Raw genomic sequence first — 52,377 nt, 5'->3', positions numbered from 1 at the left:
TCACAAAGGGGAGGAGAAAGGCCATGCTTTGTGCCCCCCCACACACACACCTGGAAGAGGGACTGGCAGGACAGGGAAAGGGGAGCACCGAGGAGGTGCAGGCAGCGTGGGTGGGGGCGAGCACCCAGGAGGAAGGAAAGGAGAGACCCTGAGGGCTCAGCCAGGGTGCGCGGGGCTGGGAACCGGGAGCTGGAGGCTGAGACATTCCCGAGGAGATGGAAAGACCTGGAGGGAAGAGAAACGAGAGCCCAAGGACCAGAGCAGGCGTTACCAGAAAGGAAGGTGGAAAGTGAAACAGTGAGAAAGAGAAGCGGGGGCGCCTGGGTGGCTCAGCTGGTGAAGTGTCCTGGGATCGAGTCCTGCGCCGGGCTCCCTGCTCAGTGGGGAGCCTGTTCCTCTCCTGCTCCCCCTGCTTGTGCTCTCCCTCTCTCTGCCAAACAAATAAATAAAATATTTTTTTAAAGAGAGAGAAGCAATGTCAATTATCCCTCTTTTTTTTTCTTTTAAGATTTATTTATTTACTTGACAGAGAGCTTACAAATGGGCAGAGAGGCAGGCAGAGAGGGGGAAGCAGGCTCCCCGCTGAGCAGAGAGCCCGATGCGGGGCTCGATCCCAGGACCCTGGGACCATGACCTGAGCTGAAGGCCAAGGCTTTAACCCACTGAGCCACCCGGGTGCCCCTATCCCTCTGTTTTTATGCATCAGTGAAGAGAGCTGATCTGAGAGGAGGAGGAGGAGGGAGGTAGGAGGCGAGCAGGTGGTCCACAGGAAGGGGACGAACGGAAAGGTGCTCGAGCTCACTCAGCACAAGCTGGGAGAAAGGCAGGGGGCAGCTGAAGACTGCAGTGACATCTCCTCCTCACCAGCTGTCCTGGTACAAACACTGTTGGCACCCACTGTTGGGACAGGCAGGGAAAAGGGACCGGTCCTGGCAGGCCCCCTGAGGAGGGGAATCCAGCAAGAACTAGAAGTACAAACGCCTTTCCTCCTTGTCCCTAAAGACACATCCCGATGTTCTCAAGAAACTCCCAAATGAGCACGAAAAGACAGAAAACAGAACCAGAAGACACGGACACTTATAGCAGAGAAAACAGTCAAGACCGAGAAGCGTAAGATGGATTCAGTCTCATTAATGATCAGGGACATGCAAAGCAAGACTAGCAGATACCATTTCAGACCCATTCAACTGGCAGAAAGACATTGGACAAAGCCAGTGCTGGAGGACATCAGGATCAGGAATCTCCCATCTGCTACAGCAGGAAACGTGAGTTGATAAAATCGTTTTTGGGAAACCATTCAGCATCATGTAAAATTGTGGACCATTGGACAAAGTTCGATGCAACCAAGGAGATGATGTACCCTGGAGGCCCGAACATCTGTTCAGTAGGGCTGGTTCTTTAGGAAACAGGAAATAGAAAGTCAGAATCGTGATGTTACCTTTGACCTTGGGAGGGCAGGAGGATGCAGTTTAGGTAGCTAGACCTACAGCCACTTTTTCAGCCTTCAGAGATGTTAAGCATGGTGAGAGACACTCATCTTAATAAATGTCAGTTGAAAGGGACATGTGAAAAGACAGCCCGCAGAGTGGAAGGAAGTATTTGCAAACCACAGATCTGAAAAGGGCCTAGTCCCCAGCATATATAAAGAAGTTCTGAAACACTACAGCAGCAAGAAACAAAAGGTGAGCAATGGACTTGAATTGATTTTTTTTTTTTAAGATGTTATGTATTTTTTGACGGAGAGACAGCGAGAGAGGAAACACAAGCAGGGCAAGTGGGAGAGGGAGAGGCAGGCTTCCCGCTGGGCAGGGAGCCTGATGTGGGGCTCAATCCCAGGATCCTGGGATCGTGACCTGAGCTGAAGGCAGATGCTTAACCCACTGAGCCCCCCAGGGACCCTGAACTGACATTTCTTCAAAAAAGATACACGAATAACCAAAAAGCTCATGAGAAGAGGTTCAGCGTCGTAAGTCCTAGAGAAATGTAAATGAAAACCACAAGATAGTACTTCACATCCATAAGGATGGATAAAGGAAAAAAAAAAAAAACTATAAAAACAATGTTAGTAAATATGTGGAGAAAGGAACAACCCACATACTTTGCTGGTAGGAATGTAAAATGGCCAGTCACTGTAGGATGCTGTTTGGCAATTCCTCAAAAAGTTAAACAGAATTAGCACATGACCCAGCAATTCCGCTCCGGGTATATACCCCCAGAGAACTGAAAACAGATAAACAACGCTTGTACATGAATGTTCAAAGCAGCATCATTCACGAGCCAAAAGACAGAAACAACCTAACTGTCCATTAGCGAGCACATGGGTAAACAGACAGTTTCCATACCAAGAAATACTGTTTGCCGGAAAAAGGAAATACTGATTCATACTATAACATGGATGAACCCTGAAAACATGAAACACACAAAAGAAGCCAGACACAAAAGCCAGACACATTTTATGGTTCCTTTTATATGAAGTACCCGGATTAGCTAAAGCTATACAAAATAGAATGTAAATTTATGGTGGTCAGCGGCTGGGCGGGAAGGGGGGAATAGGGAATAATTGTTTAGTGGGTAGGGATTCTTTTTTTCTCCGAGTGAGCCTTGCTAAAGAACTCTTGGCGGGGGGTGGTGCCAGATGGCTCCGTCGTACAGCATGGGACTCCTGATCTTGGGGTAGTGGGTTTGAGCCCCATAATGGGCACGGAGAGGACTTAAAATTGAAAGAAAGGAGGGGGGGGAGGGAAAGGAAAAAAGGAAACAAAAGGGAAAGGAGAGAAGAAAGGAACAGAGAAAGGAAATGAAAGGAAAGAAAAGGAGTCCCAAATATCACGGAGTAGAAGAGCCACCCGAAAGAAAGAGGTCAAGGGGCGCCTGGGTGGCTCAGTGGGTTAAAGCCGCTGCCTTCAGCTCAGGTCACGATTTCAGGGTCCTGGGATCGAGCCCCACATCGGGCTCTCTGCTCAGCGGGGAGCCTGCTTCCTCCTCTCTCTCTGCCTGCCTCTCTGCCTACTTGTGATCTCTGTCTGTCAAATAAATAAATAAAATCTTAAAAAAAAAAGAAAAGAGGTCAACAGGATATAAACAAGCATGTCACAGAAGTGGAATTTTTTAAACATGAGGAATACAATGGCGGGGCACCTGGGTGGCTCAGTGGGTTAAACCTCCACCTTCGGCTCAGGTTGTGATCTCAGGGTCCTGGGATCAAGCCCCACAAAGGGCTCTTTGCTCAGCGGGGATCCCCCTCTCTACCTGCCTGCCTCTCTGTCTACTTGTAATCTCTGTCAAATAAATAAATAAATAAAATCTTCCCCAAGAAAAGAAAAGAAAGAAAGAAAGAAAAGAGTTAAAAAATATTTTAAGTAAAATTTTTTAAAAAATGCAATGGAATATAATCTTAAAAAGGAAAGAAATTCTGATACATGCAATGACATAGACAAACTGTGAGAACACTATCCTAACTGAAATAAGTCAGACACAGAAAGACAAACATTGTATGAGTCCACTTATGAAGTGTCTAAAGTAGTCATATTCATAGAATCAGAAAGTAGAATGGTGGTTGCCAGGGGCAGGAAGAGGGAAAAATGAAGAATTATTTAAGGGGTAGAGAGTTTCTGTTTTGCAGGATGGAAAGAATTCTGGAGATTGGCTACAATGTGAATACACTTAAACCTACTGAAGTACACACTTAAAGTAGCTACAATAGTAACTTTTCTGTTACATGTATCTTACCATACAGCTTGCTTGCTTTGTCAGAGAGAGCACAAGCAGGGGGAGTAGGAGAGGAAGAAGGAGGCTCTCCGCGGAGCAAGGGAACCTGATTTAGAATTCGATCCCAGGATGCTGGGATCATGACCTGAACCAAAGGCAGACGCTTAACTGAGTGAGCCACCCAGGCATCCCGTGTATCTTACCATAATTTCAAAGGGTGGGGGGGGGGGGCGTCTGGGTGGTTCAGTCCCTAAGCGTCTGCCTTCGCCTTGGGCTCAGGTCATGATCCCAGGATCCTGGGATCGAGCCCTTGCTCCGTGGAAAACCTGCTTCTCCCTCCCACTCACCCTGCTTGTATTCCCTCTCTCACTGTCTGACTCTGTCAAATAAAATCTTTAAAAATAAGTAAATAAGTAAAAGATGGGGAAAAAACATGGGAATGCCAGTAAACTAGGAATAGAGGGGAATTTCCTCATCTTGATAAAGAATATCTACAGGGTTCCTGGGTGGCTCAGTGGGTTAAGCCACTGACTTTGGCTCAGGTCATGTCCCAGAGTCCTGGGATGGAGTCCCACATCAGGCTCTCTGCTCAGCGGGGAGCCTGCTCCCCCCACCCCCCGCCTGCCTCACTGCCTACTTGTGTTCTGTCTCTGTCAAATAAATAAATAAATTCTTTAAAAAAAAAAAAATATCTACAAAACCCCGCAGCTAGCATCCTACTTAATGGGGAGAAGCTCGAAGCTTTCTAAGAACAGGACTACGGCAAATCAGGCTCCCAGTTCTGTGGGAAGCCTACTTCTCCATCTCCTACTCCCCCTGCTTCTGTTCCCTCTCTCTCTCTCTCTCTCTCTCTCTCTGTCAAATAAATAAATAAAATCTTAAAAAGAAAAAAAATCCAAAATAATTGACAAAAAAGTCCTCCTGGAACTAATAAGCCCTTGGAGTAATGTGGCAAGATACAAGGTCAGTGTATAAAAGTCTATCACTTGGGGCGCCTGGGTGGCTCAGTGGGTTAAGGCCTCTGCCTTCGGCTCAGGTCATGGTCCCGGGGTGCTGGGATCGAGCCCCGCATCGGGCTCTCTGCTCCGCGGAGGGCCTGCTTCTTCCTCTCTCTCTGCCTGCCTGCCTGCCTATGTGTGATCTCTCTCTCTGTCGGATGAATAAATAAAATCTTAAATTAAAAAAAAAAAAGTCTATCACTTTCCTATGTACTAGCCGTCAGAAAGCGGAATTTGAAATTAAAAGCACAATATCATTTATACTATCACCCCCCAAATTAAATCCACTGGTATCAATCTAACAAAATACATACAAGTCCTTCATGAGGAAAACTGCACAACTCTGATGAAAGCTCCGTGTTCATGGACAGGAGGCTCACAGAGTCAAGCCTTTAGTTTTCGCCAACTTGATGTACAGAAGAAATGCACTTCTGGGGGCGCCTGGGTGGCTCAGTGGGTTAAGCCTCTGTCTTCAGCTCAGGTCATGATCTCAGGGTTCTGGGATTGAGCCCCACATCAGACTCTCTGCTCAGCGGGGAGCTTGCTTCTCTCTCTCCCTCTGCCTCCCCCCCAACCCACTTGTGTGCTCTTTCTCAAAAGTGAAATCTTAAAAAAATAATAACAAATAAATAAAATGAAAAATTCCTGCTCGGAGAGAGACGGCATCAACAGAGTGAGAAGACAGGTACAGACTGGGAGGAAAAATTGCAAAACCATGTGATAAAGAACTCTTCTCTAAAAAAAATAAGGAATATTTGGGGCGCCTGGGTGGCTCAATGGGTTAAGCCTCTGCCTTTGGCTCAGGTCATGGTCTCGGGGTCCTGGGATCGAGCCCCGCATCAGGCTCTCTGCTCAGCAGAGAGCCTGCTTCCTCCTCTCTCTCTGCCTGCCTCTCTGCCTACTTGTGATCTGTCACATAAATAAATAAAACCTTTGAAAAAAATAAAATAAAATCCTTAAAAACAAAACAAAACAAAAAATAAGAATACCCAAACTCCGGAGCGCTGACAACACAGTCGCTGGTGAGCAGGCCAAGCAACAGGCCTGCCGGTCTCCAGAGCATGATGGCAGCAGGTTCCCTGACTGGACCAAAGGTACCCATCCGGTGGGGGTGGCGGCTGTGGGGTAGGCTGTGCCTGTATGTGGCAGTGAGTATATGGGAGCTCTGGTTTCTGTTCAGTGTTGCTGTGAAGCTAAAACTTCTCTGGAAAAGAAAGTCTATTAATAAAATATAAAAAAGCACTCAGCCTCCCTTGGTCAGGAAAATGCCTATGGAAAGCCCCGTGAGACTTCCTTTCCAATCAGGAGGGAGGAAAAAAGGTAAATTCGATAATATCAAATGTTAATGAGATGGCGGGTGGGGGGTGATGTTTTCCTGGGAGGCAAATCGACGCAGGTCATTTATGAAGACAAGTAGGCACTAACTAAAACAGCTGAAAATATGCTGACCCCACAAGCCCCCACCTCTGTTTCCCAGCATTTCAGACACACGGGGAAAGGCTGCGGCCGTAGGGGCTTCGCAGCTAGCAGGAAAAAGGAAAGGTGTCCAACAGGCCAGTACCAGGGAAAGGTACTAGCAAAATGCACAAGATCAGTGCAAATGACAGTCATATCTTCAACCTGGAGAGGCACCAAAAACATGCTATTAGAGTAAAGGAAAAAAAAAAAAAACTTGCTAAAATATGTATAGAATCACATCCACATAAAAATACAAAATTATGGTTTTATATATATATATAAATATTCTAATGTGAACTAAAGACTGTGTAGCAGGGGGCGCCTGAGTGGCTCACTTAGTTAAGTGTCTGCCTTCAGCTCAGGTCATGATCCCAGAGTCCCGGGATCAAGCCCTGAGTTGGGCTCCCTGCTTATCAGGGAGTCTGCTTCTCCCGCACTCTGCCCCCTCCCTCCCCATTCATGTCTCTCTCTCTCTCTTTCTCTCTCAAATAAATAAATAAAATCTTTTTTAAAAATTAAAAAATAATTGGGGTGCCTGGGTGGCTCAATGGGTTAAGCCTCTATGTTCGATCTCAGGGTCCTGGGATCAAGCCCTGCATCAGGCTCTCTGCTCAGCAGGGAGCCTCCTTCCCCCCTCTCTCTGCCTGCCTCTCTGCCTACTTGTGATCTCTGTCAAATAAATAAATAAAATCTTAAAAAAAAATTTTTTTAATTAAAAAATAAAAGACTACGTAGTAGAAGGTTGGAGACCAGAAGGCAGTTTCATTATAACTTCCTCCTTTTTAAGGATGCATTTATTTATAAATTATTGGTATATTTTTTAAGACTTTAAGTCATCTCTACATCCAGTGTGGGCCTCAGCCTTACAACCCAGAGGTCTAGAATTGCATGCTCTACCAACAGAGCCAGCCAGGCAAGTGAAAATTATTTGCATATTTTTAAACAAATATACACAGAAAATAGTAGAAGCAAATATGTCAAAACATCAATGGTAATGAATTTGGGGCGGTTGAGGTAGCGAGGATTATCACTTTGTTTCTCCTGTTAGTATTTCCCTGTTTTTCATTTTTGCCAAAATTCCAATAAAACAAAATGGGAGGGGAGAAAGTGCGAGAATGAGCTTTTTAACTGAAAAGTGGGTGTAAGCAGGTGTTCACTTATAAGTATCCATAATGTTTGCTTGGTGTACCTTTTTATAGATGCCGACTCACAATAAAACAATAAAAAGATTTCGAAAACTGAGTAGGGGTGGGACAAGGTGCCCAGCTGGCTCAGTGGAAGGAGCATGTGACTTCAGCTCTGGGTTGTGAGTTTGAGCCCCAACGTGGGACACAGAGATTACTTAAACACACACACACACACACACACACACACACACACAATCCTGTGCAGAGGAAGCCGGCAGACTGCAGAGGGGCTGGCTAGAGCAAACTGGAGTCTCCTTCATACTCCACATCTACAGAAATGATGGAAAACTTCTCCTTAATATATGTTATTCTATGGAGGTCAAATTCACATAAAATTAATCATTTTAAAGTGAACGATTCGGGGTCACCTGGGTGGCTCAGTCGGTTAAGCGTCTGCCTTCGGCTGGCGTCATGATCCCGGGGTCCTGAGATCGAGCCCCACATCGGGCTCCCCGTTTCTCCCTCTGCCTGGTGCTCCCCTGCTCCCCTGTGTCAAATACATAAATAAAATATTTTTAAAAAGTAAATCAATCGTTAAAGTGAATGATTCAGTGGCAAGCCACCACCGCCTCTACTGGGTTCCAAGACACTTCCATCCCCACCAAAGGGCTCACCCCCCACTGGTACTCACCCCCGCCCCTCCTTCCTCGAGCCCCTGTCAACCACCCACCTGCCTTCTGTCTCTCTGGGTTTGCCTGTTCCAAGCCACAGAACCATAGCGATGGCATCACAGGAGCCATGACCTATCGTGTCCACGCCTCTCACTCAGCCCCATGTTTTGAACGCTCATTATGTTGTTCATTACCCTTCATTCCTCTTGATGCGTGAATGCTAGTCCATGGTCCAGCTAGGTTACATCTGGTTTATCCATTCGCTCACCAACAGACATCCAGGTTGTTTCTTTCGACCATTGTGAACTACGCTGCTATGATCGTTCGTGTGCAAATCTTTGAAGATCTGTTTCTGGGTCAGGTGTGTTCTTTTTTATTTTTTTTTAAGATTTTATTTATTTATTTGGCAGACAGAGATCACAAGTAGGCAGAGAGGCAGGCAGAGAGAGGAAGGGAAGCAGGTTTCCTGCTGAGCAGAGAGCCCGATGTGGGGCTCGATCCCAGGACCCTGGGACCATGACCTGAGCCGAAGGCAGAGGCTTAACCCGCTGAGCCACTCAGGCGCCCTGTGGGTCAGGTGTGTTCTGATGCTCACTGAGGTCACGCTGCTTGCAGCCCATACGTGCTCAGGTGTGCTCCCCGTCGTATCTTCATGTGTTTCTCCTTGCAACCTAGGCATGCTGTCCTGTGTATCTGTGCGCTTTCTCTACAGTTGTTTTGTTCTTATTCTAGGAATAAGGTTTTTTCCCATTCTTTAGAGGGGCCCACAAGCCCTCTCCAAGATGCTAAAGGCTCACCATTCAAGGCCCACTTCTACTCACCTCTCAGCCCAGACAAGGCTACTCCTCCAGGAAGCCCTCCAGAATTGCTCTCATCTCTTCTTTGACTGGCTTCACCCCCTTAATGGATGCAACATCCCATTACCTTACCTGTACCTGAGTCCCCAACCCTGCCCTACCGCTCAGTCCTGAGAAGCCTGGCCTCACCCACGCAGACCCTAGATTCACAATCCAGGGCCGGGAGCCCATCAGCCTGGCTGGGATCTCTGAACAGGATTGCAGCCACCCAGCCAGGCACTCCCATGGCAGGAGGCTGAGTGCAGCCAGAAAGAGGACCTGGCGGCAGGCCAGCAAGTGCACAATAGAGAAAACCCCACACAAGAAAACAAGGAAATAACACAGATTAAAGCGGGAATCAACCATACAGAAGGCAAAGGAACAAAAACGCCAAGAATAAAAACCAAACCCTGGCTCTTTGGGAAGACTCAGGAGATAAACACTTGGGGAAAATGAGCGGGGGCAAGTGAGAAGAGTTTTAAAAATATACGTGAGGTTAAGAGCAACTGTAAGTCAGAACGGTGAGAAGTAACAACCGCCTCGGGCCAGGGACAGAGGAGATGCCCCGTGCACCTGCCGGTGGGAGAGCGAACAGGTGCAACTTACCATGCTGGAAAAGAGTCCAGAGGGTCCTCAAAAAACAAAAGCGAGAACCGCCACTGATCCAGTAATTCCACTTTTGGGAATTTACCCAAAGGAAGTAAAATCTGCCGTGAAAAGATATCCACAGCCCCAGGTTCTCTGCCATGTGACTCGCGAGAGCCGAGACAGGGGAAGAACCTAAGTGTCCATCCATGGATAAAGAAAAGGGATACATACAACATGATACAACTCACTTCAAGAAGGAGGGAAATCCTGCCATTTCCGACAACATGGACGGACCTTGAGGGTGTTCTGCTCAGTGAGATAAGTCAGAGACAAACACTGCATGACCTCACTTGTGGAATCCAAAAACAAAAACAAAACAAAACAAAACAAAATAAAATAAAACCCCAAATCAAATTCAGATACAAAGAACAGATTGGTGGCTACAGGGATGGCAGGTGAGGAGTGGTAAAAACAAAACAAAACAAAACAGAAGACTGAAACGAAACCAAAGAACTCTAGGGTTGCCTGGGTGGCTCAGATGGTCACCTGCTGCCTTCAGTTCAGGTCATGATCCTAGGGTCCTGGGACTGGGCCCCGCGTCCCTCTGTCTGCCACTCCCCCTGCTTATGCTTATGCTCTGTCTCTCTCTGTCTCCTCTCAAATGATTAAGCAAAATATTTAAAAGCAAAAAACCAGAGAACTATAAGCCCATAAATCTGAAGATCCAGCTGAAATAAATACATTTATGGGGAAACATAAAAAGCAAAAACTCACACCAAGAAGAATCAGAAGACCTAAGTAGATCCATAAATGTGACTGATGGAAACAATGGGGGGACAAGGCCCTCCTCCGGAAAGGACAGAACCAAGGTTGTTAAACCACAATCAAGTTTTATCAGCCCTTTAGGTAGCAGATAATTCCCATCTGATGCTGGTTGATATCAGGAATAGGAAAAGGGAGCAAGAGGAGGGGAACAGCTGGTTTCCTTTCCGAGGACGGAGTAACATACTACAAGATGCTAAGGGAAAGAAGCCAGACACACACAGTGACATATCGTGTGATTCTGTTCATATGACATCTCCACAATGGGCAAATCCATGGCGACACGAGGCAGATCGGTGGTTACCTATGAAAAAGGGAAGGGTGGGGGGTGGGTATTGCAACTGCTTAATGAGTATGGGGTTTCCTTCTGTGGGGATGGGAACGTTCTGGAACCAGACAAAGGCGGTGGCTGTGAAACACTGTGAACGTACTATGTGTCATTGAATTGTTTGTTCAAAGGGTTAATTTTATTTTTCTTTTCTTTATTTATTAGAGAGAGAAAAAGAGAGTGAGCACAAGCGGGGAGGGGCGGAGGGAGAGAGAGAATCTCAAGCAGACTCGGTACTGAGCCTGGAGCCCGACCACGCACAGGGCTCAATCTCATAAGCCTGAGGTCATGAACTGGGCCAAAATCAAGAGTCTAGTGCTTGGGGCGCTGGGGTGGTTTAGTGGGTTAAAGCCTCTGCCTTCAGCTCCGGTCATGATCCAAGGATCCTGGGATGGAGCCTGGCACTGGGCTCTTTGCTCAGCAGGGAGTCTGCTTCCCCCATCCCCCTGCCTGCCTCTCTGCCTACTTGTGATCTGTCAAATAAATAAATAAAATCTTTAAAAAAAGAGTCCAGTGCTTAACTGAGTCACCCAGACACCCCTCAAGGGTTCATTTTCTTATGTAAATTTCACTTCAATAAAAATGAAAACAGGTAAGGCCCTGGACCAAGACAAGAAAATTGACACCAATTTTCAGTACTGTCCCTCCAAGCAGAAATCCTAACATACTGCCAACCAAATCTCACCAGTGGAGCAGGCGGCAGGGGTTGGGGGTGGGGGACTTCAGAATTATATCATGACCAAAGGACAATTCAGCCAGAAAAGCTCAGATGAGTAAACCTCAGAAAATCAGGGTAATTTAGCTCTGGCAGCTGACCCACTTGTCTCTGACATTGATACTTGCTTTTGCCACGGCATCATGGACAGGTTCTCCGAACTCGGACCTGCAGCATGATAGGGCTAGGGCAGACCCAGGGCTGGGGCAGCGCACGCAATGTCCTTGCAAGTCTGTTAGCAAAGCATTGAGGAAAGGAGAAGCCAGCTTAAAATGCACACTAGCTCAGTTTAAAAGACTTGTCACATTTCTAGTCCATGGAAGGAAATAAGGGAGCCTTTCAGAAATAAAAATAAAAATAAAAAATACAGAAATCCTGACACCTGCTGCCACATGGACAGCAAACACGTTTGAGGTCAAAGGAGCCAGGCACAAAGAGCCAAAGGAGGCATGATTCCACTGCTGTGAGGTCCCTGGAGGAGTCAAAGTCATAGAGACAGAAAGTAGACAGTGGGAGCCAGGGGCAGGGGAGGTGGAGTGTAACAGGGTCAGAGCTTCAGTTTTGCAAGATGGAGAGCTCTGGAAGCGGATGATGGTGACGGCTGCACACCATGCCACTGAAATGTGTACCTAGAAATGGTTAAAACGATAAACTTCGTGTTATGTATGCATTTTTTAAATGATTTTATTTATTAGAGCAGGCGGGTGCATGGGGGGAAGGGGCAGAGGGAGAGGAACAAACCCCACGTGGGGCTCCATCCCAGCACCCCTAGATCATGCCCTGAGCGGGAGCCAGCTGCTTCACGGGGACACCCCCCCCCCATTTATGTTTATTTTACAACAAGGAAAACACAAAGGTGAAGGTCACCTGAAGGGACAGCGAGCGAAGGTCAGAAACAAAAGCAAACGCGGAACGCGGGGAAGAACTATGGGAAAGAACCAGAAGCAGCACGTGGTGAGGGGGAGACTCCAGGCCGGATGGTGAAGGGAGGGAGCGCCACCTGCAGGTCGCTCGCGGCATTCTCGGGGACGCCGGCGCACCGCGCACCGCGCAGCGCCGCCCCAGCCCATCTGTCGTCCTGCGGAAATCGCGCTCCCACCCTTGGGGCAGAACAGACGCCCCATCCCGGAAACAGACACCAGCAGAAAGACATCCTTAGTCATCACAGCTGCCAGCCTGCACCTAGACCCACAGGCCAGCCTTCCCTCCGGGGCTGTGGGTAAACAACGTGCCCGGAGCCCGGGCAAAGCCCCCGGGGGCCACCAGCTCCCAGACCTTGCCCCGTGGGCCACCACCTCCCAGACAGGCTTGCCTATGCCAGAAACCACCCCAGAACCCTCCCTCTGCACCAGATGGTTCCCATCAGCACACAGATAGGCTGGGTCATCTTCCACCTTTTGCTTTTTTCCGGGGGGGGGTGGGGGTGGGGGTGGTTTTATCGTTGAGATGAAATTCACATAACATAAAATTAAACTTCAGCAGCGAAGAGTACACTTAAAAGTAAACCTTGGTGGCAGTTAGTGTATGTACAAGGCTATGCAACTGATTTCTAGTTCCGAAACATATCACATGGCAAAGAAGCGTTCAAAAGATGTTCCGCACATCTGTGATCAGGGAATTGCAAATTAAAACAAGATACCGCTACGCACCTACTAAAAACCCAAATTGGGGGGGCGCCTGGGTGGCTCAGTGGGTTAAAGCCTCTGCCTTCAGCTCAGGTAATGATCCCAGGGTCCTGGGATTGAGCCCCACATAGGGCTCCCTGCTCAGCAGGGAGCCTGCTTCCCCCCAACCCCGCTCTGTCTCTCTGCCTACTTGTGATCTCTGTGTGTCAAATAAATAAATAAAATCTTTAACAAACAAAACAAAACCCGCCAAACTGGGGATGCCGGGGCGGGGGTGTTGCTCAGTTGGTTAAGCATCTGCCTTTGGCTCAGGTCATGATCCCTGGGTAGTGGGTTCAAGCCCCACATCAGGCTCCCTGCTCAGCAGGAAGCCTGCATCTCCCTCTCCCTCTTCCTGCCCCTCCCCATGCTTGTATTCTGTCAAATAAATAAAATCTTAAAAAACAGGCAGGCGCAGTTGTGTGCCGGATTGCCAAGATGTCATTCCCTAAGTACCAGCCGTTGCCTCTGGCTACCCTACCCTCTACCCTCAACCCTGCTGAATACAACATCTCTCTGGAAGCCCCAAAGGCACAAACCTACCGGTTGGCCGCAAGATCCCAACCTAAATGGGAGTATATGCTTCAGTACAATGACCCCAAATGCCAAGAGCTCATGGAAGATCCTGTCTTGATCCGTTGCACCCAGGCAAGATCAGGAAACATCTATCCCAATTTCAGACCCACTCCCAAGACTTCGCTCTTAGGAGCTCCGTTTGGGATTGGGCCCCTTTTCTTCCGGTTTTATGTTTTCAAAACTGACAGAGATAAGAAAGAAAAACTTATCCAGGAAGGAAAATTGGATCGAACATGGAACATTTCATATTCAGTCTGGCAGTGATGACTGTGTATTATTGTTTAAATAAATCTATTAATCATTTTTTTAAATCTTAAAAAAAATAATAATAGGGACGCCTGGGTGGCTCAGTGGGTTAAGCCTCTGCCTTCGGCTCAGGTCATGATCTCAGGGTCCTGGGATGGAACCCCACATCAGGCTCTCTGCTCAGCGGGGAGCCTGCTTCCCCCCTCTCTGCCTGCTGCTCTGCCTTCTTGTGATGTCTTTCTCTCTCTCTGTCAAATTAATAAAATCTTTTAAAAAGAACTCTTTAAAAAATAATTAATAAAAATAAAAGAACCTCTGAGGTATGACACACCATTTAGTCTGCTAAGGTGACCATAACCAAACACGCCACACTCTAGGACTTAGTTTTTTTTCTTACAGTTCTGGAGACTAGAAGTCCAGCTCAAGATGCCAGGAAAGCTGGTTCCCTCTGAGGCCTCCCTCCTCTGCTGGCAGGTGGCACCTTCTCCCTGTGATCGCATGTGGTCATCCCTCCGTGTCCACATCCGTGACCTGCTCTGTGTATCCAAAATTTCCTTTGCCCAAAGGACACCCAACAAGGGGCGCCTGGGTGGCTCAGTGGGTTAAGCCGCTGCCTTCGGCTCGGGTCGTGATCTCCGGGTCCTGGGATCGAGTCCCACATCGGGCTCTCTGCTCGGCGGGGAGCCTGCTTCCTCCTCTCTCTCTCTGCCTGCCTCTCTGCCTACTTGTGATCTCTCTCTGTCAAATAAATAAATAAATAAAATCTTTAAAAAAAAAAAAAAAGGACACCCAACAGATTGGATCGGGGCCCACTCCAGTGGCTTCCTGAATCACCTCCTTAAAGGTGTCACAATTTAAAAAATTAAAAGTAAATGATAAAGGCCCCATCCCTAAATACAGTCATGTTTTGAGGTACAGAAGATTAGGGCTTCTGCACAGAAGTTGGGAGAGGACACGACTCAGCCCACGACATACCCTAGAAGACCCTAGAACTCACCCACTACATTTTGTTTGATTTTAGGAGTTCAGGAGATTTAGGATATTTTAGGATATTTGCAGATTTTGTGCCACGAGCACTATGAGGAATTGTAGGGGATTTCAGCCCTCAAGGAGAAACCCCACAGCCTCTAGCTACCTACCCCTATCCCTCTCTCCTCCCCAGACCCCGGCAACCACTCTCTTTCTGCCCCTAGCTGGGATACGAACGGGACCATATGATACCTGACCTTCTGCTCCTTTCACTTCCCGTATTTTCAAGGCTCTCCCGTGCTGTAACACGACTTCACTCCTTTTTATGGCTGAGTAAGACCCCCTTGTACAGATGAGCCCCGTCAGGTTTATCCATTCATCCCCTGATGGACCTTTCCACTGGTTCTACATTTGGGCTCTTGGCGACTGGCTGGCTGGGAACATTCATCTACAGCAAATACATTTTGAATAAACGAAGAAACCTAATCATGTAACCCAAAGAACCCCATCCAAGTGGAAATTTCACACTGTAATGAGAATAGAAGAAAGCATCCAAGATTCCTTTCTTCCCCAGTCTGGCCTTTTGTTCCGCATTACAAATTATAACGTAAGCGTGGCTTCAGCACAAAGTGTACCTACACACCGCGGCTACTAAACCAATTTGGCAAAAACAAAACAAATGAAAAAAAAAAACCTTGTCCTGAGCCAGAAGATTTCAGTTAGATAAATCACTGCCTTAAAGAGGGATTTTTTTCGTTATTGCAGGAAGACCCTTCAAAGCCCAAGTCAGACCATGCATCTCTCCGCTGAAAACTCCAAGAGGACCCACCATACCTCCCTCACTCTGTGCCTCCCACCCCCACCCCAGCCATCTCTGACATCACCTCTTACCACTGCACCACCCCCTCCACAAGCCTCCCGACTTCCTGTTTCTGGAACGCACTTCTGCCTCAGGGCCTTTGCACTTGCTGTTTGCTCTTCTCAGAATGTTCTCCACCTATATACCCGCACTGTTCACCTTACTTCCTTCATGTCTCCCCTCAAGTGTCTCCATACTCTGGAAGCCTCTTTTGATTATCAAATAGAAAGATAGTGACCCTTCTTCCCCCAACCCAGCAAGCCCACCCCTCCTCCTTTGGTACTCAGATTCCAGAACTTAGCACCATCTGACACTGATGTGGTTTTAGTAGGGTTTAGTAGCTGACCATCTGCTCCGCCACGCCACCTCCACTAACTCCTCTCCATGGGGGAAGGGGTCTTGTTCGGTTCAAGGCGAGTCTCCACCATCTCCAACACCTGCCACCGTGTCGATGCTCAATGAATATTTGTCCTCCTCCACAAACTAACCTAGAAATGCAGTGCGATCCCAAAGTCCCAAGTCGATATTTTCTGAAATGCTACACGCCCGTGAAAAGATTCGCGCACTACCTATTAGAGGTGCTGGTTCCAGAACATTACGAGTGTGCTAAATGCCAGGGAGTTGTTCTCTTGAAAATGATTAATTTTCTCTTACGTCAATTTCACATCAATGAACAATGGCTTGATGTCATACTATCACGCTCCTATTAGAATGGCTAAAATTCCAAAGGCTGCCCACAGCAAGCGAAGGGACAAGAATAAATACGTTGCTTGGGGAGGAAAGTAAGAGTGCACCCACTCTGTAAGGCACGTTGGCATTTCTTTAAAATTAAAAGGGGCACTTGGTTGGCTCAGTTGGTAGCGCTTGTGACTCTTGATCTCAGGGTTGTGAGTTCAAGCCCCGTTTTGGGCATGGAAGCTACTTAAAAAAATTAAATTAAATTAAATTAAATATATACCTACCATGTGATGCAACCACTCCTCTCCTGGGGTACTTACCCAAAAGGAATAAGAGCACATGAAGAAACTTAGACCTAACTTCAAAGCAGGGGGCACCTGGGTGGCTCAGTCGATAAGCCTCTGCCTTTGGCTCAGGTCATGATTCCAGAGTCCTAGGACGGAGCCTGCTTCCGGCTCCCTGCTCGGTGTGGAACCTGCTTCCCCCTCTCCCTCTGCCTGCCTCTCTGCCTACTTGTGATCTCTATTAAGTGGGTAAATTTTTTAAAAATCTTTAAAAAAAAATGAGTTAACTTTTAGCACATGCAACAACGGGTACAGATCTTAAATATGTCAAGTAAAAAACACCAGATAGAACAGGCCACCTATGACATGCGTCTAAAACTGCAGTTGGGGGCTCAGTCGGAAGAGCGTGCAACTCTTGATAGAGTTCGAGCCCCACATTAGGTATAGAGATTATTTAAATAAATATTTTTTAAAAATAGAAACATGATGAATCTATAGTGTCAGAAGCCAATCAATCGTTGCCTGGGTCATGAGGGGGTAATGAAAAAGGGGCACCGGGAAACGCCGGGGGAAGACCCTTGAACACTTGATGCTAGGTGCAAGAAGTATGGCATCAGAGGCCACCTGCGGTAGACTCCATCGTTATGACATGTCCCGATCAGGCAGTCCCACAGAAATGGGAAGTGGGTTATTAGGAGTCGGGGGCTGGGGGATGGCCATGGGGAGTGAGGGCTAATGAGGGTTAGGGTTTCCTTTTGGGGGATGACAAGGTGCCGGAACTAGGTGCCCAACACTGTGAATGTACTAAGTACCACGGAATGTCTACTTAAACTGGTTATGGTTAATCCAATGTTAATTTTTCCTTAATTAAAAAAAAAAAAAAAAGAGGAAGGTCAAGAGTTAGAGAGACAAGCACACCCCCCCCCCCAGGCTCCCATCATCCCCTGGAGCCTCTAACCCCCCAAACACCTGCTCCCAGCCACCTGTCAGGGTCCACCACCTCCTCTTCCTGGGCTCCCCAAACACTGCCCTCCCCAACTTTTAAGTTTGGACCGTCCCTGTGGTTTCCTGGAAGTGACTCACTGAGCCTGCTGTACGGGACAGCAGAGCGAACCCCACTCCGGGGGAACAGAGGCAGCTGCAACCCCAGCCTCTTCAGAGCGACAGACATTGGTCCCCGTGCCTGTCCCAGCAAGCAAATGGCAGAACTGCTGTCCCACATGACATTACACAGAACTGTCATCGGCATGCTGGGACAGGCGCGGGGACCAATGTCAGTCTGTGGGCAGAGCCGCGGGCCCACAGATACTCAGCTGGCTGATGGGGACAGGCGTCCCCCCACACCGGCCTGCCCCACCCTCTGCCCTCTGCCCTCTTCGTGGAAGGTGGCCTGCAAGCATGGCACCACGATGCGGGTCCTGTCAAGGTTCATGCCCTTGTGCGGTCCCCACGCACATGTGGGCTGACCTAGGACTCCACAGAAGCAAGAGCAGGCATCCAAAGGATGCTGGGCCGTCGCGCTCAGGGGGCCAGAGAGGGGAGGGGGTGGCTCCACTGCCCTGGCCATCCCAAGGCACCAGACATGCCAGAGAAATTCTAGATGCCGATGTCCACCCGGCCCAGCCCCCAGAGAACAGCAGCCACCATTCACTACGTGGGACGTTAGAGCGGCAGCAGACGTGACAGAGAACACGTGGCGGGAGGTTTGCGCCTCTGAACCCACGTGATGCCGACGGATGATTAGGTGACATGTGCCAGTGGCTTCATACCCCCCTTCCTCCCTTGCCCTCTGACCCACGGATGCTGACAATGCCTGAGCAAAGGGGACAAAAACCTAAAAACAAGAAAATCCAGCCGAGCTCCAAGCAACACGGCCAGATAAGGAATCCGTTTACCTGCCCCTGAAACTCCCTCTTGCTGAAAGCTCTGGGGGGCCTAGATAGTCGACTGCCCAAGTTACCCCACTTCTCCTTCCCAGCCTCAATTCCTCTTTTTATGCTTCAAATTCACTAAAAAAGGGGACACCTGGGGGCCTCAGTCGGTGAAGCGTCTGCCTTCAGCTCAGGTCATGATCTCAGAGTCCTGGGATCGAGCCCCGTGTCGGGCTCTCTGCTCAGGGGGGAGCCTGCTTCCCTCTCTCCCTCTGCCTACTTGTGATTTCTGTCAAATAAATACAATCTTAAAAATAAATAAATAAATCCATCAGTGAAGTGTGAGTTCCCGAAACCCTGGATACTCCGCCCTCGGACCCTGACAAAGGCAGAGCCCCAGGTCCACTCTTTCTCTCTCTCTCTCTCTCTAGGTTCCCTGTGACCTCGCTGTGTGGCCGGCGGGGCTGCCGTGTGCCCTCTGGTGAGGACCCGTGAGTCATCACCCTCGTTCCTCGAAGTTCCCAGATAGTCTTTGCTGAAATGCGTCCAGCGATTGTAAGAACCCCAAGCGCCGACCCAGCCAGAACACTGGCTGCAGACAGGAAAGGTAAGTGGAGGCAGGCCGGGCAGAGCAGAAACCCAGGCGGATGCCACAGGCGCTCCTAGCCCGTGGCGACCCTGTCAACAGGCCAGTACCTACAGGACAGACGGTGCCTGCTCCCAGAGCCCGCTGGGGTTATTCCAACGAGCCAACCCCAAGCCCGCCTGCCCACGGGAACCACAATAAACCTTCTTGCCCATGTTCTCCTCGAGCTCCCCCCGACTCCGGACCCTGGTGCTTTCTTCCTGGGCATAGGGTAGTGTGCCCCCTGCCCCCCGTCTTTTGGGAACTGTGAGTCTTTTCAGTGGCAGTCCACAGCCCAGAGCACAAAGCCCCCATGTTAAAACTGGGTGGATGGGGCTTCTGGGAGGCTCAGTGGGTTAAAGCCTCTGCCCTCAGCTCCGGTCATGATCCCAGCATCCTGGGATCGAGCCCCAAGTCAGGTTCTCTGCTCAGCAAGGAGCCTGCTTCCCTTCCCCTCTCTCTGCCTGCTTCTCTGCCTACTTGTGATTTGTCAAATAAACAAATAAAACCTTTAAAAAAACCAAAAAAACTGGGTGGTGCCCAGATCAACCCTGGGATGCCCAGCTTACATCTCAGGGAGCGAGAAGCCACGACAGACGGCGGTCCCCCGGGACTCCGCACAGGGGCTGGCAGGTAAGGAAGACCACCCCGCTGCCCCAGGCCCACCGCCTCCTCCTCTGGGTCCCAGGAAGCCAGAGGCAGAGCGGCCGAGGGAGCGCGCAGGGCTGGGTCCCCGAGTCCCACCCTCTGGGGGCACTACCACCGTGGAGGAGGGGCTGTAAGGAAGACCCTCGGCTGCCCAGGCAGAGGGAGACAGAGGCCCAGAAGCAGACGGAGGATGTGAAGTAACTTTAATCAGCACCTTCCGATGAGGGCAGGAGGAGTGTCTACGTGTGGGGCCGCGCCCCGGAGCAGACTGGGGCCAGCCCCTCCGTTCCGACTGTGATGCACTCTCCATCCAGGGTCCCGGCACCCCCAGCCTCTCTGGGACCGGCTGCAGGAGCTCGGCTCCACGGTGCTGCCTGGCCAGAAGGACCCATGGCTGAGGGCCGGTGTGCCAGCACCCGTACGCCGCCGCTGATGTACCAGGTCTCCAGAGCTGTCGCCGCTCCGGGACCGGGAGCCTGGGTGGCAAGAGCTTGTCCTCAGAGCAGCGAGGGCTTCCTGTCTGACAGCAGCAGCGACTCCTTCACGACCACCAGCAGCCCCAGCGGGTGCAGGCGCCCACGGGCACAGAGCCGGGACAGCACGAACAGGGAGATGGCGGCCACACCGGCACTCAGCACCACTGTGGGGTCAGACAGGCAGGGGTCAGCAGGAGCAGGAGCTGGCCGCACAGAGAGGGGCGTTTGCAGCCTGTGTCCTCCCCAAGCCCCAGGAGGAGGAGGGCCTGGCCATCTTACCCGCAGCTGCGATAACCCCCCAAGCACTCCGGTTTCCAGACTGGACGGAGTCCTCGTCCCCAGTGGGGGTGGCTGTGACATTCCTGAGAGAAGGGACACTGTGCGGGGTCACGGGAGTCCCCGTGGATGTGGCAGTCCCTTCCTGGAGGGTCTCAGTTCCTGCAATAAGTCCAGGCATTCAGCAGCTGGGGGTGGGCGGGGAGACCCTGGGGACACAAACATGTGTTCCAAATGCGGGGGACGGGGGCGGGAGGGACCTTGCGGCTCATCTCCCGCTGCCCCCAGGGGATGCAGGCCCAGGTGGATGCAAGTGTCCACACTTTCAGCCTGGTCACCCACCAGAGGGTGTCAAGTGTCCTTATCTAACGGCCAGCCCACCCCACCCCTCCAGACACGCTGAGGTCCCAGGGCACACACCACAGCCAAGTTCATCACTGGAGTCGGGACAGTCGGGATGGCCATCGCAGAGCCACGTGTGTGGGACACAGGCACCGCCCAGCAGGCAGCGGAGCTCCCCCGCCGGGCAGGGCTGGGAACTGCAGTTGTGACCGTTCTCGTGGATGCCATCTCGGCAGTCCTCGACGTTGTCACAAGGGCAGGGGCTGCCAGTGGGTGGCTGGCACTCTCCGTCCTGGGCACAAGGCTTGATACCTGGGGTACAAGGTCAGTCAGGTCCCAAACACCCACCCAACAGTGCTGCGGTACGCCCCTCCACCAAGCCTTCTTGTAAGCCCTGCCTTCCAGGAACAGGTGACCTTAGAAAATCCACACATCCTAAAGATCCCCCCCTTGTGAGCTCCACCTGCCAGGCCCAGCCTCCCTTCAAGCCCCTCTTCCCGAGCCCCACCCCCAAGTCCCCTTCTCAGTCAACCCACCTCTTCTTGTAAGCCCTGCCCACTCTCAGGCCCCGCCCCATCACCCCCAAGACCACACCCCTTGCACCAGCGCCTCACCCCATGCGGCCCGACCCCAGAGGGAAGCCACTCACTGCAGTCCTCCTCATCGCTGCCGTCGGGGCAGTCCTGGTCACCGTCGCAGCGCAGAATGAGGGGCACGCAGAAGCCACTCGTGCGGCACTGGAAGCTGGTGGGTGAGCAGGAGCCTACAAGGAGCACACAAGTGAGGTCTGGGAGGCACCAGTCCTGGCTCCCTCCGCCAGGGGCATGGAGGTTACAGACTGCGACCACTAGAGACAGGCCAGGTCCCAGGGCGCTGGAATGACACTGGTAGCCACCATTTGCGGAGGACCTACTCGGTGGGAGGCCTGGAGCGCAGGTTCTCCTGCCATGCCCATGCTGCGGAAGACACTGAGGAGAGTGACAAAGCCCCAGGCTGCAGCGCTGGTGGCAGAGTCCAGGTCTGAACCCAGGTCTCACTGATCCCAGAGTCTTTACAGGCTCCAGGCCAGACGGTCTCCCCAAGAGGCCCTCCAAGATCCACAGGTCAAAGCACTGGGGTAGCGGCCATCTCCAAGCCTGCCCCGCACCAGGCCCGTGGTCAGGGTCAGCACGGCCCGTTATATCCCACCTGCTTAGCCAAGGGGAAACTGAGGCCCTGGGCAGAGGACCTGCTTAGTTAGCAAGGCTTGTCCACTCACCTCCTAAATTCCTCCCAGATCCAACCACCTTCCCCATCCTGAACGTGCCGCCTCCTCACAAGGCCCCGTCCCCATCTCCATTTGGACACTGGGGACCACAGAGCCACATCATTTAGTCACCTGCCCTTGCCCCCCCCTCTGCTCAAAACCATGCCCCCTTCTCGTGCCAAATCCGTTTTGTCTGTGGGGTTGCAAGGCCTGGCCCAGCCCCACCGCTTCCGGGACCTCACCGCCTCCCTCCGCCTCCCTCTTCAACCAGCTCCCTCTGGCCTGACTGGCTCGTTCCCACCTCGGGGACTTTGCCTATGCAGGTTCCTGGCCCAGTCCTCCCTCTCGCCTCCCCACTCTGCAACTGGCGATTCCTTCTCAGCCTTCAGATCTCAGCTTCTTTCTCGGAAAGCGTCTCCTGCACCTCTCAGGGAGGCCTGACGCTCTGCCTTCCCCCAGTAACAACGGTCCTCAAACTGGTATCCACACAGACTGGACACGTGGTGGAGATCAGGCCCGGGACCTCGTGACCGCAAGCCCAGGGCGATATAGACACGAGTCACACCAAGGTCCAGGCTGTGTCCTGATGAGAGCTGAGCCTTCCTGGGCCCCAGGCAGTGAGGCTCAAGCTACGTGCTGATCTGGAGGAGCACGGACGGCCTAGAATGAGGGCCAGCAGGAGGGAGTCTGACAGACGGAGGAAAGGAATGGCCCTTCTCTTGGGTGCAGTGGTGGGAGAGAAGGGGGGGGCACAAATACCCCAACCTAGTGGCTCTCCAGTCCATCCTGGTACTCTTGCCACTTTCACCTTTACTTGGGCCTGTGCCTCCAGACCCCCTGTTCCCCAGAGCCAGTCTGTCCACAGGCCCCCGGGCACAATGATACCTGTGGCCCACAAAGTCCCTGAGCTTTTGAAGTCAGGAAGAGGTATGGCCGGACCTGGATCTGGCTTCCTTCCCCGCCCACGAGGGTGGGGGTGTCTGGCCATCTCTGGGTGCGGTTTCCTCTCCAGGCCTAGCCATTCTCAGCCCTGCAAACCTCCAGACCTCCCTCCCTGGAGTGTGGGTTCTTCCTGGACACTGGGAGGGGGGGGGGGGGCAAAGCACAGCACACCAGGCCTCATAGGGCTGTGGGGTCAGACAGGAGTTAGAAGTGACCAGTGGGGGAAAAAATGAAAGTGACCGGTGACTTTTCCGTCCAGTCTCAGTTCCCTCCCCTGTAAAACGAGCACTCTAGAAGTCCCTATCATAGGGTCCGGAGGAGACCACTTGCAGTTTGGTACTTGGTTAAAGTGAGTCCTGCCCCCTTAAAGGACCCAGGAACATTTAGCCTGTAAAGGCAAGGTCTTTGGGATGAACCAGGAGACCAGATCAGACGGGAGCTCCCAGCTGAAAGCGAGGGTCACCTGTGCCTACAGGGAGATCACTCTATCCCACCGCTCTGGGAACCTCAGAGATGGCCACCAAGATCACTTAGGCCCAGGAGCAGGTGTCCAAGGGCCTGGGGTTACCGGGAGGGAGAGAAACCTTTTGCTCTCTAAAGCCAGAGGAGCAAGGCGCAGGGATGGGGAGGGTGGGGCCTGGTGGCCCAGGAAACTCTGCCATATGGCCTCGGGGTCGGACGGGGGTATATTCGCCCCAGCGGCTGCCAAGAGGCGCCAGGTGACCGGCCATGCAGTTAGAGGTCGGACAACCGGAGCCTCCAGCAAGCCTTCCTGCCCACGCTGGGCTGAAGGGCTGCTTGGAGGTGACAAAGGGGTCCGCCAAAGCGGAGCGGGAGTGGAGTGTGAGAAGGCAGAAGCCGGGCAGCGAGAAGCAGTCAGGGTCACCCAGGCGACGATCGCTCTCTGGGGATGGCTGGCTCAAGGGCCAGGCTCCCGGCACGCCAGAGTCTCAAGCCACGTGCGGGGGGAGTGTCCGGGACCCGCGAGCGGCACAGCCAATAGCGAGGCGCCGCCGGGGCGCGGGGCGGGCCGGCGGAGGGGTGCGCGGGGCGCGGAGCTCACTCACCTGGGGCCTGGGCCAAGGACTGGGTCGGCATCGGGGTCGGGGCTGCCTGCAGGCCCAGCCCAAAGCCGAGCAGCAGCCGCAGAGCCAGGCCCAGGGCTGCCGGCCGCCGCACTCCGCCCTGCGCCATGCAGCTCCTCGCCGCACCGCCCCTGCCCTGGAACTGACCACGCGCCGACCCGGCCTCGCTTTTATCCCCGCGCACGCGCGCCGCCGTCGGGGGCGGGGCCCACGCCTGGAAGAAGTGCGGCGCCCCCGGATACGCCTACCGTAAAGGTCCGAATACGAGGAGACCCACAATTTGAGGCTCTAACCCACTTTTCCCAGTGACAAGGTCTATGGAAAAATCCAGGCCCGTTTGAAGTTAGAAACTGTGGGGATGTAAGGGAACTCGTCGGTGTCTACTCACAACATCGAAAGCGTCGTATGAGTCCTGCGGCAAATGTGACTGTCTAATTATTATAGTTAATATGGCAGCCATCCCCTGAGGCACGCTCCAGCCTCTGCCTCCTCCAGCTTCTCTTCTGCACCCAGCCTTTGCTACTTTGCTCACTTTGACTTAGTGTCTCTTGACCCACTAGAAGGTCAGTGGTAGGACAGGAGTGCTGTGTTGTTCACTGCGTCCCCAGTGCCCAGCACAGGGTCTGCCACCATAACGGGCTCTTCAATATTTAGTGAATAAGTGAATGAAATACTTCCAGAAGTTCCATCAGGGGTCCTGTCCCTCGCACCTGGGAGCGCTCACCCACGCCCACTGCCTCCTTCAGTCTTCCTCACCGGGAAGTAGGTCGTATTCTTCCAGAACAAGATACACGAAGGCCGCCCATGGGCTTTCTCTTCTTGTGCTTAATCCATAGGCACATAAAATACAAATCTTCTGGGGCTACTGGGGGACTCAGTCGGTTAAGCGTCCGCCTTTCCCTGGGGTCACGATCCTTAGGGTCCTGGGATCAAGCCTTGCATTGGGCTTCCCGCTCAGCGGGGAGCTTGCTTCTCCCTCTCCCTGCGGCTCTGCCTACTTGTGCGCTCTGTGTCAAATAAAATCTTTAAAAACAAACAAACAAACAAACAAACAAAAAAAAAAAACCTTCTACAGACTTTCTAGCCAATGAGTGGCTGAGTTTTCTTGAAAATAAATACTTTATCAATAGCTCTGCCTTCAGAAGAGGCAACAGGTGGACTGCCAGCAGAACCCCAGACAAGTGGTGCGCCCTCAGTGTTAGGTGTACAAGCATTGACCCCCCCACCCCAAACCCCCACCCCCGGTTCCTGGGAAGCAACACTAAGCATCCCGAGTTTTCCCACAAGGGGCTCTGTTTGCAGGTTGTTGGCAAGCTTCACTATTTGAAAATGTTGAAAGTTATAGCTGCTTTTGGAGTGTGTATATGTGTCTGTTGGGGTTTTTTGTTGTTTAAAAAAAAAAAACTCGGGGTGCCTGGGTGGCTCAGTGGGTTAAGCCGCTGCCTTCGGCTCAGGTCATGATCTCAGGGTCCTGGGATCGAGTCCCGCATGGGGCTCTCTGCTTGGCAGGGAGCCTGCTTCCTCCTCTCTCTCTCTGCCTGCTTCTCCAACTACTTGTGATTTCTCTCTGTCAAATAAAAATAAAATCTTTAAAAAAAAATTAAAAAAAAAAAAAAACTCCCAGATATCCCAGGGAAAATGGGTTAAGAGGCAAAGGTGTACAGGTGCAGAGGCAGATGGAAAGCTGACAAACAGGACTGTGCATGGCAGAGGTGGGGAGTGCCCCATCTTTGAGGCTCAGGGGTCTCTGGGGTGCAGGGATAAAAGCTGAAGATGCCATGGATCTATAGTTGTTAGGCAGACTCATCAGCTGTCAGGTTCAATGTCATTGAGCCTGAGCAAGTTCTTGTCCTTCCATTCCTGTTTTTCTGCTGAGGGGGTGTGGCATCATCCATGACCTCCCAGGATTGTTCCACAAAGGAGCCGAGATCCCCAGAGCGTTCAAAACAGTACCTGGTGCACAGACCTTAGGTGTCAGACCTCCTTCCCACCCCCACTCCCTTGCAAAACTTCAAGTCTGTGTCACCGAACTATTCAGAAACCTCCATTGGCATATCAGTCTGTGGAAGCCCTCAGGGAAGCCTTCCTTGTGACCTAATTACAACCTGCCCAGACTTCCTCTCCCTACCAATCTCTTTCCTGAATCTGACTCAGCCTTTGCTCTAATCAGAGTCCCACCTCCTCCAGAAAACCTGCCCAGGGGGCTGCAGCCTGGGGTTTTCTCCCAGGTGAGCTTTTAGCATTTCTATTGCCAACTCTGAGGCTCCAAGATACAACCTGCCTTGCTCTTGGCTTCCTGAGAGCAGCGCAGTAGCAACACCCAGATCTTCCTACATCTCTTCACCCACTGAAGGACTGTGGGGTTCTTCCGCAGGGCAGCCATGTCACGCCCCCACTTGAGGTCCCTACATGGCTCCCCATTGTTCCTTCGGACAGACCTGGTTTTTCTGGCTTTCACTCAACATCTCATTCCTCCACAAGTACCAGCCCCTTCTTTTCCTAGGCTGACTCCACCTTGCTCCCCAAGCCCACAATGAAAGGTTTCTGGTTCATGGGGTGCCTGGGTGGCTTAAGCCTTTGCCTTTGGCTCAGGTCATGATCTCAGGGTCCTGGGATCCAGCGTGCATTGCTTCCCACCCACCCCACCCTCCCCCAACCCCACCCCTCCCCCCACCCCGCCTCTCTCTGCCTGCCTCTCTGCCTACTTGTGATCTCTGTCAAATAAATAAAATCTTTTAAAAAAAAGAAAGAAGAAAGAAAGAAAGAAAGGTAGGTAGGTAGGTAGGTATCTGGTTCAGGGAGGCCTTTCTTCACCTGTTCTAGGTGAGCCTTCTCTGGGAGTTGCCCTGCAGTCCTCGGTCACCCCCATGAAGCTGCAGGGCATTCCAGGCCAGATGGGGGCAGCCGTGGAAGGGCGCTGGCTGGTGTCTACATGAACAACAGCAATGGGAACGCGAGAAACCTAAGGGAGCAGCTTGCGTTCAGCCCCGGGGTCCTTCACAGTCAGTGCCCCCCAAACATCCAAAGGTCCTAGAACCCAGCCTATTGATCTCTAGGTTAGCCAGGCCCCCAAGAAGGGATGGTGACAACACCAGAGCCTCTGGACCCCATGGCATCAGACTCGGTGCCCAGTGACAGCGTGTCACCCTGAAGCTCAGGAACCCCTCTCCCTCCTGCCACCCTGGAGCGCTGGCAGAGTGAACAGAATGGGCACCAACTTCCCCAGGAAATCCAGGAAGTCGTATGCAGCTTCAAAAAGTCAGAAGAGGGGGCACCTGGGTGGCTCAGTGGATTAAGCCGCTGCCTTCAGCTCGGGTCATGATCTCAGGGTCCTGGGATCGAGTCCCGCATCGGGCTCCCTGTTCAGCGGGGAGCCTGCTTCCCTCTCTCTCTCTCTGCCTACCTCTCCGACTACTTGTGATCTCTCTGTCAAATAAATAAATAAAATCTTAAAAAAAAAAAAAAAAAAGTCAGAACAGAAGTGACACTGGAGAGCTGCGTGTATTTGTCATAAATTAGGTCGCGTTCTCCTTGGAAGGAACACACGGAGGGGAAGCACTCAGGTGGCCCTGGGAGCAGAGTCACAGGTAAGGCTGGTCTTTGGACAGCTCCCACCTCTTCATGGGAGGGGCTGGTGACACAGCCTTCTTCTCAGTGGCAGCTGCGGCCGAGCTGGAAGGGAAGAGACTTTGGTTAGGGCCAGGTCTCTGGAGAGCAGCGTGGGCGGATCTGAGGGAGCCCCACACCTGCGCCCAGCAAGACCAGGCCTGCCAGGACTGTGTGCAGGCCAGCAGGAGCGTGTTTCAGAATGCCCAGACGCCTTCACTGGGGTCCCCCAGAGGGTCAGCCAACCCTCGCTGGGAGCTGGCCAGCCCCCTACCCACCCAAGCCCCTACTTAATGCCCAGTCAGCCTGCCTGGCTCCTGAGCTCAAAGGCAGCCATGAAGGGCTGGCCGCCTCCTCTAGTACCCCCTCCCACTTGTGGCCCCAGGGTGGACAAGCACCCCACTCCTGTTGCCCCCAAATAGGATACTGGCAAAAGGGCCAAGCAATCAGGTGACGGGTGCCCACTGCTCTCTCCCCCTCGGGTGCTGAGCACTTGACACGTGGCAGGCACTGCCCGTACCCTGGCAGAGCGGTAAGACCGGGCCTCAGTCTAATGAGGCTGAGAGTCAAGTGCAATTGGTAAATACTCTGTTTGGGGAGCCCGGGTGGTTTAGTCAGCTAGGCGTCGGACTCTTGGTTTCAGTTCAGGTCATGATCTCAGGGTCCTAAGACAGCCCCGCATCAGGCTCCCGGCTGAGTGGGGAGTCTGTCCCCACCACCCTGCTCCCGACTCTCCCCCTGCTCGTGTGTGCATGCATGTGCCAGCTCTCTCTCTAAAATCAATCAATCTTAAAAAAAAAAAAGAGGAAAAAAAAAAAAGAATGCACCATTTGACCCACAGTGAGCCCCAAGAGAGACACTAGCAACAAATCCAAGGAGGGTGTCCAGAGACACCCAAGCCCCTGGGCCCCTGGTGCCTTGGGCCGGAGAGGCTGGCGCATGCTCAGCCAACTAAGGAGAGGAGGCGGTGGGGAGGTTCTCTTGTGCAAAAGACCCCCAAGAGCAGGGGTTCCAGGGCTGCCCGCCCTCCCAGGGGTCTGAAGGAGGTATAAGAGACAGAAGTGGCCTCCCTAGGAAAGTCAGGCATCCCAGGAGCAGGTGAGGGGCTGTGGGGGGAACTTGGTAGTGTGCCAGTCTGGTGCTGGACTCTGGAGAATCAGAAGGTAACAAGGACCATGACATTGGCCATTCACGGAGTTCTAACACAGCAGGTCTTGCCTGGCCTCATCACCTTACAGATCTCACCACACTGCAAGCCCACCCTCCCATTTTACAGATGTAGAAACTAAGGCTCAAGAAGGACGGAACGGGGCACCTGGGTGGCTCAGTGGGTTAAAGCCTCTGCCTTCAGCTTAGGTCATGATCCCAGGGTTCTGGGATCAAGCCCCACATCGGGCTCTCTGCTCAGCGGGGAGCCTGCTTCCTCCTCTCTCTCTTCCTGCCGCTCTGCCTACTTGTGATCTCTGTCTGTCAAATAAATAAAATAAAAATCTTTAAAAAAAAAAAAAAGAAGAAGGACGGAACACTGGCTGCAGACCATACGATGAACCAGCTGTAGAGCCCAGACACCACTGGGGGGCTGAGCAAACTGGTCTGAAATCCTGCTTCTGCTCCTCACTAGCTGTGTGACCCAGATAGGTCACATGGCCTCTCTGTGTCTTGATTTCCTCTTCTGCAACAGGAGCCATCACTGCCCAACTTGTGGAGGGATCAGTAGGCAGGCAGAGCCGACTCCATTCTAAAACCTTACAAATATTAACTATGAAGATTAAACTTCCTAACAACTCTGCTATAGACTCAATGTTTTGTGCCTCCCAAACTCCTGCTGAAATCTCAACCCCCAACATGACGGCATTTGGAGGCAGGGCTCTTGGGAGGTGATTAGGTCCTAAGGGAGGAGCCCTCATGAATGGGATTAGTGCCCTCATAAGAGACCCCAGACACCCCTTACCCTTCTACCACGTGAGGACAGAGAAAGAAAATGCCATCTGCGAATCAAGAAGAGTGCACTCGCCAGACACAGAACCTGCCAGCACCTTGATCCTGGACTTCCCAGCCTCCAGAAGTGTGCCAAAGAGGTTTCTGTTGTTTATAAGCCACAGCAGTCTATGCTACTGTCACAGCAGCTCAGTGTACTGAGATACACTCCCTAAAGTAGATACTATTATCATCCCCTTTTATTTGAGAGAAGGCACCTGAGGCCACAGACCAAACTGGGTTTTAAGGGACCTGAGATTTACACGATTCTTTCTTTGGGGCGCCTGGCTGCTTCAGTCAGTGAAGCAGCCGACTCTGGATCTTAGGGTCCTGAGTTTGAGCCCCATGTTGGGCGTGGAGCCTACTTGAAAAGAAAATACAATTCTTTCTTTAAGAAGAGTTCAAAGAGGGACACCTGGGTGGCTCAGTTGGCTGGACGACTGCCTTCGGCTCAGGTCATGATCCTGGAGTCTCGGGATCGAGTCCCGCATCGGGCTCCCAGCTCCATGGGGAGTCGGCTTCTCTTTCTGACTTTCTCCTCGCTCATGCTCTCTCTCACTGTCTCTCTCTCAAATAAATAAATAAAATCTTTAAAAAAAAAAAAAAAAAAGAAGAAAAGGAGTTCAAAGAAAATGTGGTGGTGGTATGTGTATATGTATATATATACACATACATACACGTACACGCACAATGTATGCAAATACCAAATCTTTACCTTGTGCACCCGAAACTCACATAATGTTATAGGTCAATTAACACCTCCATTTCAAAAAAAAAAAAATTGCAAAAACAAGGCCTGGGCTTCTCCCAGAGCCCTTGATGGGAGCACAGAGCTTCATTTGCTTTGTAGGAAATGCAGCCCAGGCTGAGGCCCCAACCGTTACTCTGGGCTGGGTAGGGATGAACAGAGCTCTCCCATGAAAAGCCCCCACAGCACAGTTCCTGACACAGGTGACGCTCAGTGGGCCCTTGAAAAGCACAAGCAAGAGAAAGGGCTGGTTCCGGACTGTGGGGTCCTCACCTCTCCGCAGGCTTGCCGGACGCCAGTACCTTCTGGGAGGACATGATGACTGAGGGCGGCACAGCTTCCCGGCGGCCATCGCGAGTGCAGTAGTGGTTATTGGAGAGCTTGTGGCTAGGGCCCACGGGGAGCTTGGGAGGAGGCTGAGTTCTGCGGGAAAAAAAACATCACCATTGAAGCAAACAGAAAATCACTTTAAGAAATTTTATTTATTTGAGAGAGCGAATGCAAGTGTGCACGCTCACATAAAGATTCTGAAGCAGACTCCCCACTGTGCACAGAGCCCAACATGGGCCTTGATCCCACGACCCCAAGATCATGACCTGAGCGGAAACCGAGAGTCGGACGCTTAACTGAGCCCCCCAGGCAGCCCTAATATAAAGTCACTCTTCCTGGCTACACTGGCCTGGGCTGCCTCCATCACTGCTGCAGGCCAGGACAATTCCTTGATCCGCTGTCGTGGATGCATGGCTAGGGAGGATCCAGGGCCCTGAAGCAGGTAGCAGTCTCTGCTTCGGGTGGGAAGGTGCTGGAAGGCAAGGCCTAGATATGCCCCAAATGCATGGAGGACCTTTTTCTGAGACTTCTCAGGGAAGAGGGCAGCCCAGATTGGACACCCAGGCCTGTTCCCACTCCACCATGGCCCAAAGCTTCCATCTGGCCTCACTTCCAGCTGCAGGACAGCCCCAGACCTCGTGCATTGTGTGTTCTGAGGGTCTTTGTTCCCAAAAGCCAGGCTACAGAACTCCTGGGCTTCCCGTTACCTCAGGAACTCTGAAGAACCATGCTGGGATCAAGGCTTACTACTCAAATAGCACCTTGTCCTCTGAGGTCTCTGCATTTCCTGCCTGGTCACCAACACTATAGTCAGGGCTGGACGAGTGAACAGAGCTCTGCCCTGGGTTGGGCTAAAGCCTTTGTAAAACCTTCTTTACAAAGAAGCCAGAAGCCTAAAATGGAAATGCTAACCTCAAAACAAGAGAGAAGCCTCCCTGGAAAACATAGCAGAGAGGAGAAGACAGAGAAAATAAGAGAAATCATAAAATCACCGGATCTTCATTCAACCCTGTTTTACAGTAATTGGTTTAACTAATTAATTTACAATAATTGGTTAGCCGTTTTGCCAGGATTTAAGTTTTTTTTTAAAAACAAGCAACAGCCATTGTATTAAAAAAATGAGAAATATACATAAAAATATAAAAATTTGGTATTAAAAGCAATATCCTGGGGCACCGTGTGGCTCAGTCGGTTAAGTGTCCCACTTTTGGTTTTGGCTCAGGGCATGATCTCAGGTCCCCACATCAGGCTCTGCGCTCAGTATGCCTCTGCTTGAGATGCTCTTTCTCCTGCTTCTGTCCTGCCCCCAGTTCACACGTGTGTGCATGCTCGCTATCAAACAATCAATCAATCAATCAGATCTTTGGAGTAAATAAGTAAAAGCAATATCCTCGGGTACCTGGCTGGCCTGGTCAGTGGTGCATGCGACGCTTTTTTTAAGATTTTATTTATTTGACAGAGAGACATAGCCAGAGAGGGAAAACAAGCAGGGGGAGTGGGAGAGGGAGAATCAGGCTTCCCGCTGAACCAGGAGCTGAATGCGGTGGCACGCATGACCTGAGCCACAGGCAGACGCTTAATGACTGAGTCACCCATGCTGTGTGACTCTCGATCTCTGGGTTGTGAGTTCAAGCACCATGTTTGGTGTACAGATTACTTAGAAATAAAATCTTAAAAGCGGGGGGGGGGGGCACTATCCTGTGTGGCAGTTAGCATTTGCTTAACCCCTAGAGTGCAGAGGACACCCCCCCCCACCCTCGGTGGGTGGGCCATAGCTTTCTGCCACCTAGCAGAAAGGTTAAAAACCACACGCCCAAGAGACACAAAGGAATCACTAGGGGGCGCCAGGCCCTAAGGAAGTTTGTAAATTTTATAAATCCTTTTCCTCAACTGGTCTACCAACTACCCTGGATAGAAAGCAACCTGAAACTTCTGATATTTGGAATTAGTTGTAACAGGTAGACATTCACATAAGTTTGGTTATTCAAATGCTAGTTGTCTTCCTTTCGTGCTAATTCTCAATGGCTGCCTTACCTTTGCCTACTCCTCTGACTTCCAATATACTGATATCCCTCCTTCCCTCCAAGTGTTCTAGCCACAGACCTCCTTCCTACTTCTGGCTCTGTCAGGCCTCAACAGCCTTGGCACATACTGTTCCCTCCGTTCAGAATGTTCTTTCAATCATGACCATTTGGCTCATTACTCTGGTCATTCAAATGTCAATCCCAGAAAAAAGGACCTTTCCTGACCAATTGACCTAATGTAGCCACCCCACAGCTGACTCTAACTTAGTTTGTCTTCAGAGCATTCCAGAATGCTCTTTACCTGTTGCATTTATTTCCCTACTATATCTTTCTCTTTCTAGAACTTGAGCTCTGTGAAAGGAATGGGGATAACTTTTCTTCTTGGTCCTGGTATCCCTGAGGACATGGCAGGGGCTTATAAATATTAAGTAATTTTTGCCCATTTTAAATGAGTTTGGAATCAAGGCACCTATGGGTTCAAATCCCAGCTGTCACTTTCTAGCTTCTGAGTGACTTTAAGAAAATGCTCGATCGTCTCTCTGAAACTCACATTTTTTCATTTGTAGCTTGAGGATGATAACCCTAACTGGCAGGACCACACTGAGGACTCCACAGCTACACGATCCCCACTCTGAATTCATGTCCAACCTAACTATATCACGAGCAGCCGGCTGTGAGTACAGGAAAGTTAAAAGCAAACCTCTGCTTCCACAGCCTGCCAGGGGCAGGAGGGAAGATGCCGGTCCAGCAAACTGGGGACCTAAAGGACAAGCATTTTGTTCCCCATGTTAAGAATAACAGGACAAAGGGGCGCCTGGGTGGCTCAGTGGGTTAAGCCTCTGCCTTTGGCTCAGGTCATGATCTCAGGGTCCTGGAATCCAGCCCCGCATCAGGCTCTCTGCTCAGCAGGGAGCCTGCTCCCCCCACCAACCGCCTGCCTCTCTGCCGACTTGTGATCTCTGTCAAATAAATTTTAAAAACCTTAAAAAAAAAAATAGATAACAGGACAAGGCCAGAGTGTAGGCAGCGAGCGGGGCTTGCTCACCGCTTGGAGATCTCCTGGTAGCGCAGCTGCAACTTCGACTGCAAATCGTGCTGTGGGAGGGGGGGGGGGGGAGAGGAAGGCAGTCAACCCGCAGGGTCCTCCAGGAGAGGAGAGAGCGAGGGAACGGGGCATCCCAGGGGTGTAGAAGGGAAGGTCGGACGGAGATGGTACAGGGATGTGGGCCCTAGAGGTAAAGACGAAAGCTAAGGCCGGGGCCTCAGAATACAAAGTTAAGAAGGTCCGGGACTAGATAGATTTCAGTCCAGAATGGGTCCAGGGCTGGGGTGCAGTTGCTTGTGTTGGCTGAGGCAGTCACGAGTTGGGGGTCCCGGGCTGAGACACGGGTTCCGACCTAAGGGGATCTCGGTACTAAAAGCCTCAGGCCCAAGGGTGCAGAAAGAAGGGGACTAGTGGGAGCGGGTCCAAGGCGCACGCAACCCTCAGCCTCCCCGTTTGGCCCCTTCCGCCCCGCGCACCCCCGACGCCCAGTTCCGCAGCCGCTGGATGAAGCGAGTGGCGGACGCCATCTTCCGTTTGCACTGAAGGACGCCGGTGACGTCCCTACCGCGAGGGCTGCTGGGAAGAACGTACGCGGTCTCGCGAGAGGATGGGCAGGCGGGGCTAGGATGTACTATAAAAGGTCTCCTCGGAGCACGTGACCCCTCTCCGCCCGACCGCCGCCGCGCCGCCATTATGGACACGAGCCGTGTGCAGCCCATCAAGTTGGCCAGGGTGAGGTGGGGAGTCCTGTTTTGGGGGGCCCGGGATGAAGAGACATGGGGTGGCGGGCTCGGGCTGCCTAGGTCTGATCGCAGCTTCCCTCCGCTAGGTCACCAAAGTTCTGGGCAGGACCGGCTCGCAGGGACAGTGCACACAGGTGAGCACGCGGGTGGGGACGCCCCAGGGTCTGAGCCCTGCTGACTGCCTGGCCAGCTGGACCCTGAAAACCGGAGTCCGTATATAGTACTCTGACGTTCCTCTTTCTTGTGGCTTAGCCGGTCCCAGCGATCTCTTTGTGGCTCCATGCCCTGCTGAGTGTGTCCCTCTCCCGAACAGGACTGGAGCTGCCGCTGGCCCTCCTGGTGGCTGCTCTTCCCGCTCGAGAACTTTGTTCTCCGCGACTTGTCTCTCTCGGGTTTCTCTCCTGGCTCTGCTCTGCCTCCCAGGCGCAGCCCCCTTTTTAAGTATCTCTGGGTGGGTCCCTACAACGTCCTTTGAATCGAAACCTGTTGCCCAGCCCGCGGTGCCTATCTGCGGCTCGAGCTGACTCGTTGGCGTCCTCGGGGTGGGCCCCGTAGGTGCGCGTGGAGTTCATGGACGACACGAGCCGCTCCATCATCCGCAACGTGAAAGGCCCCGTGCGCGAGGGCGACGTGCTCACCCTGCTGGAGTCAGAGCGAGAAGCTCGGAGGTTACGCTGAACTTGGAGTTGGTGAGTGCGGGACAGGGGTGGGGATCGGCAGGCCTATTAGACCCTTCCTTGGTGGTAGTAGGGAGGCTTCCCAAGTCCATGGCGTGAGAGGCTCATGGGGTGGGAAGTGTAGAAAGAGGCTATTGAGATTTGGAAGACCCGGGAGGGAGTTGCTGGGCGGCCCCTCAGTATCTCATCTTTGGGTTTGTTTACAGGGTCCTGGATATCTGGGTTGGCCGCTTGCTCGCAGGGATGATCTGCATGGATTAATAAATCATTTGTCTGGCTCTGAGTAAGGCTTATAAAATCTTCTAGAGGGAGCCTCTTCCACCTTTTTGGGCTCTGGTGAGTTGGGGGGAGGGGGAACTATGTGTATGTGCCCCCAAAACAAGACACAGGTTGAGTTAGTAATGTTTTATTCTGCAACAGGGTGGACTCGGGCCTTGTCAGTTTCCAGCCCCTTCCTCACCCCACTGGTCCAAAGCGAGCCGCTCCTGAGCACTGGGTCATCTGAGCCTTTCTCTTGGCCCACGGTAACACCTGGATAGCAAACCCTGGCCCTTGTGTGACCCAGAGGCTGGGGTGGAGGAAGGAACAGACTCTTTGCAATCCAGGTCCAGGGTGCCAGGCTGCTCACTGAGTCTGGGGGTCATCTTCATGGTCGCTGTGTTCTCCTTCACCAGGCGCAGCTGTGGGGGACTCAAGGGGTGCCTGGGGAAAGGTGGGGGAGGGGTCCTGTTAGTTACTGGTGGGCAGGATTCCCCTGTGGTGGAAGCCTCTTGGAGGCGGTAGCAGGAGTTTCCCTACAGTGAAGGTGGGATTTAGGTCTAACAGCTCCCACATGCTCTTAGATCACTGCCCCTTTGGAGACGTTGGGCTTGTGACATGGAGGTGTGTCTCACAGGTGTTTTGCAGGGGGACCCTCAGGTCCCAGTCACATGCAAGGGGTCAAACCCAGGTTCCCCTGACCCTGGGTGCTTCCCCAGGAAAGCCGGAAAGGAGGCCTCCTTCCTGGGGCACCCTTGGTATGCTCTGTGAAGCCAGCGTGTGGTGGGGGAGCCTGGTCCCTGCAGTCTAGGGGCTGCACTCACCGGGGACTGCGGCTGGCCCGAGCTCAGGTGTGCATGCAGCAGTGCAGCCACCTTGTCCTGCTCGGCCTCCAAGGCAATGGCCAGGGCGCTGGTGCCCTCCTGAGGGATAGTGGGAACAGTCAGGTCCCTGAACCAAGGCATGGCTCCCCTGCCATCCGCATGTCAGCCCCGTGGTGGCTCACATTGTCCAGGAGGGCTGGGTCACAGCCGGGTTGGGCCAGCAGCAGCCGGACCGTGTCCAGGCGCCCGTACTCGCTGGCACACATCAGCGCTGTGGCCCCATCTGCATCCTGGGCATTCACATCTGCCCCACATGCCAGCAGGGCCGCCACCATGTCCTGGCGGCCGTGGCTGATGGCCAGCATGAGGGCTGTCTGTCCTGTCTGGGGACAACGAAGGGGAGATGGCTGTGGGGGAGCAGCACTGGAGGAAGGGAGGTCCAGAGACAAACCCAAAGCAGAAGTGACCCCACCAGACAGGGAGCAAGGGAAGAAGTGTCCACGCACCTGGCTGGCCTTGGCATTAACGTTGCCCATGTGGAAGAGTCTCTGAACCACAGCCATGTCCTCTTCTCGCCCCACAGAGGTGAGTGCAGCCAGCATGAGGGCTGTGTAGCCAGCCCGATTCTGGCAGTCAACCTCGCAGACCCCTGGGAGAGTGGAGGGGGTCAGTGAGCCAAGATGCTGACACCCTCAGCCCAACCTGGTTTACTCCCCTGCCCCCACACACAACAGGTTTACCGCCAGTGTAAGGGGGGTGGTCACTGGTCATGGATTTACTATTTCCTCTGCCTCTTAGGCTCTCCCTGCCAAGAACCACATGGCTCCGTGCCCTTCAGGGCCTGCTCAGATCTCTGTATTTCAAGCTGGTTCAGACTTGGCTTTCTGCTGTATCTCCCAGACCTAACACCTGACCCGTAGTACATCCTCAATAAACCAGTGCTTCTATTTTTGTGGCTATCATCCACCAAACCAATATCATTGCCCACCCCACCCCTGCCTCCACCCAAGTACTATATTAACTTGGGGCATCTGGGTGGCTCAGTCAGTTAAGCATCCAACTCATTTTTGGCTCGGGTGGTGAGATCAAGCCTGGTGTTAGGCTCTGCGCTGGGAGTGGAACTTAAGAAGTTTCCCTCTGCCCCTGCTGCCCCCCCTAAAAAACAAACTAAAAAAAGCTATGTCGGCTGGTTCCCTTTTATGTCCAAATCCACTCGTTCCCATGCAGATCAAGAGGAATTTGGCTCAGTCACTTATTTAAGACACACATCTCCCCATTGCTCCTGGAATACAGGCCACTGTCCACCATGGCTTCTGCAGCTGTCCCCTAACTTGTCCCTTCCTCTGGAACCCTTTCTCCTCCAAGCCTGTGTTACATATTAAGTTGCGTCCTACCCCCATAGCTACAAAGTTGTACCTACCCTGTACCTGCAAATGTGACCTTAATTGAAAATGGGGTCTTTGCAAATGTAATCAAGTTAAGGTGAGGTCATGATGGTAGGCCCTAATCCAGTGTGGCTGGTGTCCTTAGAAGAGACCCAGAGACCTGCAGAAGGCCACGTGAAGACAAAGGCAGAGAAGAGAAGCTGCTATCAGCCACCGGATGCCAAAGATGGCAGGCAACAGCCAGGAGCTTGGAGAAAGGTCTGGAGCAGATTACTTGGAGCTCCTCAGGAACCAGGCCTGCCAACCTGGATTTTGGATTTTGGGCCTCCTGAACTACAAGAAAATGCCCATGTTGTGCTATTTTGTTATAGCAGTTCAAGGAAGGAGCACTGAACACGAACACTGGCTCTGTCCTTTGGGATCATCCCCGAGGATGATCATGACCCGCCATCACAGCATCTCCTCTGGGCACAGTTAGCAGAGTGACTGATGCTGTTGTCCCCCACTGTTTGGAAAGTTCCATGAGGCTACAAAAGCTTGGGGAGGTCTGAGGCTTGGATCAGGGTCATGGAGTGGATGCCCTGTAGAGAGGGTCTCAAACAGTGGGCTGGGAAGAAAAGGGGTTAAGTAGTATGGAAAGGAGGAGGGTGGGCTTCCTGGTCCTGCAGCATGCCCTGTAGTGTTCACTGCCCCCACGAACTGCTGTGACACTGCTGGAGTGTGCCAGAGTGGGGAGGGGCACATAGAAACAACCACAGTGGGGCCTCTGCTGGGTAGTGGGGGCATCCGGCTTCCTCTGCCCTCCTACCTCAGGCCTTCCTAAGCCAAAGGGTCAGTCCATTTGATTTCCTCCCGTTGTGTTTTGTTGTGGCCCTCCCTGTTTGTAACCATTTCACATTTCCCCCGTCTCCCCATAATGCACGTGCTCACAGCCATTCGTTCTACATTCATGAGCATTTGCTCATTCAACTGGCACTTTAGGGTCTACGGAGCTCAGTGCTGGGGCCTGCCATGCAAGTAGGGTGAGGTGAAGGGGGCCGTGGGGAGGAGTTTGGAAAGGGACAGAAGTAGTTAATGACAAGGAAGCAGCGGGCAATGATGTGAAGGCCGGGGGGTAGGGGGGACAGACCATGGTCCTGTGATGACCAAGGGCTGTTAGGGCCAGGCAACTGGAGAGCTGAAATGTTGGGAGGTGAGAGCTGAGAAGAGACTGGAGGGGGCGTGGTTATCAGTGACCTCCAGATCTTGGGGTGACCTTACAAGTGTAAGCTGATGTAGGGCGGAGGTCAAGGAGAAAGGAGGAGCAGGGGGGTCAAGGCGCTGAGAAGCCTGGAGGTGGTGGGAGTGATGCTTCATGAGGATCCTGAAACTGGGGAGGATTCACCTGCAAAGAGGAGCTGCTGAGCTGCAGAAAGGAAGAATGGCCTCTATTGTTTGGAGGGAGATGCCAGAAGGGGTGGAGGGAATAGGGGTCTGATGGATTGGAGGCTCCAGGGTAGGACGGAAGGGGGAAGGGTCTGGAGGTGGAGATGAGGGGCAAGGATACACAGCCACGTCCAGCAGCGTGGAACAAACCTGATGTGGGGAGTACATTGAGGACTCAGGGTCCTGGGGCAGGGGAGGGACCCGACAGCAGGCAGAAGGGCAGAGGGAGCCCGGGGCGAGGTCTGGGGAGTTGGAGCTTGGGGGACTGGCATGAATGGGAATAAAGGGTCTGTGAGGTTTGGGCTGCTTGTGACTGACCGCCAAGCCTGCCTTGCCTGTTGCTGAAGCCCCGCCCCAGCTCCCTTGAAGGGAGGAGATGCCTTGAATCATGTATCGACCTTTCCTCCCAAGCTCAAGCTCCGGGTCCAGCTCAGAGCAACTGTACCCTTCCCCAGGTCACCAAGATCTTCAGAGACGGGACAGACCTGTATGTCTGGGGGCATTGGGGCCGGGGAGGGAACAGTAGGGCCTGCCGTGAAGGTGAGACCCCTCCAACAACAGGCCCCGGCAGATACTGGACCTGAAGGAGAACACCCAGGAGGGCTCTTGGTGGGCAGTCTGTCTACTGCCCTCTGCTGGGAGTCCCCTGCGGAAAGTAGCTGTATGTGGGTGGCCCACCCCCACCCCCGCACAGTACTGGAACCTAGTAGGCTTTCAATACATGTCTGTGGGCTCAGGAACACCTGGGTGTGTGTATCTCAGCTCCAGAGCAGGGAAGCTGGGGAGAGAATGAGCAAAAGCAAGTGGCAGGAGATAGAAATGGGTAAAATGTGGAGTTGCATCCCCATTTCCCAGATGAGGAAGGTAAGGCTGGTGACACTAATTCCTCTAAGTTTAGGTCAACCTAACTAAAGCTGGGTATTCGGCAAAGTGAGAGGCAGGGTCCGGGTAGAGTGCTCAGAGCAGAAAAGCCTAAAGGCCCTTGGCAGTCTGCCCAGGACACACGGATCCTCTAACCCTGGGAGGAAGGTGCTGACCGGTATCCAGCAGCAAGCTCGAGATGGCCAGGTTCCCGTGGGACACGCTGTAGTGCAGGGCTGTGTTCCCGTTGCCGTCGGCCAGGTTCACCACGTGCGCCAGGAGCTCGGGTCCCAGGCGCGCCACCGCGCCCAGGACCCCCGCCACGGGCTCCGCCTGAGAGCGCCGCTGACTCGACACTCGAAACCACTCCTGGGCCACTAGGCGCGCCGCGCCCTGCCGGGACCGGAGGAAAGACGTCAGAGATGGTCCAGGCTGTGGGGGCGGGGAGGGCGTGGGGGCGGGGCTGGGAATCGAGGCCGGGGAGGATGGTCGCGGCTTGTCTGAGGGGGTGCGTGGGGCCGCACCCTTTTGTAGGAGGGAGTACAGCCAGTGCGGGTCCCAGGCTCAAGCCAGCAGGGGTCCTCCCCTCTGGGAAAGAGCCTGTGGGAGAACCTGGAGTGGAGGAAGGCGGTGAGAGCTTGCCTTTGGGGAGTATGGGGGTGGGCCCGGGGCTTGGGCCGCACCCTTTTGGGGGAAACAGAAGTCTTGGAGCCAAGGGGTGGAACTTGGGACCGCCCCCCCACCCCAACTCTAAGAAATCCGATGCACTTCCCCTAGAGGGCGTTAGGGGAGGTCCTAGATGGGGCCACGACTCCAGGTGTGAAGGGCTCTGGCTGGCACTCACGCCATCGCGGGTGATTCCTCGGGGCCGGCTCAGCTGTCGCTGCAGCGCTGCGCACGCCTCCCTCAAACGCGGGCTCAGCTCGCACCTATCAAGGTGGTCGGGAGACGCTCAGGAGTCGGAGGTGGGGTGCGAGGCAGACAGAAAAGAAAGCAGCGGTCCCCACTCTGTGTCCCTAACGCTGCTCACCTCCCCTGCGCACCAGGCTGAGGCTCGGGCTCGGGCTCCGGCTCGGGCTCCGGCTCGGGCTCCGGCTCGGGCTCCGGCTCCAGCTCCGGGTCCAGGGCATCCCTCCCACTGTCCTCCCCGGAGGAGCTGCTCCTTGGAGGCTCGGCAGCACCGTCCTCGCTGTCGCTGTCACTGTCGCTGTCGTCCTCGCTGGATGAGCTCTCGTACCTGGGGGCAGGGTGGGAGGCGGCCGCTGAGCCACCACGTGGGCTCATTCTTGTGTCCTGCGCGGTGGGAGTGGTTTCCCCACTTTACAGAAGAAGAAAACAGGCTTTCCAAGACCACACTGCGAGTCAGGGGCAGAGCCGGGATTCAAACCCCAGACTATGTCCCTGCAGGTGCTGCCTCGGGGAGGGGTAAAGTGCTCACTCTCCATTGAGGACCCCAACAAACTGCAGGCTCTTGGGTCCGGGGCTGGGCTGGGCGCCAGGTGTACCATCCCTCCTCTTCATGATGGATTTGAGGATGCCTAGCAGGGGTCAGATGAGGGTACTGAGTTCGAGTCCAGCAGCCATCAAGCTGGGGCTTGGGCAGGGCTTGGGACTCACCCGCAGGGGCCAGGGCTCTGTCCGCATCCATGGATCCCGTCAGGTTCTCCTGGCTCAGGCCAGGGCCCTCGGCGGGGGTCTCGGTCTGTGTGGCCTTCGCGGCACAAGCCCACGGGGTCTGGGTAGCAGCCTCGCGCGGCTGGGGCTGAGCCGCCGCAGCTGCCGCTGCCTCCTCTTCAGCAGCCTCGCGGGCCTCCTCCAGCTCTCGCAGCCGGCAGCGCAGGAGCTCGCTCACCCCGCGCTGGTGCTCCAGGCTGGCGCGGAGCAGCTCCAGCTCGCGCTCGGCGGCCTCGGGCATCCCCAGCAGCGCCTCGGTCACCCACGCGTCCGACTCGAGGGTCTCAGGAGCCGCTTCTACGCTGGCCTCCCGGGTCTCCGGCACTGCCTGGGCCGTGGTGTCTTGGGTCTCCAGCACCGCCTGTACGCCAGCCTCCCGCGTCTGCAGCGCCCCGTCTGAAGTCCCGGCCGCGTCGGGGACCTCGAGCGCGCCCTCACTGCCCCTAGAAGCCGGCCCGTCGGGGCCATCGGCCCAGGGACTGGCCCTGGAGCGAACGCCACGCTCGGAGGTGGCGAGGCGCTCGGTGAGCCGGCGCAGCTGAGCTAGCTTGTCCAGGCGCGCCTCGGCCTCCCCGTCGGGCTCCGGCTGCCCGCGTCCTGCCAGCAGCCGAGCCTTCTCCGCACGCAGCAAGCGCACCTGCTCCTGCAGCCCGGGCAGCGCGCGCGCCTGTTCCTCCAGCTCGCGCAGGCGCCGCAGAGCCCCGGCCATCTGCTCGCGCACCAGCTGCAATTGCGCGGGACCGGGAGAAGCGAGGGCGGGGTTGGAGGCGGGGCTGGGGGCGGGGCTGCTGCGGCCAGATCCTCGCGGACTGCGCAGAACAGCGCGGGCGGGGCTGGGCGCGCGCTCGTGCGCCTGCGCCAGCTCCAGCCGTCGGCTAGTTTCCAGGAGCGTGTGCTCGACGCGCGGGTTACGCACGGGCATTCGCGGCGACAGCGGCGGCAGCAGGAGTCCCGAGGGCACGCCGGGGGAGAGTGCGCCCGATGCTCCCCCATCGTCACTGGCCAGAGATTCGCTGGAGGTCCAGGCGCCTGGGCTACGCGCGCCTGCGAGGCCCGCCCGGGGTGCACGGGGGCGGCGCGCAGGTGGGGGGCCGGGGGCGCGGCGGGTGGCGGGGCCGCGCTCCAGCTCCTCCACGTACTTGAGGAAGTCCAAATCCAGATGGAAGCCATAGGGCGTCTCCACTGAGTAGGGCGAGCTCGGGCTGCGGGTGCCCGCGGTGGTGCCGGGGCATAGGCGAGGGCCACCCAGGTCTGCAGGCATGACGGGGTTTGGGGGGGTGTCAGGCTGGGGGAGGGGACGCCCCTGGGGGAAACTGGACAAATAGAGCGCTTCCCCCGCGGCCCCATGACAAGGAGTCCTGCAGGGCTCCACCTGCACCAAACCCTACACACCTGCCCTTCCGCACATGCATACCCGAGGACCAAATACCTATCTGCACCAAACAGTCAAGCAATCCCACCCTTACTGAGCACCTACTATGTGCCAAGAACTTTTCTAGGCGCTGGGGACACATGAGTGAACAAGACAGACAAACCCCTGTCCTCTGATAGATAAATAAACACGATTGTTCCAAATGATGCTTAGGGCTCATAATGATAACAAGATGAAATACAAGTAACCGGAGGAGGTGCGTGACTTTGGCTCTAATTGTCAAGGCTGGTTTCCTGCGGAAGGGACTTAAAAGCTGAGCCCTGACCCGAGGAGGAGGAAGCAGTTGGGGACAGAAGGTTCCTGAAGGGAAACAGTCAGAGCAAAGGTCCCGGGATATAGTGAGCAGGGTGGACTGGAGTTAACAGTGAGGTGGACGGAGGTGGTGGTACCCGAAACAGAGTGAAAGAAGGGAGAGGGAGAGGAGTCCGAGAGGTGATTTGGGGCCAGATCGTGGGGGGCCTCCCAGGCCCCAATGAGGAGTTACGATGATATTGCACGTGTGATAGACCACCACAGGCAGGGTTGAAGCAGAGCCATGACATTATCAATGGACCTTTAGAAAGGGCTCCCTGGCCACATGCAATAGAGGGAACCACAGGACTGTGTCCGTACATGGGCACCAAGTATCAATCCGTGCACACACACATATCCCACTTTGCACACTCACCAGGCAGGTTCTGATTCAGGGCAAACTTGGCCATATTTTCTGGAGTAGCTGCCAGACACACCCTGGAAAATGTCCCCAGAGGGGGTGAGGCTGGGGCTGGGACTCTAAGTGAGTAAACAGACCCGCATCCACCCTCCCACACACATATATGTGTCCTCCCTGATCCTTCAAGAGGCCTTGGAACTTCAGAATGAATGAATGCAAGCGGGCGTCCCCAGGTCCAGGCCTCAGCATGCTGGGGAGGGGGAGGCAGGAAGGGCGACAAGAAGAGAGGAGAGTGATCAGAGAACGGGAGGGACTAGCTGTGGGGGCTGGGAAGGGTCATTCCAGACCTGCCAAGCTCGGTCAGTCCCAGGGCAAAATTAGAAGCTGGTGCTCAAAGGGATGAGGTGTGAACCTTCAGAAGAAGGTGAGAGCTGGAAGCCCTCCATGGGCTCCGCAGAAATTCATCTGGTCAGATTCTGCATATTAAGAAAGGGACAAACGCAGGATCACTTGAATCCTTTTTTCCTTAAAGAAATGCAGACAAGATATAATTGTGCCTCTGAGTTTTTACCAGGTCACATGCGAGAGCCTTGTGGTCAGGATGGAGAGTCGTGGGCCAGATGTACCAAGGATTCAAATCAATGGAGACCTTTCTCCCTAGGATGTCTCTAGTGGAGTGCCACAGAGTTCTGTTCCTGGCTCGTAGGAGCTTGTAATGGAACTATAAGCACCAGGTTGTCAGAGCTGTGGCCATACCTGGGGCTGGGGGGACTCTTCAGGAAACGTGATGGAGGCTCTGAGAAACCGAGGGACGGCGGGCCACATCTCATGTGATAATTAACAGGGACAATCAGAAAGCACAGGGCAGGGAAAATGGGGCTTTGACGAGCTCACTCGAAAAACCTTTGAGGAAGGGAAAGCTGCTTGTCTTCAGTACCTACTGTATGCCCTGCCTGATTAAATGCAAGCTCCATACAATCTTGTAAGGTGGATATTATCATTCACATTTTCCAGATGGGGAAACTAAGGCACAGAGCAACTAGGTCCGCTCTCTGCGGGAAATGCCCTCAGACTGGGCTCTGCCCATCTTCCGGGGACCCTCTGCCCACGGAGCCTCCACCACCAGGAGCCTGCCCGACCCATCTGTCCTCTCCCTGACCCAGTGCTCTATGTGCCCACCACCTGGCAACCTTTGCTGTCGCCCCTCCCCACCTCCCTTGCTTCTGATGACCACCTCTGTCCCGTCACCCACCAGCCATTGACTATCCCCTGCTCCACTGCTGGGGGAACCCCGCCACTCCGGACCTACGCCCAGTCTGTGTCCCTAAAACCTCCCTCACCCCACCCCCAGGCAGGCAGGGCCCCTTCCAGTCCTGAAGCAGCTGTTTCCTGTCCCCTCACACCGGCCGAGAGGGGCAGGCCAGCAGGGCAGCTGGTCATCGGGGAGGACGGCCCGAGCTCGCACAACTTGTTTTCAGGAAACTGCCAGGGAAGAGTTGAGTCGCGGAAAAAAAACCTGGGCGGACTTAGGGGTCTGGGCCCGCCTCCCACAGCTGGCAGTGTGACTCAATGGGCTCAGCCCCCTCCTCTGGTGACCTTGTCACACCCAAATTTGAGGCCCTGGGAACTTAAAAAAAAAAAATCAAAACAAAACAAAAAAACAGTTGTGGGCCGTCCCTAAGACCCCAAGCAGCTAGAGCAGCTGGACCTAGGCACTAGGGTGAGAAATGATGCCTCAAGAATGATAAATAATAATAATAACAACAACAACACTTTTGCCATTTACTGTGGGTCTCTCTCTACTAAAAGCAATTTGTGGGTATTAACTTAAAAAAAAAAAAAATCCTAGCTAACCACTCTGAGGAAGGTTTTCTTATCATTACGCTTTACCCTACTGCACAGATGGAGAAACCGAGACCCAGAGAGATTAAGGGACCCGTCCCAGGTCAAACATGGGCAGAGGCAGGATTTTAACCCAGGAGGTTTTGCCAGTGTTTCTGCATTGGCCACCCACTTGATGGCCTTCTAGAAGCAGCCCTCTTTTGCAGGGCAGTGGCAGAGAGCCCGATGGGGTTCATCCCTCCCAGCCCTCATCGCTGCCCATCCCTGCGTGCTTCCCTAAGGGGGGAAGAGGCAGGCCCACGCCGCGGCGGCTCCAGGGGCCGCAGCCCGACCAGAGTGGGGGCGCGGCTGCCCTCCCCTCTTCTCCGCTCCCTGCAGGAGATGTCAGCTAGATCGGATCCTCTGCCTAAGACCCCCTCATTAGGCCGTCAGAGCCGACGCCATACGCCCCCGCTCCCGCCCCAGGGACTATTTCGGGACTTGGAGTTGCGATCAGGAAACCTGCAGGGTGGGGGACTCGGCGGGTAGCGCGGATCCCGGTCCTGGGGATTGGGGGGGTTCTTCCCGGCTTGAGGCCCTGAATGGTAGCATCCCCTAAAGTTGGAGCTGGATTCTCAGACCCCTGACGTGGGCGTGGAGGCTGATGATGGTGGGAGGGGGAGATACTTCTCCCTCCAGGTACCCCCCCGCCACCCCCAGCACACACACACACACACCCCCAAGACAGCCTCGTAGAGACAGAGCAGTTTCCTGCAGGAAACGCCGCCGGGCGGTTCCATCCGCTACCCATTGTCTGCCCGCCCGGGGGCCGTCCGTCCCTCCCCCCAACGCGGTTTCCGTATCACCCCCCACACCCAGGTCCAGAATGAGGGACTGGAACCAGGTCCCCAAGCTCTCCAGGAGCGACGCCGGGAAAGTCCCGGAGTCGGTTGGGGCGCTACAGGGTGAACAAGCCCCCCACTTGGCTCCTAAGGGCGGCAGAAGGGCCATCTCCCGAGTCCAGTGTCCCCAACTCTGCTCGCTGCCCACCTGGGGCTCCCAGTGCGGGAGGGGTCCCAGCCAGAGGACATCAAGGCCACCCCATCACAGGGCACTGAGCCAGCAGAAGGGCAGGAGGCGCAGTACCCCTTTCCGGTACGCCCACTAATTCCCCCCAAAACCCCCATTGATGGCCCCGAAAATTGGCGCTTTACCTGAAGCCGCAGCCCCCGCCGCGCCCGCACCCGAGCCCGCCCCCTCGAAGCTCGGGGACGGGTTATCAAGGCCTTGGTCCTAACTGATGGCGACGCCAGCCAATCAGCGCCCGATGTTCTCCAAACTGTCCAATGGTGACGGGGGTAGGCGGTGCTGGTCTGGACAGAGTGTGGGACGGGGCTGGGGGCGGGGCCTGAAGTGACTGTCCCCGTGCGCCTGCCGGCCAGGAGGAGAAGGTAGGGGGCGGGGGCGAGCGGCGGGGGACGGCCAAATTCCTCCCAGCGCAGGACTGAGGAGCTTGGATTTGATCCATTGGGAGCTAGGGAGCCATGGGAAGACCGCGAGAGACTATCCCGATGGGATTTGTGTGTTTGGAAGAGCCTTGGGTGGAAACTAGGAAGACTGATGCTCGTGTCCCAGTGTCTGGGTGAGGTACCAATACCCTGGCTCTTTCCTACCACAGGATCTTGGCACAAGCTGTCCCATCTTTCTGAACTGTTCTTCCCTGCACATGTTCCCATGGGCGACCTCTATTCCGGATGACTCGATCTGTGTGTTCCCAGCTCTAAGGGCTTAATGCGGCCCGCCTCCAGCCTCTCTCTTTCCCATTGCTCTGTTTTATTAACTTGATAGCTACTTTCGTTATCTGAAAGAAAAAAGAATCTCTGTCCTTTGTTTACTTGCTTGCCGTCTATCTCTGCCTCCAAAGTGTCAACACCATAGGACAGGGAACTGATTGATTTTGGTCACTGCTTCATCCGGGGGCCCTGGCACACAGTAGGTGCTTAATAAATGTTTGTTAATTTTTTTGAACTACTTAAATTTTTTTCGTTAAAGTAGAACACGTGCCCAACATGGGGCTTGGACTCCCAACCTTGAGATCAAGAGTTGCATTTTCTCCTGCCTGAGCCATCCAGAGACCCCTGTTGAATGATTTTTAAAATAAGATTGAATTCTTTACCCATTTCCCGATTCATTTAGCATTTATTGAGCACCTAACCTACACCAGGCACTGTGCGGGTTCCTGAGGGGTCACAATGCCTGCCATCCTGGGCCACAATGCTGAGAGGCAGAGAGAGACTTTCAAGGTAATGTTTATGGTAAGAGGGTGACAGAATGGATGGGAGGAAAAGGGAGGGGCAAATCCCTGACTTTCAGGGTTCAGGGAGGCAGCCTGCGGTGGGGACACTTAGAGAATTGTGCTCCAAATGGGATAAACTACACAGGCAAAGGAGAAGTACAAAGCTTCACAGATGGGGAGCTCACGGTACTTCTAGATTCATCTGTCTTGTTCGTCCCAGTGCCAGTCTGCTTTAACTACTGTAGCTTCAGGATACGGCTCGATATCTGCTAGTCCTCTTTTTACAAAATTCCTGGCATTTTTCCATTGTCTTTTTTTTTCCCCCCCTAGATTTTTCTTTCCCCCTGTAGATGTCAGTTGAGTTTCCCATGAAAACGCCATTGGAAATTTAAAAGTTTTTTTTTTTTAAGATTTTATTTATTTATTTGACAGAGACAGAGAGCAAGTAGGGGGAGCAGCAGGAAGAGAAAGAGGGAGAAGCCGGCTCCCTGCTGAGCAGAGGCTCTATCCCAGGACTGCAAGATCATGACCCGAGCCAAAGGCAGACGCTCAACCAACTGAGCCACCCAAGAGTCCATGAATGTATTTTTATTGTGAAATAAAGTGCATACACACACAGAGTCTGATCCAGGAACCCACACAAAACAAATATATTGCCTCTGGAGGTACTGAAGAGGACATTCCCAACCAGGGGTAATTTTGTTCTTAGGGGACACCGAACAATATCTGGGAGACACTTTTGGATTGTCATGGGGGGGGGGGGAAGAGCTGTTATTGTCATCTAGTGGGTGGAGGTCAGGGATGTTGCCAAACATCCTGTGATACACAAAGCACCCCCCCCCCCCAAGAATGATCTGGCCTGAATGTCAAAAGAGCTGAGTTTGAGAAACCCAGCTCGCAGGTGAACATCATGATAACCCCCACCCTGGTCCACATGTAGCATGTCATCAGCAACCCCAGAAGTCCCTCCATGCCCCACGTCCCGGTCCCAGTGACTCTTCTCTCCACAAAGTAACCAACTGTTGTGACTTTGATAATAATCCCTGCTTTGTGTTTTTGAATAGTCTGTCACCCAAGCAGGGTCTGCAAACATGGTAGTTTTGTCTTGCACATCCAAAAAGGAAATGATATGTCTTTTAAGTCTCTTTTAATTCGCAGTGTTCCCCGTCACCCCATTCCTTCCCTTCCAATAAATCAATCGCTTAACTCATGCTGTTTGTTCTGGAGCATTTCCCAGGGTCCGGGTGTTGCTGATCCCACACTGGCGTCCCTCTGTCCTCCACATTCCCTGCAAATTGGCAGCTGGGTCTGAAACTGGGGTCAGACTCAGGTTTACTCCTTTGGCACAACTATGGGGTGTGCTCGGGTCTCCCACCAGAACCCCCACATTCTGATGGTCTCTCCTGCGTGGGGCTAGCAGTTGCTGACGTAGCGGTTCTCTGGGGTTGCACCATGGTGATGTCCTCCTAGCCTCTCTTTCTCACTAACAAGCTAGAATTCTTCCCTTGCCAGATGCTTCTCCTTGCATCCCATTTGGCTACCCAGGGGCATGTTCATATAAAAAAGGCAAGACAAGTGTTTGATTCTTTTTCCCTTCATATATCACTTTTCAAAATAATGAACTGAGTCCCCATCATCCTCTGAAGGTGATGAATTAGGTTGTTGTTGTTGTTTTTCTGAAGATTTTATTTATTTATTTGACAGACAGAGACCACAAGTAGGCAGAGAGGCAGGCAGAGAGAGAGGAGGAAGCAGGCTCCCTGCTGAGCAGAGAGCCCAATGTGGGGCTCGATCCCAGGACCCTGAGATCAGGACCTGAGCTGAAGGCAGAGGCTTTAACCCACTGAGCCACCCAGGCGCCCCGAATTAGGTTTTTTAAAAAAAGTTGGGCCACCTGGGTGGCTTAGAGCTCAGTGGCTCAGCTCTCTCTGTCAAATAAATAAATAAAATATTTTTTCAAAAGGAAATCTTTATACAAAACGGATGAACACAGAGGAAGGGAAGGAAAAATAAAGTAAGATAAAAACAGAGAGAGAGGCAAACCACAGGAGACTCTTAATAATAGAGAACAAACTGAGGGTTGCTGGAGGGGGGTGGGGGATGGGCTAGAGGGGTGGTGAGCATTAAGGAAGACTCTCGTTATGATGAGCACTGCGTGTTCTGGGTAAGTGATGAGTCACTAAATTCTACTCCTGATGCCAATGTTACTGTATACATTAACTAACTTGAATTTAAATAAAAACTTGGAGAAGGAAAAAAATAAAAATAAAAAAGTCATCATGAGCTTATTAGTTTAAACACATCATGTTTCAATCCATTGTGGTTTTCCTCTCTGCTAGGTCCACGTGGCTAGCGGGAGCCTTTGCAGGTTGGGACCTGGGTAGCTCATTTGGTTAAGTGTCTCTCTGGTTCGGATCATGATCTCAGGGTCCTGGGATGGAGCCCAGAGTGCGGCTCCCTGCTCACCTGGGAGCCTGCTTCCCTCTCTTCCTCCTCCCCTCCCCCTTCTTGTGCTCACTCAGGCTCTCTCTCTCAAATAAATAAATAAAACCTTTAAAATAAAATAAAATGTCTATAGTGGCCTTTGATAGGGCTCTTGCTCTCTCCATGACCAGATGTTCCAGGCTCATTTCAGACACCTTCTGCCCCTCACCTGCATCAGATAGAAACTCCAAAAAACTCTAGGTTTTTTGGTGGGAAGTTCTATTAGTTTGGGTGCTAGGAATGTTTATTACTAGGTTGGTAATTGTGACCAGACTTTATAGTGAACAAAGTTGGGGGGAATATATATTATATTTTACATATACATATGTACTGTGCATACAATATAACATATTATGATATATAATTCATAATATACATAATAATCACAGTATACATTGTACAATATCATAAGACACTATCAATAGAGTGAAAAGACAACCCACAAATGGAAGAAAATATTGCAAATCATATGCCTGATAAGGAATTAATATCCAGAATATATGAAGAATTCCTACAACTCAACAAGCAATTCAAAAAAAACGAACAATTTAAAAATGGGCAAAGAACTTCAGTATATGTTTCTCCAAAGAACTAGCAGTAGTCACCCTTCCTATCCACCGTTTCACTTTCTATGTTTTTTGGGGAGGAGGGAGGGGGGTTTTCTTTGTAGTAGGAGGAGGGGGAAAAGGTTTATTTATTTATTTTACTTTTTAAAGTTATCTCTACACCCAATGTGGGTTCCAACTCATGACCCTGAGATCAAGAGTCACACGCTCCACCTACTGAGCCAGCCAGGAGCCCCAATGCTTTACGTAGTTTTAGTTACTTGTGGTCATCCATGGTCAGGAAGCCAATGATCCTCCCGCATGGTGAGGTCAAGAGTAGCCTAGCACTGGGGCACCTGGATGGCTCACTGGAAGCCTCTGCCTTCAGCTCAGGTCATGATCCCAGGGTCCTGGGATTGAGCCCCACATCGGGCTCTCTGCTCAGCAGGAAGCCTGCTTCCCTTCCTCTCTCTGCCTGCCTCTCTGCCTACTTGTGATCTCTCTCTCTCTCTCTCTGTGTCAAATAAATAAATAAATAAAATCTTAAAAAAGAAAAAAAAAAAGAGTAGCCTAATACTATGTCAAAATGCTGACATCATTCACCTCACTTCACCTCATGACTTAGGCGATTTATCATCTCACATCATCACAGGAAGACGGGTGAATACAGCACAATAACATACTTTCAGAGAGAGCGAGACCCCAGTGACATGACTTTTATTAGAGTATATTGTTATAATTGTCCTATTTTATTATTTGTTACTACTGTTAATTTCTTACTGTGCCTAATTTATAGACTATGTCATAGGTATATATGACTGGGGGGAAACATAGTATTTATAGTATATAAATGTAAACACAGTATATGTGTATATAGGGTTCAATATATTCCACTGGGGTCCACGGAAGTCTTGGAACATGTGCTCGTGGAAAAGGGGGGAAGACCGTACACATTACAATGCTGTACGAGCACACAAGAAAATGTCCAACATCACTAGTTATCAGGGAAATGCACATCAAAACTGCGATGAGATACCCTTCATGCCCACGAGAATGGCTATTATCAAAATAAGCATTGGCAAGAATGCAGAGAAGTCTGAACCCTCCTCCGTTGCTGGTGGGAGTGTAATCGGATAGAGCCACCTTGGAAAAAGATTTGGTGGTTCCTCTAAAAGCTAAACATTGTTTTTTCCAGATTCCTAACACCATTCCTGGTAGGAAATGGGGCACTTCTCTGTGCCATCCTGTCCAGCTGAGGCTTGAGCTGGAAGAGGCTTGAGAAGAGAGGGGGGCCTCCTGGTCACTCCGGGACTCACGTGAACCTCTTGGGAGCCACTTCAGCCCCTTTGCCAGATCTAGGGCCTCCTGGAAACTGCAGAGCAGCCCACACCCCAGCGTGGAATGTCCAGCTGCCCCAGAGTGGCTGTGTCGGCCCCGCAGCACTCACTCCTCCCAACGTGAGAGCTGATGGGCGCCAGGTGGGAGTCTGGAAGGGCAGGATCCTTCCGTCCACTCTCCAGTCTCAGCCACCC

General features: G+C 53.0%; 5 protein-coding genes and 1 long non-coding RNA gene across 9 annotated transcripts; 3 read left to right on the top strand and 3 right to left on the bottom strand.

Annotated features, from left to right (window-relative positions):
• The first annotated feature begins 13,327 nt into the window (after positions 1-13,327).
• On the top strand, positions 13,328-13,755 carry LOC131823076 (NADH dehydrogenase [ubiquinone] 1 beta subcomplex subunit 4-like). Its single transcript, XM_059159063.1, has one exon. The coding sequence runs from the start codon at positions 13,354-13,356 to the stop codon at positions 13,753-13,755; it is 402 nt and encodes a 133-aa protein (XP_059015046.1). The 5' UTR covers positions 13,328-13,353.
• A 6,261-nt stretch (positions 13,756-20,016) lies between these two features.
• Positions 20,017-24,226, bottom strand: CD320 (CD320 molecule). Its single transcript, XM_059159764.1, has 5 exons — positions 24,021-24,226; positions 21,415-21,528; positions 20,844-21,077; positions 20,427-20,585; positions 20,017-20,311 (listed from the first exon to the last, which is right to left on the bottom strand). The coding sequence occupies exons 1-5, from the start codon at positions 24,145-24,147 to the stop codon at positions 20,169-20,171; spliced, it is 777 nt and encodes a 258-aa protein (XP_059015747.1). The 5' UTR covers positions 24,148-24,226; the 3' UTR covers positions 20,017-20,168.
• A 3,294-nt stretch (positions 24,227-27,520) lies between these two features.
• On the bottom strand, positions 27,521-34,358 carry NDUFA7 (NADH:ubiquinone oxidoreductase subunit A7). Its single transcript, XM_059159761.1, has 4 exons — positions 34,245-34,358; positions 33,769-33,818; positions 30,643-30,792; positions 27,521-27,710 (listed from the first exon to the last, which is right to left on the bottom strand). The coding sequence occupies exons 1-4, from the start codon at positions 34,293-34,295 to the stop codon at positions 27,620-27,622; spliced, it is 342 nt and encodes a 113-aa protein (XP_059015744.1). The 5' UTR covers positions 34,296-34,358; the 3' UTR covers positions 27,521-27,619.
• Positions 34,359-34,372: 14 nt separating this feature from the next.
• RPS28 (ribosomal protein S28) lies at positions 34,373-35,471 on the top strand. The gene is made up of 4 exons (XM_059159763.1): positions 34,373-34,500; positions 34,598-34,645; positions 35,067-35,200; positions 35,395-35,471. The coding sequence occupies exons 1-3, from the start codon at positions 34,462-34,464 to the stop codon at positions 35,187-35,189; spliced, it is 210 nt and encodes a 69-aa protein (XP_059015746.1). The 5' UTR covers positions 34,373-34,461; the 3' UTR covers positions 35,190-35,200; positions 35,395-35,471.
• A 107-nt stretch (positions 35,472-35,578) lies between these two features.
• Positions 35,579-46,811, bottom strand: KANK3 (KN motif and ankyrin repeat domains 3). 4 transcript variants are annotated; one of them, XM_059159759.1, is made up of 12 exons: positions 46,735-46,811; positions 44,047-44,175; positions 43,715-43,776; positions 41,559-42,866; positions 41,380-41,479; positions 40,972-41,178; positions 40,786-40,870; positions 40,118-40,334; positions 36,777-36,919; positions 36,453-36,653; positions 36,271-36,369; positions 35,579-35,890 (listed from the first exon to the last, which is right to left on the bottom strand). In XM_059159759.1, the coding sequence occupies exons 3-12, from the start codon at positions 43,746-43,748 to the stop codon at positions 35,813-35,815; spliced, it is 2,472 nt and encodes an 823-aa protein (XP_059015742.1). In that variant the 5' UTR covers positions 43,749-43,776; positions 44,047-44,175; positions 46,735-46,811; the 3' UTR covers positions 35,579-35,812. The 4 variants fall into 4 exon arrangements, 3 of the variants coding, with proteins under 3 accessions (XP_059015742.1, XP_059015741.1, XP_059015743.1); XM_059159758.1 differs by lacking the exon at positions 46,735-46,811 and adding an exon at positions 44,271-46,681; XM_059159760.1 differs by lacking the exon at positions 44,047-44,175 and having other exon boundaries at positions 46,735-46,770.
• Positions 46,812-46,945: 134 nt separating this feature from the next.
• Positions 46,946-49,026, top strand: LOC131825715 (uncharacterized). Its single transcript, XR_009351291.1, has 3 exons — positions 46,946-47,162; positions 47,717-47,823; positions 48,249-49,026. It is a non-coding gene; the product is annotated as an uncharacterized LOC131825715 (long non-coding RNA).
• Positions 49,027-52,377: the final 3,351 nt, after the last annotated feature.

The sequence above is a fragment of the Mustela lutreola genome, chromosome 2 (assembly GCF_030435805.1).
Source record: "Mustela lutreola isolate mMusLut2 chromosome 2, mMusLut2.pri, whole genome shotgun sequence".
Lineage (NCBI taxonomy): Eukaryota > Metazoa > Chordata > Mammalia > Carnivora > Mustelidae > Mustela > Mustela lutreola.
This window is presented reverse-complemented; position numbering and strand designations above follow the sequence as displayed.

Bases quoted from the DNA above. Each gene is read 5' to 3' on its own strand.
- LOC131823076 (XM_059159063.1), top strand. From the start codon at position 13,354: ATGTCATTCCCTAAGTACCAGCCGTTGCCTCTGGCTACCCTACCCTCT.
- CD320 (XM_059159764.1), bottom strand. From the start codon at position 24,147: ATGGCGCAGGGCGGAGTGCGGCGGCCGGCAGCCCTGGGCCTGGCTCTG. The intron at 21,529-24,020 runs GTGAGTGAGCTC...TGCTCCTTGTAG, and splicing joins GTCCTTGGCCCAGGCCCCAG to GCTCCTGCTCACCCACCAGC. The intron at 20,312-20,426 runs GTAAGATGGCCA...CTGACCCCACAG, and splicing joins GGGGGTTATCGCAGCTGCGG to TGGTGCTGAGTGCCGGTGTG.
- NDUFA7 (XM_059159761.1), bottom strand. From the start codon at position 34,295: ATGGCGTCCGCCACTCGCTTCATCCAGCGGCTGCGGAACTGGGCGTCG. The intron at 30,793-33,768 runs GTGAGCAAGCCC...TTTTTCCCGCAG, and splicing joins TACCAGGAGATCTCCAAGCG to AACTCAGCCTCCTCCCAAGC. The intron at 27,711-30,642 runs GTGAGGACCCCA...CTTCCCTTCCAG, and splicing joins TCCGGCAAGCCTGCGGAGAG to CTCGGCCGCAGCTGCCACTG.
- RPS28 (XM_059159763.1), top strand. From the start codon at position 34,462: ATGGACACGAGCCGTGTGCAGCCCATCAAGTTGGCCAGG. The intron at 34,501-34,597 runs GTGAGGTGGGGA...TCCCTCCGCTAG, and splicing joins AGCCCATCAAGTTGGCCAGG to GTCACCAAAGTTCTGGGCAG. The intron at 34,646-35,066 runs GTGAGCACGCGG...TGGGCCCCGTAG, and splicing joins CGCAGGGACAGTGCACACAG to GTGCGCGTGGAGTTCATGGA.
- KANK3 (XM_059159759.1), bottom strand. From the start codon at position 43,748: ATGGCCAAGTTTGCCCTGAATCAGAACCTGCCTG. The intron at 40,871-40,971 runs GTGAGCAGCGTT...CCACCTTGATAG, and splicing joins CAGCCTGGTGCGCAGGGGAG to GTGCGAGCTGAGCCCGCGTT. The intron at 35,891-36,270 runs GTGAGTGCAGCC...ACCTTTCCCCAG, and splicing joins CGGGCCAGCCGCAGTCCCCG to GCACCCCTTGAGTCCCCCAC.